The 60,948-nt window shown below is 39.1% G+C and overlaps 2 protein-coding genes and 1 non-coding gene across 3 annotated transcripts; 1 reads left to right on the top strand and 2 right to left on the bottom strand.

Moving 5' to 3' along the window:
* Positions 1 to 1,304: 1,304 nt before the first annotated feature.
* Positions 1,305 to 31,284, bottom strand: zgc:113278 (uncharacterized protein LOC541528 homolog). The gene is made up of 11 exons (XM_017698238.2): positions 31,021 to 31,284; positions 28,934 to 28,994; positions 28,706 to 28,824; positions 25,315 to 25,431; positions 25,136 to 25,194; positions 22,224 to 22,308; positions 21,306 to 21,376; positions 18,826 to 18,930; positions 17,630 to 17,773; positions 13,372 to 13,532; positions 1,305 to 11,913 (listed from the first exon to the last, which is right to left on the bottom strand). The coding sequence occupies exons 1-11, from the start codon at positions 31,138 to 31,140 to the stop codon at positions 11,840 to 11,842; spliced, it is 1,116 nt and encodes a 371-aa protein (XP_017553727.2). The 5' UTR covers positions 31,141 to 31,284; the 3' UTR covers positions 1,305 to 11,839.
* LOC119264113 lies at positions 17,007 to 17,113 on the bottom strand. The gene has a single exon (XR_005130775.1). It is a non-coding gene; the product is annotated as a U6 spliceosomal RNA (small nuclear RNA).
* A 1,504-nt stretch (positions 31,285 to 32,788) lies between the features above and the next one.
* aar2 (AAR2 splicing factor) lies at positions 32,789 to 38,113 on the top strand. The gene is given in 5 exon segments (XM_017698236.2): positions 32,789 to 32,859; positions 33,788 to 34,552; positions 35,582 to 35,811; positions 36,444 to 36,479; positions 36,482 to 38,113. Coding segments are annotated over 4 exon segments (1,161 nt in total). The 5' UTR covers positions 32,789 to 32,859; positions 33,788 to 33,789; the 3' UTR covers positions 36,614 to 38,113.
* Positions 38,114 to 60,948: the final 22,835 nt, after the last annotated feature.

Genomic DNA, 60,948 nt, shown 5'->3' with positions numbered 1-60,948 from the left:
ATTAATGCAGCAGCTGGTTGCGGAACATCAGTGTGTTTATATGTTCAATGTTGCCATCTAGTGGAGCTTTCCCTCATAAATCACCACCAAACAGCAAATCCAGTGGGCCGACGTTGATGCTTTTCGTGCTCATAGTCATGATCAATACAGAAACTCATAACTCATGGTATTCATAAAGATTCCCAAAGTGTGAGTGCAGTGGGATGGGTTTCTGTCAGTAAAATGACAGTAGATAAGAGAAGAATCTGATTCTGAATTAACCTTTCTACTCCGAGAACCTTCTCGAATACAGGCCCAAACATTAATGTAGAGAAAGTCAAAATAATAGCTCAGAAAAATGATTCCTTCTAATCCATCAACCAAAAAGGTCTGCAACACTTTGCAAAACCAAAGACAACCTTGTCATTTTATGTTATTTTATTTCAGATTTAAATGGCCATTAAAAAAAGGTCATTTTTCAGGGGATTTTTCTGAGATTAGATGTCAGATTGCATAAGAAAGGAAAAAGTGAAAGGAAAATAACTGAAGAAACAGGAGTTTCCAAAAGTGGAACTGAAAAATGACAAAGCTACATAGAAGATGAGACTCCTAACAACCACCTGGAAAACCTGGTAGACACCAAAACTGTCCCCGTCAGATAAACAGCATCTGAAGCTCTCATTTTCGAGAGAGGAGAAAATCAAGCTGCTTCAGATCTGAAAACATGACTGTCCATCATTCCACTGTTATAAGACATCCCAGTACTATGGGTCGGAAAGGATGTGTAGCTGTCAAGAAGAACCTCACTGAGAAAAGGAGACAGACACATCAAACAAAGAAGCTGAACGATGGGCTGACTACCCCAGAGTCCAGACCTCATCACTGAATGCGTTTGATTACTTCAGGAAATGATCAACCAACTTCAAAGACTGAACTGTGGAGGTGTGTCTGCAGATTCTTTGGGAATCTGAAAGTGTGTCTCCTGAAAAGAACGGAAGCTGTAAAAGAGGTAAAGAGTGACACACTAAATACTGAAAAATGTGATGTATTCAGTTGTTTCAGTTGTTAAGGCCAAATATGTTTTCAGCCTTTTTCTCCACTGATGCTGAAAAAATGAGTAACTTGCATTGAATGACTGTTTTGACTGGAAATTAAATAAAGGACAGGTGCTCTATGACCCAACCCCCCCACCCGGAGGGGAATTTGACTTTTTTCCTGTTAAGAGAACAAAGAAGAAAAAAACTACAGCACTCAGATTACGCAAAAAGTTTAATTGAAAAATAAAACAAAAAAGAAAAAAAAAAAAAAGAAATCAAAGATTTGCATAAATACATGATTAATAACATCTTTTATATAAAAGCAATACATTTCAACATGTAGACAAGCATCTGAAAAAAGAACAGTGCATATGCAAAAAAGCCTAGAGAAAAATAATTTAAATGTTGTCCACCTGTTGTGATATTTGTGAGAAAGCTTTGGTGCATCTTTTTTTTTTTTTTTTTAATTCAACAAGGCGTTTGAACCTTGTTCAGGGGTCATCTGTATCAAACTTTTCAGAAATCGGATAATTTTTGCCTTTCATATGTGGATCAAGAGAGACTGATCCTATATTACATACAGTATATGTCCAAAAGTATCCAGACAGCCCTTCCAATGAGTGAACTCAGCTACTGACCAATACAATGGGAAGCTCTGGAGCAGCTACACATGAGCCTAAAGTCACCATACCCAATGTCTAGTGCGGGCTAGAGGGGTATAAAGCCCACCAGTATTGGACTTGAACTGGAATGATGGAGCTCCAATCCAATACCTTTGCGATGAGTTGGACTGTCCAGATCTCATACCCAATGTCTAGTGTGGGCTAGAGGGGTATAAAGCCCACCAGTATTGGACTTGAACTGGAATGATGGAGCTCCAATCCAATACCTTTGCGATGAGTTGGACTGTCCAGAACTGATCATCCAACATCAGTACCTGACTTCACTAATGCTCACAGCAATGTTCCAACATCTAGTGTACAGCCTTCCCAGAAGAGTAGAGGCTGTTACTGCAGCAACGGAGGACAAACTCCCTATTAATACCCTTCATTTCAGATGAAAAGCTGGACAGGCAGATGTCTGCAAACTTTTGGACACAGTGTACTTCATCTGAGACGTTTTACATAAACAGGTGAAACACATATTTTGCAAGTTCAACAACTACAGGCAAAGTACACGACGATTTAACGATTATGTCACACCAAAAACACGTCCGTTTTAGCACCTCTTGCATAATAAAGAAATAAATCCAGTTGCCATGAAAACAAAAAAGAAAAAAGGAAAAAAAAGTTTGCTGGGTGAGTGAATTCACAGAGATTATCAACATTTGCAGTGGCAGATTTCAGATAGCAGGAGGCCACTTAAAACAAACAAAAACAAAATGTACTGAACTAAAACTCTCATATTACATTAAACTGGACAGAAATAAAATTGATATTAGCACAAAAAATACTCCAATTAGAGCTCAAGCTTTGCTACCTGGCAGTAGCTGTTTGTCCATCTCCACCACTTCTGTTCCATAAATCCATCCTGCCCAAATCCCACCTCATCTACTCATGCACTTTTCACCTGCCGGTTAGACCTGCACCTTTAAGGTAGAAAGCTCTTTAACACAGTACAAAAATAAAACTCAGAAATCAATAAGGCATAAAAAAATAATGTGTGCTAAATAATGTTAATCTTTCTACAGTTGTTTCAACTCTATAAAAATAGTTTAAAAATCTAACAAGAATTCAGTACAGTGTCTCAATATAGTCATCTACACAATATTGGTTTCTTCAAACATCAGACAGCGACAGGTCGAGAGTAGAAACATAAAAAAGAGCGACCTTGCTCTTTCCCTCCTAAGATATTACCGTATGAAGGCTCAACTGACAGAAACAGTAAAATCTGCTTGTTTAATAGCTTAAAGCAGCCTCTGGTTTGAATAAGCACACTGTGCTTATTTTCTGTTCTAAAATATGAGAGGAAACTGGATATTCTGCACTGAAACTAAGGAAAAAAGTCACTTGATCAATCAGTCTAACATGCTATAACATTATTTAAATAAACTCTGCCTAGTCCCTGTTGGCTTTTATCTGTTTGGAAATATGTTACTTTTCCCATCATAATCCTCATGCATACTGAGTACTAGGACCCAAACAATATACTGATCAGCTGATAATATTGGCCAAACCACAAGATTATCAGCATTGCCCATATTTTAATTAGTGCCCTTATTTTGGATGGGCAAATGGCAAGAATCGATCTCTTGATGTTGATATATAAAAATCTTACGACAGCTGAATGTGAAGCACTTTCAATTTAACTACGCGACAGTAAATAACACATTAATACAGGGTTTCTCAACTTGTGTGCTGTGGACCACCAGTGGATCACAAAGCACCCTCTAGTGGTCTGTGGGCCTGTACTCAGAGGGAGGCAGCAGTTCATAGTTGGGGGGGGGGCTCATACATTCATATTCTTTGTCTTTTCAGCCATGTTTTTTAACATAACTGCAAATGAAAATCTACTGACAACCGGAATGGAGGATCTGTTATTTTTCAGCCCTTAATTTTCAGCTTTTCAGTGAAAAGAAATAGAAAACTGCATTTCAAATGTTGATTTTAGTTTTGTTGTGGACCGCTATGCTTAGTAGTTATGGACAGGTGGGCCCTGGGGTGGAAAAGGTTGAGAACCCCTGTGTCATGAGAGGTGATTTAAACCAAAAGCACAAGATATTCTGGGCTGCTGCATCTCCAGCGCTACAATATATGATTTAATGTACTTTACATAGTATTACTTTAGAATTTTGTTTAACTGTTTAATAAATGTCACTGCTGAGGACTGAAAATATGATTAATACGATTACAGTATGAAATTAAAATCTAAAAAATTACATTGGCCGATATCAGTGAACAGAACCTTTCGACACTGGCCACAGAATTCTCATATTGTTCGGGCCCTATTAATTACCACAGGCAACAAAACCACCTTGTACTTGGAAAAAGAACAGAAAACACATTTAAAATCAAAGCCAAGAAACTGCCCACTGGCTTCTATTAGTAGAGAGTTGAGCCAACAAGTTTTCTGTTCTTTGTCAAGTATGGGTAAAGTCAAAATTATTGTCTGCGGGTAATCGACTGCAGAAAAACAGAAGAGAGGGATTAAAATGCTGAAGTATCCCTTTAAGCTGAATGAAACAAACCAGACGCCTCCAAACGTGCTGTCCATTAAGTGGCCTGATGGTCAAAGAGCACTGAGGTAAATGAATTATTAATCGACTTCAGGCTCAAGTTCACTAGTATTAAAATCACTGATCTGAAAGACAATGAATATGAGAATCCTCTCAGCTGTCAACCAATCCATCTAAAAAGGAACAGCTCAGCCAGGAATAAAATCTAAAACATTCCTCCTTACCTCAAATCTCAATCAAGCAGCACGTTAGATGTCTGAAGCTATATAATAATAATAATAATAATAATAATAATAATAATAATGAAGTTTGTTCACATTGGAGCTACAATGCTAATGTAAATGACAAGTAATGGAAGCTTATGGCCACCAATTAGCATAGTGCAAACTGCATGCCTAACCATCACACAGTCGCCTTGCTTAAGCTGTTAAAGTTGAATTCCACCACATTCAGAGCTATTTGATGTGAAATGTTCCATTCTACAAGGTTCTGTGCAGACATATTTTTCAGACATCAAGGTACAAACAATGTAAATGTTCCCTCAAAAGATACAACGGTGCTTTTTTTAGGTTCAATTGTGTACATTAAATACGTTTTTGCCAGGAGAAAAGTACGTATTTGTACTTTTGATAATCTAATGTTTTAAGTTAGAACAATAAAATAAAAAAGCCTGGAGACGAGACGGGAAGTGTGGAGTCAATACAGCTTAAATAATATAGTTTCAGTAGATTACGGTACAATTATGTTCCCTGACTACAGGTACCGCAATGTACCCTTGAGGGTACAACCCCTTTGACAAGAGGGGTACGGCCCCAGTGATCGTTTCATACCTTTATTTGTGAGAGTGTAGAGAAACCAACTGAGTCAGAATTGGAGGAACCAGGCCTCTGACCTCTGAAAGCTTCCTTACTATTAGATCTAAAGTATTAGATGAAAGTGGTACATTTATGTTGCTTAATGCCTGAGACATTGTTTTACAAAAATTCTGAGAAAGTTTTGGCCTAAAATGTATATTTTTTTAAAAGGTACACGCAGGTCTTGCAAAGCAAAATACTATTTTGCTTCATCTTCTCAACATTACAACATAAAAGCTCAGAAGACATGTGTAGGTTCACTGTTTGATTTGGATAGTAAATAAAATGGCTACATTTGTGCTGCAGACATTGGGACCCCTGGTTCCTATCACCACCACTGTAAAGAAACCTAAAATGGCCAGTATCTCTGCAATGGACCATTTCACATCAAAAAACTATAAATGACAACAAATTTCAACAACATTATGCAGGGATTTAGAAAGTTTGACTGAATTCCCTTTTAAAGTAACCTCAAACAGGCTGCTAATGTAACCCTATTATATACTATTATCTTAATATTGGACAAAAGAACAGACTAAGCACATTGGCTGATTCATTACATTAGAATTATGGGGGAAACTGCGCAAACTTTTCACCAGACTGTTCCTTTGTTGTGTAATTTAATTCTACTAGGCTGCATAAGGAGGTCAGATGAGGATGTGTAGTGGCAATATCAAAATCACTGGGAAAGAGCAAAAGTTCTCCTTTACACGATTTGGCAATTAACACACGTACAGCATTGGACGGAAGTGTGCGAGTGAGTGAGTGTGTGTGCGTGCGAATGTGAGTGTTTATACAAGCTCAGAAAAGCTTATCAGAGAGAGAAGAAAAAATGCCCCTCACAAACATTTTGGTTGTACAAATTCGAAAAACCAGGACAAACTGAGTCTTTTAACTACATGCCCTTTTTTCCCCCCCAAATCAAACAACCAGGCAACATGATTCATGCACGGTCCATAACATGCACACGTGCACACGTACCCACGCCATCACGGCTCCCTCAAGAGAAAAGGACACTGTAAATGGTTACGCACTCCAATGTACAACTCTCAATGAAGAATCATGCCAGAGGCAAGCGCCAGCACAAAACAAAGACAAAGAGTAAGAGATCATTGTAACTGAAAACAAGCCATCCACAGCGTATACTGTCATTATCTTAAGGACACTTGAAAAAGGATTGTATCGTTTCACTAGAACCCACCGCAGAGCGGCCCTGGCCATGCTAGAAGAGATAAGCATGGTATAGAGAGGGGGAAAACTGCTAAAAAAGGCTAAAAGGCAAAATGAATTTAGATCACATATCAACTCTAAAAAGGCCACAAATGCTCTGTGCTGCTGAAGAGGCCATGTTTCATCAGCAGAGTTTTCAATCTAGTAATTATTCAAAGCTTTGTAAGAACTTTCCAGTAACAGCACCCCCTCCAAGCTAAGTCTTATTCCAAGTCTGATGAACTTTATAAAACAGCCACCCTGCCAAAAATGATAGGGCATAGCTCCTAGGCTCAGGGTTAACAATATTAAAAGGCCCATATACTGTTTTCTACATTTTTCTTGTTACATTTTTCACCCCACATGAGCTCTGCTATAATGTTTGTGTTGTATTATGTACCAAAAACAACACACACATGCAGACAAAGCCACAATTCACTTTTACATGACTCTCTTTATCTTTTAGGAGAAGCTGTTTCTGTTACTGTGTCTTTCAGACTTGATATATGTTAATGAACCTATGTTCTGATTCAGCAGGGCTGAAAAATTCCTCATAATTCCAGCATGAATGGAGCCAAACCACTATAGGCTGAATGTTGGTAAGGGAGGCGGTATATGTAAATCAGGGGTGCAGAACTCCGGTCCTGGAGGGCCGGTGTCCAGCATAGTTTGGAGGTTTCACAACTCAATCACACCCACTTAACCTGGCAATTAACAGGTAAATGTAATCAGGTGTATTGGAGCAGGTAAATCACCAAATTGTGCTGGACACTGGCCCTCTAGGACCAGAGTTGTGCACCCCTGATGTAAATGAATTGGTTGTGTGACATCACAACCACCAGGAAACAAAAACAAAAAAATAAAAATGCAAAAATAGCAGCTTAGCCTTCACATATGGACTGTACAGACTATGGAGTGAATGTTTCAAAACTAAGTGTTTACATACTACATCAAAAAAGCTCACTTTTCCATGATATGGGCTCTTTAACGTACCAGTAAACAACAAAGCTGAAAACAGAGCCAGGCTCCCCTTACAGTAGACACTGATAATTAGGAGCCAATGCCGCAGTAATGCACCTCATTTCTGTCACAGCATAAAGATCTCTGTAAGAAAATAAAGCATCTACCACTCTGTAATAGGTATATCATTAAGTAAAATGACTGTCGATCTGCAATAGCTGATGAAGTTGTGACTTCACTACTTGGGAACAAAGCCCAAGTCAAAGCTTAGGAGCAAATATTAAGATGTACATTAGTTGCCCTGTCATATAGGTGCCCCCCCCCAAGCCTCAGGGGGAGAATAAGAGTGCAGGATGACCATAATTCTGTAATAAAGATTTTAAAGTAGAGCGACTAATAGTACATAATCTATCACCCTACAACAGAGGAATTATTTAAAAACTAACAGCTGCCCAAATGTGTATTTATGCATTATATCTCCCAAGCCACAAGGGGGAGCTCTAAGAAAGTAAAGCTCACGTGGTTATAGTGTCTACTTTGCAATAAAGCTTTAGTGGGATACAGACTCAGTCAAAGCGCAGAATAAATTATTTTTAAAATCTACAGAGTTGCTTTTTCAAATGTGTATTTTTCCATTGCATCCCCTCCAGGCCTACAGGGGAAGCTCTAAGAAAGGATAACATCTACCACTAATAGTCGCATGATCAAGTAATCAAATCACATTGACAATTTTGCGGAACACAACCTAAAGGCCGTTACACGCCGAACGTGACACAAATGAACACCATGAAACTGCAAAATATTTGGACAAAAATTTGCATCACTATATACAGCAGTGGGGAACATATTACAAACAGGCAGTGTGTCTGACAGGGACACTGGGCAGGCTACGTTCCTTTTCTGAAAAGTGAAGAGAGCTCACTCAGGAGCTGAAACTTTGAGCTCATATTGCTCGGATTTCTGTAACTCAGTTTGAGCTGCTTTTGGAGAAGCAGCTCTGCACATGACAAATGAGAAGTCAAAGTAATTCTTTTGTTGTTTGTCTAAAAGTTCTAGTTGCTGCAAAAACGATCCGTCATCATGGTGGTTGCCATGCCTATGCCAGATACAACAGTGTTGATTTAGTTCACGTTGTCGAATAAAATGTCATTTCCGTGTGTCTGAAACACTGTTTGGTGTAGGGCTGGGCAATACGACAGATGTTTAGCATTACTGTAACAAATTATAGCTGCAGCCCAATTCAGGGGCTGCATATGAAGGCCAACTGGGTCACAGTGGCGTGACTAGGCTGTCCCATTTAGAAGGCACCTTCATATGTGCCCGAGAAATGTGTCTGTCCAGTCCATGGCAATGAAGGACTCAACGGGTGGATCCTTCACCAGCCAACATATGCCGAGGTTCATAACACAGCGGCATCAGCATAGCAGAATGTAAGCATTCGGTTTAAATGTCAAACAGAAACGTAAACAAAAAATAACAAAGAAGCAAACTTACACTTCGCTTTGTTTTAGGGAGCAAGAAGCAGACAGACAGAAGCACCTCTACCTCTAATGACTGAACAAATGAAAAAACTGAAATCAAAGTTTTTGGCTACATTTTTGAAAAACTTTAAAATGAGCTGTGTTTCGTGATGCCACGCGGTAAGGCCGAGAACAGCGGTACTGTGACGCAAACAGGAAATCTGCTGTAGAGCCAACAGTCTCATTTCAGTTCAGCATTTGCGGTTTTACGCAGCCTTCGAAGCACACACATTTGTAGACCTGCAACCTTTGAAGGATGCAGCCCCTGAATTGGAACGCACAGTCTGGAAACGTTAAATAATTTATAGTCAATGATTTTATCATTTTTAATGTGGCAGTACGGGCATTTTTTTGCCTGTTCCAACATTCCTAATGTCTGAAAAAAAATTTGTTGTGACAGATCATACATCGTGAAAATTTCTTAAATTATTGTGATGTTATATTTTTGCCATTTCACCCATCTCTAATTTGGCTTGCACGATATCATCAGCTATACATGTTTGAATTCAGTTTGGATGTTCGAATAAATCATAATCATGCTCAGTGTGTAAAGGCCTTAAGTCAGACTATACATGTGTGTAGTTTTTAAGTCTGACAGCTTCCTACCAAAGGTGTATTTATGCACTCAGGAGGAAGGACGACAACTATCACTCTGATTGGGAACATATGTGGATTTATTTTCAAAATTGAATTTTTTTCAATTCTTCTTCCCAACTTGCCCTCGCCCACATCAACTCGCCATTCGGATGTGTTACACAGGTGGTTACTAGGGATGTTCACAAGTACTTGAATACTCCATTAACCATTCAAAGTGCCAGGATTGGAATACTGAAATTACTGTTCAGATGTTCCTTACCTTTCATCGCAGGAAGGCAAAATATACAGACTCACAGTTCAATGAAAGGCCATGTTTTAACAGAACTGTAAGACTGTCAAATTGCTTGTATCTGCATGTCATTATGCATGTTGTATTACACTTTCCTATTTCCTGCCCTTTTCTCTTTATATGCCTTAACGTGAGTACGTTACCAAGTGTGTTACTGAGAAGGCAGATGCAGCGAGGCTTCATGCTCACTACTCTTGATTTTAGCTAGATCTAGAAACAGTGGAAATATATTTCTCTGACAAACTAACATGTTGGCACATTATCCACTGTGAAGAAAACATCTAGTGTAAGATGAGTCTAATTAGCATCCAGTATTGTACCTGTTAGCTCTAGTTTTAGAGGCAATCTCTGCTCCTCATCCAACAAAACTACCAATTCTCGTCAGCTTTTTTTTCTGAATAATTAAAAAAGTTTTCAAAGTATTTTCAAACCAAGTTTTCAAACGTATTACTCTGCATTCTGCTAAACAGTGGTGCAACCCAGGTACTACATTAATGTTGGACGAAGTCCACTGTTGCCACCATTTTTCCTTCCATGTGATTAACAGATGGTTAATTAACCCTAATGGGTATTTTTAAATATCAAAATTAGTCAGAATGCTCATCCCTAGTGGCCACTCGTGGCAGAACGGGAGGACGGTATGGCGAGGAGCACACTATTAGCTAGGTTAACCTCAGTGATCTTATCGGCTAGCCATGCAAACTTTGCAATGCAAATTCATTTTTCCAGCCATCCAAACATATTGTACATGCAATTTGGGCATAATTGTTTTACTCTGCAATTAAACTTTTTAGAACTGTGTAGAACTGTGGTGTTGTGCCTTTCTTTCAGTTACTGTTAGCCATATAGCCTTTAGCATGCTAACTATCCAGCTATCAGAGTAAGTTCTATGAACAGTCATGTATAAGAGATGCAGTAATTTGCAACCTAAAGCCCAGCAAATTGAACATTATAACTTCAAAACAGTGTACTGTTATGGCTTATAAACAGCTTTATCAGCTCTGAAAAGGGAAAAGCATCAGATCACAATGATTTCTGGGCAGCTGAAGTCAATAACTGTGTTCAATGGTTCCATCGCCCTTTCGAGGGCTAATCTATTAAACTTCGCTGATTAAATAAAAATGTTAAGTAACATAACAGCCCAAAAACAGCTAAAGGGGCTCCCGAGAGAGAAAACGGTGAGGCAAAGTGGCTTAAGGCCTGTTAAAGCCAGTACTGAAAGGGTTTATGAACTGCCCCCCCAAGCCCACAGGGGGTGCTCTAATCTGAAAAGTCTCTTAAGCACAAATGAACACCAGTGCTTCCTTAAAATGGCAATCCTGCGTGATGTATTAAGAGGCAAACCCTTCTCTTCTTCTTTTAACAAAAATCAGGCCCTGTTACACAACTGAGGTCAATAAAAAACAAATCCACCCTGTCACCAGTGAGGAAATCGACAGCCCTCGATTGCTTGCCTCTGATTCTTCAACCAAGCTTTTAGCTTAGCCCAAACGGTTTCACAGCTAAGGGCGTAACTGGAAAAACAAAAAGAGCACTTTTTAAAAAAAGCCTCTATCCACACAGACAGAGTGTTTCATTAGAGACACAGTGACTGAGGCTGAGTAGGGTGCCAAGTTAAGCACCAGGGCTGCGAATTTCACTTTCTTCTGGAGTTAAATGCTAAATACTAAGCCCTGAAGGATGAGAGAGAAAGAGAAGGAGAAGGAGAGATAGACTGAGATAGAGAGATAGATTCCCCTGATGAAGATTCTGGTTATCGTTTCATTCACTCGGGTAAAAAGTCACAAAATTCAGTAAGTTTGTGAGCTAGCATGGCGCTAGCACCTCTAAAACAGCGCTAGCTGAACACGGCAACACATTTTACGGTCGCCTTTTCAGCTTTTCCCAACACTCCTTTACCACTCCCACCAACAGCAAAGTCTTCTGTAAACCCTTCTCAAAACACTAGACGCAAACTGCAGTGGAATATTTTAAAAAGTCAGATTTCTGAGGAGGATTAAACACCCACAACAATCAAACAAAAAAATCCAGACAAAAACAAAAGCCACACGAAGCATCTAACTCTGTTCACTCGAGCCTAGACCTTACAGTTAAGGTGTCTGTGTGATTCAGTGGTTCTTTCAGGAGACAAAGTGAACTTTTTTCTTTTTTTCTCCCCACAGTTGGAGTTAAGAAAGAGAAAAACAGCGTCACATTTCCAGCATCGACCTTCCCTTCATTTAGGAGGCTTTTGTTTTTCTGGCTCGGGGTGATGTTTTGTCCTCTGGTTTCATCACTCCATTCACCAAACCTCCTGTCAAAAACAAACGATTTTATTATAAATATTTTTCATTTCATCAGAAGTAGCACAATTAATAGCCAAGACCAAAGGTCGAAAATACTGTTTCTTACACATTCATTTTCCAAGGAATTTTACCCCATTTCTATGCTAATTAACACTAATGTTGCTAGCAGTGAATGAAAGTGAATAGCCATTAACATTAAGCAGCCATGCTTAACCATGTTAAAAGGCATAGGGACATTTTGCGTAATGGTGATGGTCATTCACTTTCATTCACAGCTAGCAACATTTGCATTGTTTGGCTGAATACTTCTTATAACTACTTCTTATATTTCTAATAATACGACAATATAATAAGGACTTTCAAATATTTTAAACAATCACAATTCTAACTAACTCGTTCTTTCATGAAGTTAATAAATAAAGATTTTGCTATTTTAAAAGCAGTGCATTTTTTTTAAAGCTAAATGAGTAGACAAAATAAGCTTCATCAGAATGGAATTATTATTTTCAATATTTCAATAATGTTTCAGCCAATTAGTCTATATATCAAATAGGTCATATAGACATAGGTTTAACTTCTCCATGATTGTAGCCTCTCGCTCTTGTTCCACTACTGTTTTACTTCGAGGGAAACTGGAGTGTTCTGCTTTGCTACCGATTTATTTTGCTGCTTGTTGTTTTACTCACAGTTATCTCGCAAGCACTGTCCAGGGTACTCTGCTGAATTACTGATATTACTGATACTGTCAGCATCAGCACTTGTTTGTCACTGTAAATGATACATTAGACTGGATGTACCTCAGTGATAAACTAATTCATAACTGCAGTAGCCGGAAATAAGGTTTTATCAAGAAACGCATCAACAGAAGTTTCCATTTAAAAGCTGAGCTGAGACAGAAAAAACATGTGAGCAGCCAGAACTACTACAGATGGCTTGAAGGGTCAATCATAAAAATAACCAAAAAAGGTTAATGTTTATAAGAGACATTATTATATTATACAGATAGCACCTTTAATCTATTTACTTAGAAGAATTATTTTAAAAAATTACAGGAAGATGAGCACAATTACAAACTATATAGGGAAAAAAGACCCAGTACATTGTGCACAGTCTATGCAGAAGTCCGAAGACCCCTGGTCAAATTATATGCTCTGTTGATTTTCTGATTTCTGTTAAAATAAGTTAACACATCTTCTACAGAGGTTATAAATATGCAATTTGTTTGCCAATTATAGTGCAGCATTTTTATTTATTTTTGCCCAGTAAAATATAGAGGGGGAAAAAATAATACATAAAACTGAAAAACATCATAACAGTTTCACAGGCCAAAATTGATGTATTAAATGTAAATTTTAATGTTAATTTCAGCAAATCAATCGTGATTGTGCATTAGAATGTGCAGAGGTTCTCTGCAGAGGACGTTTTATTATGTTCAGTAGGTGTAGGAGGCTTTAGGGATCTCTCACCCCTAGAAGACTCCTTCTTGGTGGGTTTGCTCTTGGGGCTGACAGCCTTCTTCTTGCTGGCCTGGATCTGGCTCTGCTCCCTCCACTTCTTCAGCTGGAAGTTGATGAATTTCCACATCATCCAGGCCTGGGTCAGGCAAATGGCTGACAGACAGGTCATCCTGTGCAGAGAGAGGCCACGGACAGTGAGATCAGAGACATAAAAAGTAAAAGCGCTGTTTAAAACAGGGAACTTCATCTTCACGTTCACACAGAAATGGAGACGCTTATTTTCTGTTTCTGGTTCATCACATTGTAATTTGAAAGTGGCTGGTTCATTTCAAAACCAGGCAGGAGAATGCTAGACAGACTTTATCTGTCCCAGGAAGCACAAAATCATTCTGAAACTTTTTTTTTACCCCACAACACATCACAGACAAGCAATATAAACATGAGTGTTTTAGGTAGGTGAGCAAAATTTCCTTTTAAGAAGCAGTATGGAAAAACAATGAACACCTGCCTCTTTTACTCTTAACTTTACTGCAATTCTGAACCCAGTTAAGATGTAATTTATCAAAACAAAAACTAAGTATAGGAAGAGATTCAGTAACACCAGTGAAGACAACTGCATCGTAAAGCATGCACACTATTGGCTCAATATTAGTGTTAGTGCAAGTTCTTAGGCCCAATCCCATTTCACCCTTTGCCCTTGCCACTTAGCCCTTATTCCTCCGTTCTGCGTGTTCACGTCTAGGGGTAGGGTACCCTGATTTTTGTTGAGATAGAGGGGTAAGGGTGAAGGGTTAGGGCTACATGGCCTTATAAACGAGGCATAGTCCAAAAAGTGTTATGAGAAAAAAGAAACCCAGCAAGATGGCTGCGCAAATGTAATTAATTTCTCTGTTAATTTTAGGATAACACGTTTACCATCTTAGTTTAATCTCTTTTCAATGAATTATGGTCCTTATCTTCATAAAAAAAAACATTAAAAATGCTAGTAGTATGGTGATGTCTCAGTACCTAGCTCAATAAATTTCCTGTTCCACCTTAAATGGTGCAGAGGTTCTGACAGCTGAGGCTCCAGAAAGCAACAGCTGCTCCATTTAAGGTGGAACAGGAAATTTAGCAGAAGACGCTGGTGAAAAGCTGGCTTCAGTTTCATATTACAGAAGAGTCAGAAAAGGGCTATAATAAATAACTATCCCCTCTTTGAAGGCATGTGATGCCCTAAATGTAACTAAAGCCCAGTAGTGAGGTTGCTGAACATTATCTTCCTTTACTATCACTGCAGACTGGCAGGGTCACCTACGCAGTACCGCTAGCAAGCTATTAATGAAGTAATGTTCTTTTTTTATTCAAGGGTTGTCCTACTTCATACGGGAAGATTTCAACCACAACTAGTTGTAACTTAAGGTGACACTCAAAAACAAGGGGTACGTCTGAAAGTAAGAAATGTCACTGGGTCTCAATTTTTAATAAAAAAAAAAACAAACAAAAAAACAAAAATGGAGTCGAGGTTCTATTCTGATAGCAACAATAATCCTTTAAAGCGTCACAGTTCAACTCTTGTGGTCCAACAAAGGACTTAACAGGTATTGTAGGATTTTTTCAAGTCTGATTTGAAATAAACAGAAGCATATGGAAAAATCTATGAGTACACATTTAATACAAACTTTATATCAGTCAGTGGATCAATGATTACCTAAACACCATTAGGAACATTTTCAGTCATTTGGTATTGATTATATTCTATACTTGCAGCTTTTTTTAATTCCATCTGTATTTTCTTTTCATATCATATCATAAACTTCAATGTTCTCAACATGCAGCTAGCTCCTTGTTTGTGATGGGTTTAGCTTCTTCAGTGGCATTGGCTGCTTCTCTGTTGGATCTGTAAATCAACCCTGAGATTCACTGCTGTGAAATCACAGCAACAGTAAAAGATAGTCCTTAACTAAACTGTGGGTCTTGACAGCTAGGAAGGTTAGTTAGGTTTACTGCAACATGCAAAGATCCAACAGGCAAATGTTTTCATCGTTTCCTTTAAATATAACAGCATTCGAGACAAATAGTATGAATCATTTAATCACATTGTGAAGAGTTAGTCTTGTTGGATCAAAATCTTTTCATGCACGGTGCTTCTGACTCACAATTCTGGTGTATTTTTTGAAAAAGAAGCAGCAAATGCAAGCGCTTGCTCCAGGCTGATTTATACAACTGCAGACTGACTATCTTGGAAGTGTTGGGGTAGAATGAGACCCAAACACTACTTAACCTGAATCAGACTCAGCACAAAATTAAACTGGAGTAGTCTGAGGATCAAAAGGTGCAAAAATGTATATCAGACTATTAGCATCCAGTACTGTGCCTCCTCTATCTAGTCTGGCAAAGCAATATGAGATTTTCTTCTTTGTTGCAGCAGCTTTTATGACATCCCATTCTAAATCCACAGGCATTAATATGGAGCTCGTCAGCCTTTGCAGCTCCAACAGCTTCACTGATGGACAAGAGAGCCTGGCTCACAATCTCCATTCAAGTTCATCCCAAAGTTGTTCGGAAAGGTTGTGGTCAGGGCTTTGTTTGGGCCAGTCAAGTTCTTCCATAGCAAACTCACCCAGCCATGCCTTTTTGGACCTTGCTCTGTGCACTGGGGCTCAGTCATGCTGGAACAGAAAAGGCTCTTAATTGTACAATTGTCTAAAATGTCTTGGTATGCTAAAATATTAAGATTTCCTTTCACTGGACCTTAGAGGTCTAGGCCAACCCCTGAAAAACAACTCCATAGCATTATCCCTCCTCCACCAGACTTTACAGAAGGCACAATGCAGTCAGGCATGGAAACATTCTCCTGACTCATCTATCAGACTGCCAGACAGAGAAGTGTGATTCATCACTCCACAGGATGCAATTCCACTGCTCCAGAATTCAGTGGCAGCGTGCTTTACACCACTCCCCCCGACACTTGGCATTGTGCATTATGCTTGTACATAGCTGCTCAGCCATGGAAGCCCATTTTGTGACACTCCTGACGCAGTTCTTTTGCTGATGTTGCTTCCAGATGCATTGTAGAACACACATTAGTGAGTGATTCAACAGAGGATTGGCACTGCGTGCTCCAGCACTTGGTGGCTCTGCTTTGCACGCTTCAGCACTTGGTGGCTCCATGTGAGTTTGCATGGTCTACCGCTTTGTGGCTGAGCTGTTGCTGCCTACATTTCACAATAACAGCATTTTAAGTTGACTGAGGCAGATCTAGCAGGACAGAAATTTCACAAACTGACCTGTGGCAGAGGTGCCATCCTATGACAGTGCCATGTTTAAAGTCACTGAGCTCATCAGCACGACCCACTCATCAGCACGACCCACTGCCACTTCTTGTTGACTGACACTGTAGCTGAAACACCTGAACTGAATAATTAGGAGCGCTGTCCCAATACTTTTGTCCATATAATGTATTTTTCAGTTTTCACTGAACCCAGGTTTAAGTGATTAAGTGATACTTTTTTGATCTCACAACTGGGGAAATTCCACCTCCGCATTTAACCCATCCGTGAAGTGAAACACCACATACACACTAGTGAACACACACACTAGGGGGCAGTGAGCACACTTGTCACAGGGCCAGATCCCTAACCTCCAGCCCACAACTGCCCCCTAAAAATATGGAGCACTTCACGGATTTGCATGTCATCCTTTCGCAGGGGCCATTCTAATCTTCTCTGTATCGATCCAATTTTAGTATATGTGCTGCTGTAGCGAGCACAATCAGTTTAGTGCAGAAAACTAGTGGTCCAGGTGGATACTAGCCAGACTATACCTAATAGATATGGATGTATACACTTGGATCACTCTTGTGACTCTCACATAGATTTTTTGTTTATTTTGTTCAGCCATGTTCAGCTGTACCACACGAGATGCCAGCTTTACATCGATTTAAATATAAACCAAAAAGACAAAATTGCTCACATTTTTGGCAGGAGGAACAGAAAGAGCCAGAAATGTAGATGGAAGAAAAAAGGAATGCTGATATTTTTGGAAAAGGCCGGAATCTCATATGTGGGTAAAGGTAGATGTGTCATGAGGAGGGGTGTTTTTGTACAACTTGTCTTCGTTCAGAAGACAAACTGAGATCTTGATCGGACTATTGTGCGCAAGTAAACATAGTTTTTGCCCTTCATATCTAGATGACCAGCGAACAATCAAGTTTAACATGATTAAATGCTTCAACTTCTGAATTTATCCACCAGGTGGCAGCAAACATTACAAACAAATACATTACCGGACAGTAAGCACGTTGAAGTTCCCGTCTGCCAAAGAGAAGCCCTGATTATCTGTACGAGACAGTCCGAAACCGAAGGTCAGCACAGAGAGGGTGAGGGTCAGGAGTCGAGCAATGACGAAGAGGAGAGCCCACAGCGTAAACCTAGACAGAGAGAGAGAACAGAGAGAGCATGTGAGTTGTGGGGACAGAAAAGAGAGAGAAAGAGAGACAGTAATAGAGTGAACACAGAGAGCTAGGGAGCGAGAGAGAGAGAGAGAGAGAGAGAGAGAGAGAGAGAGAGAGAGACAGAGAGAGAGAGAGAGAGAGAGAGAGAGAGAGAGAACAAATGAGCAAGCATCAAGAGAGAGTAAGAAGTGGGAAAAAAAAGCAAGAAACAGAGAGTGAATGAAAACACAGCAAGCAATCAAGAACAGAGTGTGAGAGAAGAGAGCCCAAAGAGCAAGCGAGAATACAGAGAGAACACACTGAGCTAGCAAGATGCCAGAGAGCGACAGAAGCGAGAAACCACAGAGAGAGAGAGAGAGAGAGAGAGAGAGAGTGCAAGAGAGATTGCAGAGAGAGTGAGCAAGAACAGAGAGAGAGTGAGAACACAGAGCAAAAAACTGAAAGTACACAGACACACAGACAATCAGAGAGAGAGCAAGAAAAAATAGAAGGAGAGAGAGAGAAAACAGAGAGGGAGAAAGAACAGAGGGAGAAAACAGAGACATAGAGATAAGAGAGAAAAGCTGTTCATACTATGCTGCTACCATAGCTAACAAGGCCATAAAATGTAATACGCATTGTACATGTTCTCCAAACAGCAGCCCAAAATTTGAGAAGAGCAGTTTAGCTACTAACGATCATCAGATCTCAAATCATCCAAACCCAAATACCCAATAAATGTACACACATCTTTTACAGCTTCTAAATAACTATAATATTCATACACTGACACTCTGCTAAACATTGTAGGCATATGGCTTATGTTGTTTCAGTACATCACAAAAAACAAACAAAAAAACCCCCAGCAAAACAAGAGGAAGCCGAAGCAGCTAGACAACTTAGACGGTTAATCCTTTAAGTCAATTGTTCACAGGTCTAATCCAGAACAGAACAAATGAAAGTTTGGCTACATAAAGATCATTCCAGGCCTTCAGGACTGACAACATTAGCTGCGTCAGTGAACAGAGGAAGTGAAAAGGTGAACGTACCCTTTCTGTTTGTTCTCGTTGCTGAAATAGAAGAGACGTGATGCATGGAAGAGAAGCTCCACCAAGTAGTGCGGAACCAGAAGAACGAGGCCCAAGCGGTGGAGACTGCAAGAGGGAGAGAAAGGTTTCAGTCATTTTGGCTCACAGTGGGTGTGTGTGATGCAGATTCTGTAGCACGAAAATCAAAACATTTACGTGCACACATTGAGCAACATTAGTCACTGTTAGCACAAATGTACACTTAAAAATAAAAGGGTTCTTGGAACAATGCCATAAAAGAACCACTTTTAGTTCCTTAAAAGAACAACATATGGTTCTTTAAAGAGTTTTGAAATTTCAGCACAAAAAAAAAAAATAAAAAATAAAAAAATAAAGTCATTCAGAGTGGTTTGGTGTGAAATGCTCTGTTCTAGAGAAAAAAAAACTTTGGCTTTGCTCACACAGCAGGAAAAATCTTTCGTGGGACAAATCTTATTCTTTTTTTTCCCCATATGTGATTCAGATGTGTTGTCTGTGTGTCAGTGTGAACAGCAAAAACACACTGAATCTGACATTCAATTTTGATTTGAGACGCATTCAAATGCTGCACTGAAATCTGATCCGTATCTGATCTGCGGCAATGTGACTCAGTCTGAACAGCCAGATCGGAATTAATGCGACTTTTACTTCAGTCCAACTCCACATCTGTCAATTTCGCCCTGTTGAGACTTCAAATATTTGGGATGATGTTTCTGTATTAAAAAATTAGAAGAGACTTCTAGGGAGGCACGGTGGGTAGTGCTGTCGCCTCACAGCGAGGAGGGCTTGGGTTCGTCCTCTCTGTGTGGAGTCTGCATGTTCTCCCCGTGTCTGCGTGGGTTTCCTCCGGGTTCTCAGATTTCCTCCCACAGTCCAAAGACATGCAGTCAGGCCAATTGGACATGCTAAATTGCCCGTAGGTGTGAGTGACTGTCTGTGTCTGTCTGTCTGTCTGCCCTGCGATGGACTGGTGACCTGTCCAGGGTGTATCCTGCCTTCCGTCGGATGACTGCTGGGATAGGCTCCAGCACCCCCCGCGACCCTGACGGAGAAGCGGCTTAGAAAATGGATGGATGGAAGAGACGTCTCCAAAACCCTCTGTGTTCAAAGTGATTTTGTAAAAAAAAATGGCCGAATGCAGCCATAGGACAACAAAACAGTTTGTTTAAAGAATCTGAGGACATGAACCAAAGTGACCGTGCCCTTTTAACACTGAGCTTAAACACATTATGGGTGGTGAGCCCAGCTGTTACTGAAGTCACTGAAGCTTCATGATGGCTCCTGCCATGCTGACGAAGATGAAGCTGAACCCTTTGGGAGCGAATGTCATTCGTTGGCAGTCATGATTGTTTACCTCTGAGTGAGCCACATCAAACAATGTGAAATACTATTAATTGCGCATGAGGGTCAGTTTAGGAGCGTCATCTGTTCAGACTAATGTCGTATAGCAAGTCACATTTTAAAAATATTGTGAACAGCCAAACAAAAAAGTGGATTTGGTGAGAAAATCAGATTTTGGATACTTTTACCTGCTGTATGAACGCAGCCTTATAGACAGAACTGTTCACAGTGCTGGTGATAAGAACCAGTGTCCATTTGCATAAATCATGTTATGTATTTATCTAAAGTTTAACGCTTAAGGGAAAAATTCAAAGCTATAAAATTTTATTCTGCAAAGGTCAAAACTGAGGTTAGGATCTAATACTCAGTTTGCAACTATGATTTTTTTCCACTTTCTATTCAAACAGCACCCTGAAGACATTTGATGCAGCTCAAAGTTGCACTATGCGAGTTTTGGGGATTCAGAGACACAAAGTGCAAAAGAACTTTTTGTAATGCAGGTTTTGCTGAGGACCCCTTCCCCAAGCAGATGAATCTTAAAGAAATTAGTCAAAACTTGGTGACTGTCAGCTTCAAGGTCTTTGAAGTTTAATGCCTTTGATATTGTCAAGTGAACTGGTTACGAATATGCCGCCTGATCGCTGAGACTGTTCTATGAGAAATGGTGGACTGGTATAAAGTCAACTGGATAACTAAACTTGGCTGCTTATATGAAGGCATTTTTATTCCAATAGACCTATTCATTTAATTTATTAAATACTACTGCGTGTAAACACAGCACTTGTGTATTGAGTTTTTTGTCGGTAACTCAAAGTTCACTCATTTAAGGCAACAGAAACAGATCTCATTCAGCATACTAGCACAAAGCTAGTACTTACAAGCATGAAATGCTGCACTGCTGTGGTTGAATAGCTACGCATAAAAGCAGAAAATCTTTCCCTCAAGGGAATGAAAGTGTGGTTGGGCTGGAAGGCTGGCTTGTACCTCATCATAAAAAAAAAAAAAAAAAACACAAACTTGCTAATCAATTATGCAGCTCAAAGCTAAATAATTTATACTGCTCCAAGTCCTTTCCTGCAAAAGAGGATTAAGAAAGCAAAGTGAACCTCAGGAACACTCACTTGAGGATGTAGGCACCAGTGATGTGGAAAATGTAAAGGCAAATGTAGTAAAGTTGACGAGGAATATCTTCCTGGAAGCAAATGCATAGAAAATGGCATGTAATTGCTGTCTATCAAGCACACTCAGTTCAATTCAGTAAATTTCCCCAGGAATAACTAACTAAAAAAACAAAAAAAAATAAATATCACAAACCTACAAAGAATTTTTACTATATACACAATTACACATCACAATGTTTAGCTTTTCAAAGTAAGCAAAATGTTAAAAAGATGCAAATATAAACTATTTAGTACAGAACAAAAAAGAAAAACACAAACCAGTAAAAATATATATAATTAAAATAACAGCTTAATAAAATGAAATCCACTTATATCCGCTACTTATATTTAATTTCTACAGTTAGTAAATCAGTCTTTTACATGATGCAGTTGTTCAGTCCATAATATGCTCAGAAAAGCAGGGTGTGATATTATTAAGAGACCGACAATATACACCAATCACGCATAACATTATGACCAGCTCCTTCTTTCTATGCTGATTGTCCATTTTATGATCCACTCGTACCAGCACAACACACACTAACACACCACGTCAGTGTTACCGCAGTACTGAGAATGATCCACCACCCAAATAGTACCTGCTTTGTGAGGGTCCATGGGGGTCCTGACCCCTGAAGAACGGGGTAAAATGGGGCCAACAAACTGTGCAGAGAACCAGACAGACTACAGTCTGTAATTCTAGAACTACAAAGTGCACCTATACAGTAAGTGGAGCTGATAAAACGGACAACGAGCATAAAAACAAGAAGGTGGTCATAATGTTATGCCTGATCGTTGTATCATCATACTGCCCACCACTAATTCAGCCTGACAGTATGTTACAAATATAAGAAGTGGTCAGTTTTTTGCAGTGCTCACCTTTCGCACTTTCTGAAAATAAAGTTCTGGAAGGGCGTGGAACCAATAGGCAATCTGGCAGATGTAGAAGAACTTAACCTGAAAACTGAGACAAGGCAAAAAATGTACATGACGTAAGGGCTGTCATTATCAATTAAAATAATCAAGTGTTTTTTTTGTAACAATCAAGATATTTTATTTATTAAACATTAACAAACCATGTACAGCACTTCAAAATACTTCACTGCGGAGTTGATTTCAAGTAATGGGGATCGACGGAGACGATTTTATAAAATTTACTACGACTCTACGACTCAGGAATTTAATGATAATTCAACATAAAGTGATTAAGCTGGAGTGAAAATGTAGGCAAGACTGACAAAGCATGAGACCTTGTACAACTCCCTCAAAACTACAGAGAAGGCTCCTCTGTGAACAGAAGCTGATACAATATCAGCAAATTAAAGACGACTTGAATGTTTCTGTGGTGCTTTTAGTATTTATAGTGTTGAATCTTCACATTTTGTGAGTGAGAAACGTCTTCAGAAGGTGTTTTGTACACAATTCTGGTGACACACAGCTTGAAAGAAGCAGAAAGATCTTGTGCACACTTTGCTACTGCGCAAAAACAATGCGGCTTGACCAGCAAAGCAGGACGTTTCTGTGAGGCTTTTGTTTGCATCACTGATGCAGATATCAACTGCATCCCTCCAACTAAAAAAAGTATATTACATTTTCACCTTTTTTTCCAGATCATCAGTTAATGTTCTATTTTATTTTGTAGAAACTTTTACATTAAAAAGCCAAATTACTCATTATTTATGTTTTGCTGACCCCTTTATTTTAAACACATGGCATCAAACAATGCAATACTACACTTAATATGTATGATTTTTACAGAAAGTGTTACATATACTGTTTTCTTTGCAATGGCTCAACTGTAATCCACTTTTTGTTACAAATTTTACATTTCACTTTTTTTTACTGTTTTCCACTTACAGCCAATCTACTGATGTGCGAGTTGCGTTGAGACACAGTCAGACAGGCTGTCTAGACAGTGAAGGCAGAATATCAAAACAATCAGCATTTCTAAACAAATGTTTTCAACTCTGACTCTGAACCAATTCTGTACAACCCAGCACTAGTGGTGTTTCTATTTTAGCACATGTAAAGACAGAAAACGAGACTTCTACAACTTCTATAAGCTAATAATTGACCAGCAGCATGTTTGGTCAGATTCTGAGTATGACAGCAACAGTACAAGCTCGGGCGTCTCTGGCCAAACGACACGTTTTAATAAAATTGGGCCCGTGCAAAAACAAAAGCATATTTTATACATTTAACTTTCCAAAATGTTAAACTCAGCAAATAATGATCTGCAGAAAATGCCACTTTACAGAGACTAGTTTTTAAAAATGCATCATCATGAAAACTGCTAATTCATCAGGAAGGCTGACTAATCTATGTAAGTCATCATGACAGACCTGGATGACAAACTTCAGTATCACAGCACAATTCTAAACTGAACAGGTTAAATTTTGGCAGGCAATGACTAATACAACGATTATACTAACCTACCCAATGTGGTTATCAGTGGCCTGGAATTAGTCACATATTTTGGCAGGATGTGGAAAAAGGAAGTGACTTGCAGAAAAACTGTCTGCAATTTGATTTTGGTCTTTCAGGGATGCCGACATACTTCACTTGAAACCTGCGGCAGGTCAAATTAATTACTTTCTATCAGCCTTTCATTTCCCTTAGTCATTCATTTTGAGGGAAAACTTAAATTGTACTTAGAGCAGGCAGAAAAACTGAGCTGGCAAGTCTCAGAAAAAGACAGTAAATATTCCAACAGCAGCCTCGAGAAAGGAGATGTAGCATATATTGAGGAGTACAACACCACAGCCTTTACACTGTAATAGCAAAATTAGGGGAAGGGAACATATGACTTGACTTAAAATGCTCAAATCATGTACAAGCAAATTTTTCATTTCTTAAATAAAGGAATTAATTTAATATGTAAACATTAAAATCAACACAGTCCATATAAATGGCAAGAATATTTTGAATTCACTGTTTTTATGTCATAAAAAACAACATATTTGCATATAGCCAATAGCTGTTTAGCTCCACCCACAGTGAAATATGTAGTGTTTAGCCAAGAAAGCAACACAATACAATAAAAACAGCCAATTTAATTTTAAAGCATAGGTAAAAAGATTGTAAAAAGACCATGTAATTAAATACAAGACTAATGTGGAATAATGTAGGTCAAAACTTCTCAAAGAATAAGCAATAAGCAGGCAGTGTGCACACATTAAAATAACTATAATATATAAATAACTATAATAATAATAATATAACACATATATTCTATATATTTTAATATGCAAACTTACTGTTTAATTACTAAATTTTACATATTAGAACATTAAAAAGTGGCTTGTGCAGATTTTATGGCACATTTTATACTGAAAGTTTTTCTTTGCTATGTTAAACATAGCAAGTAAACAGAAATTGTTAATTAAAATTAGTAGAAAATGTCATATGTTTGTTCCCTATAGAGGATGTGTTACCCTGTTTAGAAAATCAACAAAACCTTTAACATTTAACTTTGCATAGAAACAATTTGGATGATTTTTTCTCCCCAACTCTGAAAGGCTCTGCATGGTTTGTTACTGTTCAGTTAGTTCCTATTTTCAGAGTCTGGACTTCCTATAAAACTCTGATTACAGAATTATTAAAAAAAACAAAAAAAACAATCAGTATCTTACTACAATCAATAGCAACAGCTCTGCAAACTACAAATGTGTACGTGTGTGTTCGTAAAAATACACAGCAGAGCTTTAGCTTTTCAGGAACAGCACAATCTCCTATCAGCTCTACTACACCTCACACGAATCCTCAAAGCCACTAAGAGTGAGAGTACTTACGCCATGTGGGTGTGAGGGTAGCCGTCCCACAGAAATGTGGGGTTTGTCACAAACTCCTCCTTTCAGAGACAAAAATAAAAGGTAAGAGAGGGAACGAGAGAGAATCATTCTACATACACATGCGAAAGACCCCCCCCCAACTCCTGCCTATATGTACATCATGTAACAGTGGTTCTTACCGCAGTGAGGATGCTGCAGCCCCAAATGAATGAGAACAAGTAGAACGCTGCCAGCTGTCCAGATTCATTAAACTTGCTGTGTTTTGTTTTTGACAAATGCAGGCGCCGATTGATTTTCTGCAGGGGGGAGGAGAACAAGGTTAGCACCAAATTTTACTAAATACAAGTAGTGTATAAAAGAAAGCAGCTATGTGCTCTGTGTGTATTTAGCCTCAGCACTCATGTTCATCAAAGTATCCTCCTTACACGCTCAGAAAACAAGGTATGAAACTATCACTGGGGTATATCTCAGTACCCTTAGTCAGTGAGCATAATTGAACCATAATGTATTGACTCCACACACCCAGTCTCGTCTCCAGGTGTTTTATTTTATTGTTGTTTTAAAACATTAAGGTACAAATATATACTTTTCACCTGGAGAAAAAATGGATTTAAGGTTCACAATTTGACATTAAAACCACCAAAGTATCTTTTAGGGAACATTTACATTGTTTGTACCATGATCAATGAAAAATGTACTGGCACAGAACCTTTATTTCTAACAGTCTATTATGAAGAGTAGTTTGCTTTTCCAAAACAACTGAAAGGATTAAGTTCTGACATCACAACAAGGGGATCCAATGGGTGGCCACTGGCTTTTTCCTCCAAGGTAGCACAGTCAACAGTGAGAGAAATCTTCACACATTTCAGATCATTTTTGTCTTAAGAAACCAGATTGGGCCTTTACATGTTGCATTTTGGAAAACTGGCAAAGAAAACAAGAATATGTGCATTAAAAACAAAAAGCTAGGCACCACTAAATATTTTACAAAAAGTGGACACTACTGAACATACAATATTTTGCAGCTCATGTGCAAATAAAATAATTTTTTTTTTAATTGAACGAAAAAAAAAAACATTAAGTAAAAACAAATTGCGTAAATGATTAGATACATTAGAGAGCTATAATGTGAAAAACTGTTTTTCACTTTTCTCAAACTGCTACAATTTCAAAATGTATCATTCATTCCCCAATCTATACAGTCCATATATGGACCCTAAGTTGCTTGAATTTATTGTTACCATGATGTAACATTACAGACACGCACCTGTTCAACCGACAGAAGTTTAGCTCTGCCTATTCACACTGAAGTTATAGGGAGTGTTTTTAGTATGAAATGTTTTGGGACGTGGCACAATACAGTGCAGCCAATCAGAATGGAGCTCCTTTACACACATCAGTCTTTAACGCACAGTAACAACAGCAGGCTGTCTAATTCCAAGGAATGAAGATAACTTGGAAAATGGTCATGTAAAAATGTGCAGGTACATAAAAACTGCACTGATGTTTTAAGTGCCCTTCTTATTTGTCAGATTCTTGTTTCAATTTTCCTGTTACACATTAAATTTTGCCAGGATGAATCTGCTGACAAAAATCTGAAGAATGAGAAGTTGACTTAAGCATCACAACGTTTTGGTTTCTGACTGTTTCTCATTGCAAATTAAATCAATTATCAATTATCAGGAAACCAGCTGGAGTGCTTATAAATGCAAATAAGTACATTTGTCTTAAACGTATTGATGTAAGTCTTAAATCTTTCTCTGTGCCTTTTCTTCAGCTATTAGCAGACAAGATTGTTGTCTGTGTTGCCATGGCTGACCAGCAGTCTATGCACCAACCTTTAGGGTTAAATGTCAGTGAATTAGCAGTACGTTTACTCCAGCATTTAAGACCATTTATTGTTTTAACTGTGTTAGAACAATCAGCAGATCTTTGTTTTACTGTAAAGAAGGATTATTTTGTTTTACCTAAAAATCTATTTCTGCTCTAGAGCTGCATAAACCAGTATCTGCTCCTCATGATGCTCAGCTTTTGAAAAAAGTGTGTGTGTGATGGGTCAGGTGATCACATCAAGACATCACATGAAAACATGGGCCGTTCGGATGAAGACTGGCCATTTTGTTATGAGCTGAATGTGATGCATTATAAGCTTTCAAAAAAACATCAGTCCAAATGCCAAGCAAGCTAAAACCAGGAGAGATTAGCAGTTTAATTTAACCAGTTTAATAGTTAAATCTGACTGACAGAGGAAAGCTGATCTTGGTATATAATTAAACCAAAAGCTATCTGAATATTTTGATTTAAAAAGCTAATGTAGTTAACTAATAAAGGAGGCTTACAGCAGTCCAGACAAGGATCCCACGCATCACACACTTGCTTCAGACCTCAAGTTGTTAAATCTCAAATTAGACTTGGTTTTATGGTTTCTGACACTATATAATACACTTTTGTCTGTAAACATGGAAAAACATGTTTCCATAGCTATAAGCACTAGTAGCAGTAAACATGTTTCCACATTTACAGATAGCAGTATGTCATACAGAGCCAGAACCCACAAACAAGTCTATTAGAGATGACTGAACAATAACACAGAGAAGTGTGACAATTTAGTCAATTTGGTGGTAACTACTGAGGTATAAGCTTCAAATCACTTCATCACTTGTTATTGTTGTCATTACTGCTTTTCAATACTTTTCGTAAACCTCAAAATTTCTTTTGTAAAAAAATAAACACAATGTTCGTTGCACAGTGATGCACAAAGACTCTAATATGACACATATTCATGCCTATTTAATAAACAGAGGGCCTTTTCTTATTACATGGCTGCTGTTAGTATTTTGGTTAGCTGACTCTTCTGAATTACATTAATATTCAGAGTGAGTCTCTTCAGCCGAGTCTTCAGGCTCTGTCTTAGAATTTAATACCTCTAATCATTAAACAAAAACAGCTTCAGGTATCTTAGTTTCCTTAAGAATCCACAATAAGCCTGTCAAATGTAAAACTAAAGAAGCACACTCCAAATTGCTTAATGATCCACAGTGTTTACATACATATAACATATGTACTACATTTATATTGTCTGTTGGGTTAGAAAGATATTTTAGGTCAAGCAATACAGCAATGATAAAAAAAAGATAACAGCAAATAGAGATCATCTCATAATATAAACAAATACAAAGTGAGTGAGTGAGTACAATGTTGGGTCACAGTATTGTGGATGTTTGTTACCACTCACAGTATCAGTAAAAATTATATACCCTACTAATAATATCTATTCTGCTTAGGACACTTCCAGAAAATCAAATTTCAGTCGTATCAAGAAAGACCCTGACAGGGACAGTGGATGGTTCTAGGAAGGGGGTGATCTTGAATTTCTGGACTACTAACAACAAATGATCATTTATATACTTATATATCTTCTGCATTTACCTGCTGTACCTCAAACATTCGACTGATAACATTAATTACATTCTCCCATCTATATGTCCCTCTGCGCCCCTCATTCAAGTTTACCTACAGACAATATTTCTCACACTTTCAAATATACAAAGAGCACAAATCATCACTTACGTCAAGTATGTATTCTTGGATCAGGGCATGAAGGATTATGGCAATGAGCAGATAGAAGAAGACAGTGGCGATGTCCTTGGGACCATACTGATAAAAGTTCACAGGTTCTGGCTTGTCTTCTGTATAAATACGAACATAAGATGAGTTATATAACAAATACACAATTCAAAACTGCTGAAATCTTTCAGACAGATTGAAATGGCAGGCTGCATGTGCTGCAAGGCTCACCTGATGTCTGAGTGACATTGTACTGAACTGTGATGAACATAATGGCGAACTTTGCAGTAACCTGAAATTATGAAGACAAACAAACACCACAAAACAATGAAGACATATAGTCACCAAGATAATAGTAATTACAACTTATTACAACAGTAAAAGTAACTAACTTTAACAATAACAGTAAAAATTACAGAAATTACATTTCAGTAACTCAAAATTAGTCCTTTTTGTAATTTGTGATGTATAATTAGTATGGTAATTAAAGGCCTTTAGTAGTTTACTAACTGGAAGAGGATCCTGAAATCACTGCTATTGGAGCAAAACTCATATCTCCATTTTTGCCAATTGTCACAAAGAATGGACCAAAAAAAAAAGATTATTTAGATTATTTAAAAGATTATCTAAAATTATTTAGAAAAAGTCTAGTTTCATTGACTTACATTAAAAGTAAAGTATGTTTTTTCCTTCCCCTGTAGAGTTATCATTTTGGAGATGCTATAAAATCACTTCGAATAAAGTATGTTTACATTGACGTAGACTGAAAGGTGTTTTTTAATTCTCCTGTAAAGTTATATATATATATAGCATTTCTATTGTTCCATTCATCATGAAATTTTCACATGACATAAAGGACGGCAGTGTTGACGATTAAAAAAAATAGAAAAATAAAAATTGACAAAAATGGAGATACATGGTTTTCTTTGGACAGCGACGATATGCATGTTGCATTTATCGGCATTACCACTGTGTAGTTATAAAGTATGTATACAAACACTTAAGTAATTACATAAATTTTGCAGATTTACAATATGTTTGTAAAATCTGAAATTAACACAAAACATATTTGTTATTAGAATTGTCCTTCTTTAGATTCTTACTATGAGGTTTAAATGTAAAGTAAGCCTACGTCACCACAAAAAATTCTACTAGATTAGCCTCGTAGCTCCAGCGCGAATCTAAAGACGGGAACTCTCAACAGCAAACATGCCCTGGCTGACGGACTGTGTTTGGGTGGGGGGAAAACGGTGTAAATTTGTTTTTTCACTGAACTTCTACTTTAAAACTACGTATGCCCAACTGACAGAACAGGGAAGCGCTAGACATTGAGAAAAAGCTAGATTCACACATCATCTTCAGAGCCTTAAACAATTTGACTAACCGATTCATCTGACATAGAAAAATGGCCTCTGTCTCCACAACTCGACTGTAGAGTTTTCTTCCAGAGGTTTCTGTAAAGCTGCAGAAGCTCAGCTGTGAAGTTCACTCTCACTTTAAATCATACTCACATAAAAAGGCGGCTCTTCACGGGTCCTTCAGCAGAAAGTAGAAAGGGACCCTTTCTATTTATAACCATGAGTTCTATATGGAACCATCTGCATGAATAAATGTTTCTTTGCATGGTGAAATGGTTCTCCAGATTAATGGAGAATGTGAAGTAACCTTATACGGGATTTTAATGGTTCTGTATGGATCCAAAAAGAAATCTGTTGTTGGAAGCTTGGCAAAAAGACTCCATATAGAATCCCATACAACACATTCTCCAGCAACATGAAGAACCATTTCACCATGTAATAGTACCAGTGTGTAACTGGTTCTATACAGCACTCACGTTTACTAATAGAACCATTTCCCTTACTAAAACACACTTGAAGAACCATCTTTTTAAGTGTGTATTTCAAAGCCCCATAATCTCTCACTTGGCTTCCTATTCGAATTTTCCAGTTCCACCTTAAACGGTGCAGCCCCGGCTGCTGCACCGTTTAAGGTGGAACGTAAACATTTGAACAAGAAGCTGATTTCAACAGCGTTAAACTGCATTTATTAGACCACCGCATTTTAATAAATAATAGCAGTAATAATAATAGTAAAAATAACAGTATCGTGTCTCCTCTGGTCTTAGCCTCCTAGCCCTGACTGATCTGAAATGCAATATTGTAAATATAAAGCATGAAAACACAGCTGTACTGACTCTGTAAAGCCTTTAAATTGATAGTTACACACCTGAGAGGGGCATCCGTGGCCTAGAGGTCTTTATGGGTTTAAGAGGTGAGATTAAGTGCTTGTTTAAAAGGTTTAACTTGATTAAATCCTACCTCAAACATGAGCCCGAGAAGGATGATCATGGCCACACACGAAACCATATCGGCGTGATTCTGGATCACAAACTCGTGGCTCAAAACCGGTGGACTTTTATTCTTCTTTCTGAAACCCATACTGGCAGTAAGAGTGCGCTTTTACCAGATATGAATGCCCTGGTCAGAAAGGATAAAGAAAACGCAAGAAACAGAGCCGTATGTGTCTCAGTTTGGACACTTTCTGCTCGTACAGCTGCTGCTCCCAAAGCTAAAGCTACACCCGCTGCTTGCCGGAAAGCGATATGTATCTGGCAAATCAGCGGCACTCAGACTTTACAAATTAAAAGTCTTCTCGCATACCAAAAATACCACTTCTCAGTGAAGCATATCCTTTAAAGGCAAACTCCACTTTTTCCAAATTTCTGCACAATTAAATGATTAACGTCAACATTCAGACTGGTTTGCGCTGTTCTAGAAAAACTCAGAGTCGGAATTGTTCACGGTGGTGGTGATAGGAACCAGACGTCCACGTCTAAAACCTCCCTCGCAGAACATTATTGCATGAAATGGTTGTGGAAATGTGTGGATAAATTTGAGTCTAGCACATATGCTAATAATTCATTTCAACCAATTTAACGTGGGAAGATGTGTCTACGGGAAAACAGCCCAAAGAAAGAATTTTTTTTTCAGACTGACCATTCTTCTAACATCATCAGCATTACGTATATAAACTCAAAAGACACCCAAAAGTAAATTAAATGGCTATATTTGTGCTGTAGACATCAAGACCACAACTGTAAAGAAATTAAAAGAACTGAATGTAATGAATTTGTTTGGTCAGCCAGCAACACCATACACCATCTGACATTTTAACCTCTTTTATTAATAATAAGAATATAAACGTGCAGAAGAACGTTTCAAATTTATAATCTTTGATCGGTCAGTATTCCTGCATTGCATCTGACATTCTTGTACCTCTGATTATTAAACTAATATATTTAGTGTGCAGAATTATATCACCTGTTAGTCCTGAGAAGCCTAAGCAAGTAGCAAGTCAGTCGCAGTCAGGCTTTACAAAATAAAAGTCTCAATAAACTTGACCTTTCAGTTTAATTTAATTAAATCTCCCGAAGGGTTTTAAAATGCTCTGTTGAGTTGAGTCATTTGTTTTGGAGTAAGTAAAACACTAAAATGTGCAGATCAGGAGAAAGCTCTTAGCATCCTTGACAACTGCCCGGAGCCCTGCTCCTGACATCATATATGAAAGAAAATAATGCGCCACACATTAGGACCTTTAACGACGTCCTAATGCGTGTCCACAACTTGGCAAGGCGTGGAGACGAGATAAACCTATGGTCAAGGCTTAATTATCTAATTCCAATGTTTTACTAAGTCATGGGCATGCATTAGGATCTCTTTCCCATGCCTTATTAAGTCGTTGTCTTGCATTATTTTTATTTACATAGGATGTCACCAGAACAACTAAGGCATTAAAAAAAGAAAATGTTGATTTAGAATAAATAAATAATTAGTTACTCATCAGCATTGTCCCAAACATTTAATTGAGTGTGTTAGAGCAAGAAATGACTCCAGAACCTACAGATTTTTTTAAGGAAATACTGAGCCATCTTGGGCCAAAGCCTAGACAAAATGAGATTTTATTTAAGGTAAAACAACTTTGGCTTTGCATTTTGTCCGAAACCAGAATTTATACATAAACCCAATACTGACCCTTAGTGTATCTGCGATCTATGGCTCTTATTTTGATAGGTGTCCGTCTTTTGAACTGGAAGTTGACTGTTAGACGTTATTAATGAACTTCACGTTGTGAAAACGGCGTCTCTCTCTTTTGGGCAGGTTCTGTGTGTTTTCTTTGCTTTTTAAAAACAAAGCTAAAGTTATTTAATTGTATTCAGTAATGTTCTTACTGTTCCGACTTTTAATTCTACACTTTGGGACCACGGCTGTGAATAAATAGGCTTGTTAAGGATCTATTTCTGGGCTTGTTAGCCGGTTTTAGCTTGGTGGTAACTAACATTCCTGCTTCTCTGGGATAACTTGGGTTAAGTTTCTGAGTTTCACTCTAGCCACAAAATGTAGATTACAAGTGTACGATAAAACCTTTAAAGGCATTTCATACTCAGTCCTGTTTTTAGTCTCGTATAAAGACGCAGTGCTGCAGGAAGATTCTGCACAGGTTCATTTAGTTGTGCGTTAGCCTTTGGTGTCTTTAGACTTTACTGCTTCCAGAAAATCCAAAATAAATGACATTTTTTTGTATTTCTATACAGCCATTAAGCCTTCTTAATCTTTAATAAGGTGTGGCCATTTCTATAATATATTCAGTCCATTTCTTATTAAAAATAATCACGCTGTTCACCTCAGTGGCTCTGTGTAATTTACGTGACGTGACACATGTAAGATAAAGCTCTTGTTGGTGTGTAGCCAAAAAGTAGAAGCAGCTGTTCATGCAGAAATGTAATGTAATGTATGTAACTATTTCACGTAATAACTTTCTGTGAGGAAGCTTTTAAAGTAAAATTAACCACTCTGACGTCTTGTTCTGATCACCGTCAGTGTGAGCAATTCTGATTTAAGCATTTCTCATCAAACACTTCTCTGAATGTCACAATGCATTGATTGTATAATGCAGATTTTTCAAATTCCCCCTCAAAAACCACTGAATATCTGGTAACGGTGATCTAGATTAGGCTGGGTGGAGCTATGCCAGACTGATGCATTATAGGTGGGAGAAACTGTGCTAAAATCTGTTCCGTTTCATCAGACATGGCAGGAGCAGACATGGACCCTGAGGTGGCTTTAGGATTATTTGAAGAAGGGGCGACCTTGGTTCTGCTTGGCGTGCCTGAAGGAACTGAGCTGGGCATCGACTACAAGAGCTGGCAGGTTGGACCACGTTTCCGTGGGGTCAAAATGATTCCCCCGGGGATTCACTTTCTGTATTACAGCTCTGTAAGCAGTAGAAGCAGTGGTGGGGAGATCGGCCCCAGAAAAGGCCTCTTCCTCTCCCTGAAGCCCCGGGAGCTAATTCTGGCCCACTGGGACATAAAAGAGGAGGATCTGGACTTTTCTGCCTCTGAAAATCTTGAAGAGGTTTCTCGAGTGAAAGCAGGGCTTTGTGAACTGGACTCGTACTTGGGACCTTACCCTTACGAAACGCTGAGGAAGTGGGTGTCCCTGACGGATAAACTTAACCAGGAGGTGGCCGCTGCCCTACAGCCGCTTAGTGGGCGAGTATGTGCCTTCAGCGACGTCGTTCCTGAGCTCCAGCTGACGCACACTAAAGACAGGGTAGAGCAGAACCTGCCACGCAATGACACACAGTGCCAGACCATGAAAGAGGGGCTGGACAGGCTCCCCCGGATGAAACAGAGGGAAGGGACTGAGCTCCGTTTCTCACAGATCCCCAAACAGATGTATCCCGTAGGGGCCACGCCAGCTCAGATCACTCAGTGCAGCATGGATCTGAGCTACGCGCTCAGCTGCCTGCTGGAGAACTATCACAAGGAGCACCCACTCAACGTTCTAGGTAGGAATAGTTGTTCTGACCATTTTTGCTACTCAAATATCTGCATTTCGCTGCTTTTGGAACAAAACCTTGTATTTCCATTTTTCAGTTTTTGACCATACCTGTTTTTGAAAAAGTGTGGTTTCACTGACTTACATTAAAATTACCATTTTATATATTTTTTTTTTTCCCAGTAGATTAAAATCAGAAAATAAATAGGATTTGCTGAAAAATTTGAGGAAGAATATTTAACTGTTTTCTTTCAAAGAAGTTAATTTATTTTCATTCACAAAACTGACAAAACATATCATTCGAGCATGTGTGTTCAAATATTTGCTTACTGCTGTTTATCTTATGAACACAAGTGTCATAGGTTGGTTGTTTTTAATTGGACATGCATCAATGTTTTCCATATTTGAGGACTTTGTCAACTAATTGCTGCAACCCTCCAAAACGTGGAAAAAAAAATTAACAGTTGATTTCTTTCTGTGCATATAGCAGAAAACACGATTTGTAGCTGATGGTTTGATTGATTTCGTCATTTATTTGTGTTTAATATGTGTGTGATTGAACACCATACCAGTTGACCAGACAACTTTATGCTGTACAAATTTATGTTTTTGTTTGCATTTATAACTCCATATAGCCGTCCATTTCCCTTAATGTGAGACACTATACCACATGCTTCTGTTGCACAGATTACATATACCCTGTTTGAATAGCTAATGAAGAAAATTAAACATGAGTGCGAGTGGCTGCAGGGCTCAGTTTGAGGATGGTGGGCACAAAGGATTGTCATCTCCTTTGTCAAATCAAAATGACAAAAAATCCCCCTCTTTGTACAGCTGCCATCCTTGATACACATTCTTTTTATTTACATTTCACTCTGCTCTGAAATAAATCCATTTAAATTGCCCATCCCTAATTCGATCCAGAGCCCTCTTTGATTTTGAGTTCTGTGTGAATCTTTGCATGTCATTCTCAAACAAGTGTGGGATTACTATAGCGGCTATAATATACTATTCTTATTCTTATGTATTTGTCTGTTAGGTGAGCTGCAGTTTGCCTTTGTGTGCTTCCTCATTGGAAATGTATATGAGGCCTTTGAGCACTGGAAGAGCCTGCTGGCTCTTCTGTGTAAGAGCGAGGAGGCCATGAAGGAGCGGAAGGATCTGTACCTGGGGCTCATCACTGTGCTTTACCACCAGCTGGGAGAGATCCCGCCAGACTTCTTTGTGGACATTGTGTCCCAAAACAACTTCCTCACTTCTACTCTGCAGGTAAAGGCGTTGGCTTTGAGTGAAATGATAGCTGTTAAGTAGGTAGTACAGGAAGACTTATAGAGATTTGGTTGATTCTCTTTATGACTTATACCTTTTAGACTTATGTACATAAATATTGTCTGTCTTGATTGGCTGTCCTGTGTTCTGCCACATTCAGTAACCACTCCGGGCTGAAACACTCCTGTTAACTTCAGTAAACTGCTGTAGGCTGAATAGGTGTACATGTGCAAATATGTTGGCTTTCATGGCATCACAGAAACAATACATTTAAAGCGAATTGTTTGCATGTATGGACTAGCGAGTGAATAGTACATTTAGAAACATGAATAGGGTTTGCATATGACACTAAATTATTTTATTTTAAAAAATCAAGGGAAAGTGATTGTTATATGGGCCTATTAAACAAGTACACTCTGTAATGCCTTATAATGTTGATATAATAAACGCTGTTATACAGTACAATTGAAGGGGGCGATATGGTAACATAAGACAAAACTGCTGTCATGATAACATCTCTGTGACTAAGAGTGAGACAGTTGTTAGTAAATTAATTTAATATGAAAATAGATTAATTGTTTATGGAATGTTGCAGCCCTTCTTTATTTCTCAACTTTTTTACTTTGTTTTAGGATTTTTTCCAGTTTGCCGGCGGGCCTGGTGTTGATAAAGCATCTTTCGCAAAAGAGCAGAGAAATTTAAAGCACATCTGACCAAGAAGTTCCGCTGGGATTTCGATGCAGACCTGGACGACTGTGCTCCGGTGGTGGTGGAGCTTCCAGAGGGAGTCACACTGGACTGATAGTGAATGTTTACCACTACAGGTTCAATTTTCACATGGGGGGAGAAATGTACCAGGATGGCCTGAGCTGTGCAGTGCAGCCGCTGTGCTGTAGAGCACTACTATTCCTGTTGAAGCACTTGTCTGTGTTGACCGAGAAATGGCCTATTGGCACGACGGATCACGGTCAGGTTCCAGCAAAGCCTGTACACATTTTTGTTCCATGGAGGAAAAGAGACTCTGAACTCTGTGTCTCCTGTCATTTGTAAATGAATATTATTCACTTCTCTGTAGAGAGAGCCTCAGACATGATGGATAATTTGTGCTCAGGCAATTTCTGCCTGTAAAGCACTATTTGGGCCGGATTAGTTTTACATGGGAAGATGGTATTATGATGATTATCAGTGGTTGTCATTGATTTTAGATCCATCTAAATTCTCCATGTCAGTAATTTTTATAGACTGCCCCCATCCAACACCAAGTTAAATTTTACCTACTAAAAATGATTCATAGTAATAACCTCTGGTTATACAGGGAGATTCACTTGAAAGAGGCCCCGAATATTCTATAATAACTCTTGCTAGGATGAAGCAATCTGAACCAAACAACATGCGATGTGCTCCTCAGTATATGGAGCTTCGAACAAGCCAGGATGCCCCTAAATCAGAACGAAGAGGTAGTCAGCCGACAGCTGACTGCAAATCTCTGTTTGTAACTTATGGGTGTGTACCCCCTCGTGTGTCTGGCAGAAAACTGATCACTTCCAGCATCACATGTAATGCATTTGATAACACATACGTCAAGGTATGTAATCTATTTTTTGGTTAAGATTGCCTCATCCTAACGGGAATTACAGCAGAATATTTGGGGCCTCTTTCGAGTGAATCTCCCTGTATTTTACCCATAGAAGTAAAATCAGGTTATATTAATCCCATGATATACAACGACCCAGTTATAATAACCCACTGCTAAAAAACGACTCATAGAAATAACCCCAGGTCATATTAATACCACCTGAATTGCAGGTAAATATTCCATCATATCCTGTGGTAAAGGCTGATGTGTGCTGTACTCCTTTACATGTACAACTGTGCTCATTAAAACATGTAAAGTGAGAGGAAAAAAAAGTCTGTTTCACTGTCTATAGATTCCCTAGCTAAAGTCAACACTAATGAGTGGGATAAACATAACTATGATTAAATTAAAAATTCTGACACATTTTCTGCTTGTGAGCTTTTGGAGAATCGAGTATGGAGTAACAACTGTGATTAAATTGAGTAGCCACTCCCATCTCTAATTCCTACCAATATTTGTTACCCTGTGCATATCAGTCTTAAACATAACAGGCGTCCTGTGGTTAAAATTACACCTACTTATGTAAAACTAGTCCTGTCCAAAAAGTAATTAATTCATGCTGTCTGACTTCAGAGACAGAAGATGGTGTTAGATATATGCTGTTAAATCAATGTAACATATTTTGGATCATTCCTTTTTTAATAAAGTTAATTGGGTGTTAACTTTGTTCCTTGTGAATGTCCAAAATGTTTTGAACAGAGTTTGGCCACAAGAGGGCAGAGCAGTTCTAATGTTTTAAATCACTTGTTCACTCTGGGAGACTCCTAAAATAACACACAGCTCCGTTTGGTGACAAACCTGCTCAAACAAGTCACATTACCAACCGAACTTGGGAACTGATAACATTTGATCGGGAATGCTGCGGCATCCCCAGGACAGTATTCTCACAGTTAGTCACTACTGGTTCCGAAATTTTGACTGTGTGATGTGCAGATAAAAACATACAGTGAGAATGAGGACAATAGCACTGTTGTAATCTGTGATTAAGCTTTATTTGACATAATTAGTGATGTGGGTCATCAAGTAAGATATTCTGCACTTTTAAGCTGATTATGTTACAAGACCGGTTTAGCCAGTGTAGTCTCACAGGCTGAACTTGATACTGCACTGTAACAGTTCTGTTATACTGTTATAACTGTGGCCACTGGCCACTTTATTAGAAGCCTTATTGTAGCAGCTCCTTGATTGAGTACAGTTAGCGACTGTAGGTCATGCACAATTCGTGTTAATGGCTTATCCAGGACCTTATGGGCCCCAGGGCAAAAAAAAAAATTAGCTGCTCAAGGGGAATTCTACCAATTTTTCAAAATTTCATTAAGATGTCTATAAAGTCATTCAGAGCAGTTTGTTGTAAAATGCTCCATTGTAGAAAAAGGTATGTCATGGTAAATGGTTCAAAGTGGTAGTGAAGGGAACCATAGGTCTGAAGAGTTTAATGCCTCTAAGAGAGGCATTAGCACAAACATTGGAGAGGTATGTTGGTAAGAAATTGTATCTTTCTGAGTTGTGCCTGTACAATTGTGTCAGTATCTAAGATCTTTATTGGGGCCCAGTGAAGATTTTAGGGGGACACTCTTGTCTGGATGTTTTTGGGTGGTGGACCTCTCTTAACCTTGCAGTGTAAGGTAGGTGTTTCAAATAAAGTGGCCAGTGAGTGGAAGTACAAGGTAGGTGTTTCTAATAAAGTGGCCAGTGAGTGGACGTACAAGGTAGGTGTTTCAAATAAAGTGGCCAGTGAGTGGAAGTACAAGGTAGGTGTTTCTAATAAAGTGGCCAGTGAGTGGACGTACAAGGTAGGTGTTTCCAATAAAGTGGCCAGTGAGTAGACGTACAAAGGAGGTGTTTCTAATAATGTGGCCAGTGAGCTTATATAGACCAGGGAAAGTTGTGTGCTTTTTTGCATCTGAACTTTTTCTGTCTGCATTCTTCCGATCAGCAACATATGGAACAATATCTGAGCATGTTCTCACAGTGGTCAATTCTATTATCAATGAGCCTTTGGAAACGACTCTGTCTCTACCAATCTGTTGTCTTCTCCCTCAGCTGCCTGTCTTTTGTTGCTGGACACGGTGATTGAGCACTAGACAAGCGCTTGTCATGAGCACTGTTGTGGTTTGTATGGAGGAGAGAGTCTGGGACGCCCATGTGTTTACAGGACTGCGGCTGGGAACTGACCTGGCTGTCCTAAACTCTATGGCTAAAGTCTTAGATGCTTTAAGAGCTGTGGGCACTGTATAAGTTGCGTAATATTTATTCAGTGTGGTGGGAAGTAAGGGTGGGGGTATGGTGGGAGTCAAAGCGCCTGCTTAATTATCCCAAACTGCATTCATGGAGTCCAGACAAATGAGCTAAATGAGGAAAAGGAAAGCCGTGACTTTTCTATTGTCTTCCTCCTTTCACGTCTGTTACCGACACCTCGGCCTGCTTTAGGCGCACAAGATGCCTAAAAGAATGGGCTTCAGCTTGAGATGTAGAATAGTGTGGCTTTGGCTTGCAAATGTGCGTGAGATCTTGGCCTTTTGTACTTTATTGGATTTAGTGCACCCTTGCTTTACTGTTTTGTAGGGAATTTTTTCCATAATGTGTGGCTTTGTGTTTCTGCAGTTTAAAGTGATGGCTTAGTTAAAAAAAATCTCAGATGTTGGAGTTTATCAGCAAAGACAACTTTTTTTTTAAGTTTTTCACTGGAGCAACAAGGCTAATGTAGCTGAGAAGTAATAGATGCTTCTACACCACCAATTAGCATCATGCCAACTGCATGCCTAAATCCTCACACACTTTGCTCAAACTGTGCTGTGTTAACTTGTTTATGTGGTATTTTGAGACTGAATAACATCCTGTCATATAAGTATGGACAAAATAACTTTTTAGATATGTGACATACTTTTGTCCAACTTAAAGTGAAGTTCAAACATCAAACCTGCCTTGGGTCATAAACTAGGCTATATTTGGGGAAAAGGGGGAAGGTCCAGTGTTAGAAGATGCATCATGAGCAAAATAAGTAATCAACCTCATAATTGAATATTTCTGCCTGGAAACTGCAGTTCACCAGTAACAGTTTCAAAAAGACATGTCAACAGAGAACTTGTAGAGAGGAGAATTGCCGCTCTGTAATGTCTTCCAGGTTTCTCAAACGCTAGAGGGAGCTCCGGAACGAGTCCAAAATGAAGGGGTTAAGATGGAGCATTTGAGCAAAATCATGATTTATTAATGCTTAAATATATTTTTAAGAATATTTTTTTCATTTCCTCAACAATGGATAGCATAGAAGATTTTTACCCTGCTGTTTTTTAAGAGCTTTTAAACTTGATTTATAGGAGTTTAAAATGGTACCCATTATATGTTCATGACATCAGTGAGTGTGAACAGCCAATGAGCTGCTTACTCATCAACCAGTCAGGGCTCAGTAGCAGTAATGTCAGCACCTCTGCTGCCCAAAACCCGTTTGCTGTAGAAAAAAGAAAATAAATAGGTACATTTTCTTTGCTTTTTGGTGAAATTCGTCCTTCTAATTTCTAAAATTAAAGTGCAAGTGATTAGATGCTATTTTAACTTTTTATATTTAGCCATTGAGATCCAATTCCTCCCATTCACATTCATTGAGGACTCACTCGTGGGTGCCCTCTGGCATTTTGTAGCCATGTTTTTGATATAATGGCGGAAATAGGAAGTGGGCAGGCTTCTCATAAACTGCCTCTGATACACTTTTCTGAGGCACTATAGCAGCCGGTCACATCTAAATCGAATGTTTATGTAAAACGCTGCCTGAGGTTACTCAGTTTGGTCATTTGGCCAGCCTAGATGTATCCTAGCCTTCTTAAAAGGCTGGAAAGAAGATGGTAATGCTGACACAGCGTCCTAACTGAAATACGTTATAATAGCTTCTAGTGTAGGCACCCTGAGGCACCAGAATGAAACTGCTGCACCATTTAGGATGGAAGTGGGAAATTCAAACAAAAAGCTGATGAATGAAAGCTGACTTCAGCTTCATAACAAACCTAGATAATGTTGGACAGTATTAGACTTATAAGGTACTTTATGATTCATGTCAAACACAGAGCAGACACTTTATATCACTTCAGCATGTTGAAAGAGAAAGTCAGGGCAAACGTTGCTCAAAGTTGGCTAAGCTTGCTAAATTAGTTGATGGCTATATTCATTATGATAATTCTGTCAACAGAAAATCACAAATTTGGGGTTGCTCACAAAGAAAGTGTGTCATGATAAATGTCATTCCCTTAAGCTGCTAGTATAGCATTAGCAACATAAGATTATCTATATATATATATATTCAAGTGCATATGAAACGTGGAGAAAGCCGATCTCTGGCAGAAGATATGCAAACGTCTATATGCATATTCGTAGATCTGGGCATACTGAATGAAAACAGCTGTAGAGTAACATCTCAGCAACTTCTTAGGCACTAGTGGATTTTTTTTCTTGGAAATAACTTACTATAATATGAGCTTTTAGGGGTATCATCAATGCCTGGAGAGGGTCTTTAAAAACTAGTTTAAACTAATAGATAATGGGCTCTTGTTCTGACTTGGCCCCCTTTAGTCTACGCTTGATCTCATCACTCAAATCATAATCCTGGACTTGGCTCAACAAAGGTGGTCTTGACTACAGCCCTATTTGCTGCTGTAATTGATTTAGTGAATACAGTTAACTTTATACACTGAAACCTTCTGATGTGTCAGAATGAAATGACCTAGCAACTGAGGCTTTCCATTAGTTTGATCCTGCCACATTAACTCGAGCAGGTTCTCAGCATCAGTCGGGAATTGTGTTGGTTTTTCTTGTCAGTTGCTCCAGTGTGTCCTGTTTTTCAGACGTTGGTGTGGGGAAGGAGTGAATGAGCCTGGTTACTGTGGCTCTCGGGCACTGCGAGTATTTTTTTTAGGCCATTAGCTGAGCGATGCTAAAGGCTTTCAGGTTGTACAGGAGACTAGACTGCCAAAGCAAACACTGTCCTCCCAGTCTCCTGCTCTGCCAAAACAAGGGTTCCCAGAAAACTACAGCCAAGGAGGGACACAATAATCAGTATGTCACAACTTTGTATAGACAATGTTTTGTTTTTATTTTTCCATTTTCCAAATACTTTTATTTCCAGTCCACTAGATTTCACAGTAAATAATGCCATTTCTTTATTCCACTACTTTCTGCAAGATTCTGTGATGTAAAAACTAGATTTTCTATATACAGTAAAATATGATTCACATACACAAACAAATCCAACTAATCTTAGCCCACCTTTTGCTATCGCCCTCCTGTAAATACTGATTATCCAATTGTAGCTTAGCAAATGTAGCATGGCCTGATCACCTCTTTCATCTCAGAATTAAAGAAAGCACTGTGAAGTTGTGCAGGGTAAAAATCAGATTCCTGTTCTGGGGAGTTTAGAGAAATGTTGGATAACTTGGAATATCTTGTAATACTTTCAAATTTGATCCAAAAGTAAAAGCAAATACTTTTTAGTACTTCAGCTCATGTAAAAATATAAATCGAGCACTTTTACTTAAGTACATTTTTTCCAAGGGTATCTATTTTCTTTCAAGTACTGGATTTACTATCTAAAAACAACAGAAAAGCCAAATTAGCTTCTTTAGTTTTGCACTGGAGTTACGGCGAATGTAGCTAACAAGTAATTAGCAACAGGCAGACTACAGGCCTGAATCATCATGCTAGCCTTAAAATAAAATTGTCAAGGAATCTCTGAGACTTTCTTCTGTCTTTATATGGCTATACAAATGGATAAAATGGTACGTAGCATAGCTAAAAAAACACTATTAGCAATGTGAATTGAAGCCTGAATCTTGTAAGTACTTGTTTATTTTAGGTATTTTAGATAACAGTGTGTGAGAAACCACGTAAGCATGTAGGAATGACACTAACTGTTAATCATAAATAAGCTTACTGGTTAGCTACATTAGCATTGTAGCTCCAGTGCTAAACTAAAGAAGGAAACTTCAGACACCAAACGTGTCTTGACTGATTGACTACATTTAGGCTAAAGGAAAAACTGGGCACATGTTTTTTTTGTTGAACTATTTTTAAAAGAATCTATTTTTGAGTAAACCACATGAATATGGATGGGGACCTTAATGTGACTCTTGTTGAGTCCCTCTGTGTCTCGGTGGTTTAAATCCATCAGCGTTAGCTCATCTTTCAGACCCTTTGGTTTGCTCAATAGTCTCCCCTCTTAGAGAAAGTCTGTCACCGTTTTCGAGTAAAGCACTGCTCCTAATGAAAACGAATGGCTTGTCAGAATGTGGCTCTTTCACTCTAATTGACCATATCCCTGTGATTATACTTAGGGGGTGCGGGCAGAGAAATGGGGGAGGTGTGGGATGACTGTTGCTTTGACTTGCCTCCCCATTGAGGTTTTGAAATGCCAAGCTACCCTCTTAAACTTATTGCAACCGCTCTTGGGATTATTCATGCCGTCCACCAAAACAGTCATTTATTTTGCTTGTTGTTGAAGGAATAACTTGGCCAGAAATCAGATTTCCCCAATTATCACTTGTTCCAAATCTCAGGGCTTAGGAACAGGACCGGTTTGCTCAGAGCAGAACCAATATTTTAACATTTCTGTGCTCTGATCTCAACAAAACATTCCTAAATCTGTTAGAACACAAGCTGAAATTATTTAATTCAGTTCCTTTAAAAGGTCCACATGATCAAAAACGGAAGTTTCCTTATTTTTTTTAATCAAAGTTGGTTGTACACACTGAAAAAAGGTGATTTCTCAGGGTTTTTTGGTAAAGAAAATGTTCCTATATAGAACCATTTTGGAAAGAGCTCTATATAGCACAAAAAGTGTTCTATTGCTACAAGCTTGACATCGTTATGATAGCAGAACCCGTTTGGGTGCTATGATGAACCCTTTCCAAAAAAAGGTTCTACATAGAACCATCTACAGCACATTCTCCATCAGTCTGAAGAACCATTTCATGATGAAAAAAACCTTTAATCATGCGAAGGGTTCTTTGAGCATTTATGGATCTATATAGAATCATTTTTGTTACTAAAGAACCCCTGAAGAACCCTCTTTTTTTTTTTAAAGAGTGTAATGTATTTACACTGAGAAAATTTCCAACCCCCAGTCCATACAGTCTAAGCAAAATGTGGTTTGTTGGTTTTTTTTCTTCAAACTAGTTCAGCTTCCTAGGAAATGGATGATTCCACATCTGGGGTGGCATTTGTGTCCCACTGAAATTACATTAACAAACAAAAATCTTATTATTTTTACATTTATGTGTAAATCCATTCAATGCCTCATGCTTCAAGCACTATTTGTCACAAGTTATCCATTATAGCTTATCAAAAAGTATGTTTTAGTTTCCAGAACATTCACTCAGCCATGTTACTTGAAATATTACATGCTCAACAGGAATTTGCATCGGAACCTGAATTTCTAGAGGAGCTTTATTTTCAGTGATATTGTGGTATTGATTGATGAGGTCACTTTGAAAGCTCTGCACTGGTAGCTTTCAACTGTATTCAGTTGAAGTTCAGTTCAAATCTATATTTTTGTGCAAAGCTAAATCTTTCTTCTTCTTGTGCCATCAGTATGAGCGCTAGCTGACTGTGTTGTATATTTGCTAATTCCGTGCTTAAAAATCTCAAACCAGCTACTCATTCAAGCCACTTTCAGCAAAGAAACCATGTAAAAAAAATTTATATTGTTTCTAAGATGGACCAAGATGTTTTTGAGTAGTTTAAATCATGTTTTCCTTTAATGCTGAAAACTCATTTAAAACAAAACAAAGTTTAAAACAAACAAAAAAAACAAATAAAATAAAACAAAACAAAGTTGGGGTGGCCTGGTGGGTAGCGCTGTCGCCTCGCAGTGAGGAGGGCCTGGGTTCGATTCCCCTGCCGGGTGACCGGGGTCCTCTCTGTGTGGAGTTTTGTTCTCCCCGTGTCTGCGTGGGTTTCCTCCGGGTTCTTCGATTTCCTCCCACAGTCCAAAGACATGCAGTCAGGCCAATTGGACATGCTACATTACCCCTGGGTGTGAGTGTGTGAGTGACTGTCTGTGTCTGTGTCTACCCTGCGATGGACTGGCGACCTGTCCAGGGTGTATCCTGTCTTCCGCCCGATGACCGCTGGCATAGGCTCCAGCACCCCCCACGACCCTGACGGAGAAGCGGCTTAGAAAATGGATGGATGGATGGACAAAACAAAGTTTAATTTTTAAGAGTTTGAAGGACTAAATGGCGCCCCAATCACGGAATCATACAAATATAGCTGACCACCTAAGATGCCTGAAGCTATGAGGCTAATGTAGCTAACAAATAATGAAGGCTAATATCTCATCAATTAACATTTGTACAAAAATTGTAAAAAGGATTTAAAATGTCTGCTACTTTAATACAGTGTACATTCCATTTTTATATATAACAGCATGTCATACAGCATCAGAGTCTGCACGCTTCACAACGACGCGGTTTGAGGCAAGTTTGTGATGATTTGGGAACCATTACTTGTTAGCTTATTAGCATTGTAGCTCTGGCTCAAAACTAAGGAAGCAAAGTTCAAAACAAAACATGTAAAGGAGGCAACTGCATAAGATTTTTTAGCCAGTCTATTCTTTAGAAGTATATATACTCTCACAGTATAAACGTTGGGTGTACGTTTGTACGATGGCTGGGAGTTGATCTCTTTACCAGTGTCACTGTGCTGGCTGCCTCTGTCCAGTTGCTGTTGCCGGCGGACCGCAGCAGGGCTGCTGTTGGAGAGTCTGAGTAGTTTATGAACTCTGGACGTTTTTTTGAGCCTAGACTGATAAATGCTCCCCTCACTGCCACTACAGGGGTACTTAGGCCTTGTGACTCCAGTGTTTTAAAGATGTGTACATACATTGCAACAGCTTTCCAACTTCCAATTTCACAAAAAAATAGTTTGGCAAAAGATTGTATGTACACAGTGTTCTTCTTAAGCTAAATGTAGTGAAAAAGCCATCATTTATCTATTTAATTACACTTTTATAAATAACTGTATCACATACACTGTCAGAAACCACATACGCAAATCTATTATAGTTTAAAGAGAATACCACTGTTTTTTTTTTTGTTGTTTTTTTTACAATTTCTGCACAATTCAGTCATTGAGATATAAGCAAAGTTATTCAGAGTGGTTTAATGTGAAATTGTAGAAAAACCTACTGGCTCAAGTTTCTTTACAGTGGTAGTCATAGGAACCAGGCGTTAAAATACAGCCATTTTATTTACCATCCAAAACCACCAGTGAACCTGCACGTGTCTTCTGAGCTTTTTTCTTCGTAATGTTGAAAACAGTGAAAAAGTGGTAAAAATAAGTTTTCATTGGCGATTGGGGGCTCATTCATTTCATTATATGTACCCCTCCATCATAAAACAATGTCTCTGACATCAGGCAATGTATTCATGACCACTTCATGCAATAACTTTCAATGCAGGGGCTTATAGAGTCATTAAACTCTTCAGACGTCTGGTTCCTGTCACTGTGAACAATTCCGACTCCAAGCTTCTCTAGAACAGAGCATTTTATTCCAGACCACTCTGAATTACTTTCTTTAAATCTTAGCCATTTCATTTTGCAGGCAATGTTGAACGTGTCAGTTAAACGTGAATTAAATCAACCTGATGAAACAGTGTTTGTCTCCTGACTTTAGCGTATTTGGAAGACAGCAGCTCCAGTTTAAGAGCAGCTCTCTGTTATTTGGCCTCGTGAAACTGAACTGGGCTTTTCCTTCTAGCATTTCTTGGACCACTGACAGGCTGTAAGTCCCATAAAATAGTAGTTGTTCCATGACTTTAGGGATGCTAACTCTACTGTCCAAAGGTATGATGTCATGATGTTTTACAGTTTTATCATCAGCTTCTCAACCTAAATAGATGAGCAATATATCGCTGCTGTCAGGACAAAACCTCATATCTTCATTTTTGCCATTTTTCAGTGTTTGACATAATTTGACAGTCCCTGTTGTCCTTTACATTGTGTATACATTTCATGATGAATGGACCAAAAGAAATGGATAAAACTTACTTGGAAATAAGTCTGGTTCTACTGACTTGCCTTAAAAGTAAAGAAGTCTTTTTCTTCTCCTGTAAAATTATAAAGTTTTCTTCCGACAAGAACGATATGCATCAAAATAAATATTGTAGCATCAGCCTAGAGGAAGACGTTGAGAACAGTGCATATGAGCAAATGCTCTTTTATTTTGAACGAGCACTTCAACACTCTCATCTCTCAACCACTATCCTTACCACCTTCTAGAGGCACTGTAGAGAGCATCCTGAGCAGCTGTATTACTGCCTTGTTTGGTAATTGTGCCGCCTCTGACCTCAGGACCTTCAGTGAATAGTGAGCACAGCTAAAAAGATCATCGGGGTCTCTCTTCATCACATTTACATTTACGGCATTTGACTGACGCTCTTATCCAGAGCGACTTACAGTTTTGATCATTTTACACAGGTAGGACCAAGGTGGTGTTAGGAGTCTTGCCCAAGGTTTCTTATTGGTATAGTGTAGGGTGCTGTCCGTGGAGGGGGATTGAACCCCAGTCTACAGTTTAGAAGGCAAAGGTGTTAACCACTACACTAACCAACCAAACGCTGCATCTGAAAAGCCACCAGCATTGTAAATGACCCCTCACATCTCTCACACGAACTGTTCTCTCTTCTGCCATCCAGATGAAGGTACTGCAGCTTTCGGGCCCTCACTGCCGGACTGTGCTACCGTTTCTTTCCACAAGCTGTCAGATTCCTCAACTTCCACAGACATATACATAACAATATGACACTATTCAAATTCCAGATTATGTCCATGACACTGCATTTAAGTATACTTATGGTATTTCAGACTGTAATACTTCACTTATTATAAATAAGTGCATTTTTATAGTGCATTATACTTGCATTTTTGCACATTTTATTTCCTTAACAATTTTGGCTGCTAGAATACTGTATGTTAAATCTTGCACAGCTATATATATTCTCACTACTGTGTTCTGTTTTCTGTGTATTGTAAATGTTTGTATGTATTGCACTGTATTCTCTGCACTGTGTATATTGTGCTCTTCTGCACTTGTGTTCCTGTGTTGGTCCTGGAGGAATGTTGTTTCATTTCACTGTGTGCTTGTATTGAGATGAAATGACAATAAAGCCTCTTGAACTCGAACAGGCAGCAAGAACTGTCCTGCCCAGCGCTAACGTAACATGAAACCCAGGGAGAGGAAATGAGGGAGGACATGACATCTGTGGACGGGGCACACTTCAACACTCTCCTCAGTCACAATTACTCCAAACAACCTTACAACACCAATAACATCATCATCAACAACAGCAGCAGCAGCAGCATCCTTTCAGCCCAGAAGTGTGCCACCTCCTGAGAGCCTCTTTGCATAGCCACACCACCTATGTATCTCACAACAGCATGACCTGTGGCGAATGCCACAATATGATCTAAAAGTAGGTGTGTCCAATTTATTTTCACTCCAGAGTACACACTTAAAAAGAGAGGGTTCTTCAAGTGTTCTTCTGTAAATTGTTCTATATAGAACCACGGAAATCCAAAGAACCATTTGCATGAATAAATGGTTTTTGCATCATGAAAGTGTTCTTCAGAGTGATGGAGATTGAGTGATGTGCTGTATATGGTTCTATATAGAATCTTTTTGGAAAGGGTTCTATATGGCACCAAAAAGCATTCTTCTATTTGTGCAAGCTTGACATCATAACAATAAAAGGTTCTATACAGAACTACCTTCAAATTGGTGGAGAATTCTATATAGAATGCCTTTTCAGAAAAGGTTCTATATATAATCATCTACATAGCACCAAAAAACATTGTTTTCACAAGCAGCAGAGCACTTTTGGTGCTATGTATAACACTTTTCAGAAAAGTTCTAGCTAGAACCATCTTCAAATTGCTAGATAATGTGCTATAGTTGGTTCTATATAGAACTTTTTCCAAAAGGGTTCTATAAAACCATCTACAGCACATCATCCAGCCATTTAGAACCCTTTAATGTTGCATAGGAACCCTTCAGTCATGCACAATGTTCTTTGTCCGTGATCATATATAGATCTATTTTTTTATAAAGAAGCCTTGAGGAATGATTGTTTTTAAGAGTACAGAAGAGGAAATAACAGCCCTTTACAATTGAAAATACATTTTATTTACATTAAATCTGTAGTACGTTTTGATGAATTTGCAGATTAAAACGTGGGGGGACATGGATGTCTACCAGTGGTTACTGTGGAGGTTTAACTGGAACACTATGTTAAACTAACCCTGCCATATGGAGGCCATTCTTTAGCCTTGTGAGTAGTTTACATGCTTTAAAACGGAGCTATATTACAGTCATATACAGTAGAGTTAATTCTGTGACCAAAACACACAACTCAGTGATCAAAAACTTGAAAATAATGAAAAAAAGTTATATTAATTGCACAGAAATCATCTTCGTTGTGAAGCTTTTTCTGCCTGACTGTGGCCAGTATTTGCGAAGATGAAGAAAAGCATATTCTACATAACTTTAACTATATAAAATATCAATAATACATTTTACCCTGCATTAGTTTGTGCACTACTACCTGCTTTATGTCCATGTTTACAGATAGCAGCCTGTTTTGAATTCATTGTTTTAGTGATGAAATTAACAAAATTGACATATATTCAGTAGTTATTTATCTTTGCCCATTCACTCTGACGTTATGAGGAGTGTTTCAGCCTGAAATGCTTTATAAATGAGGCATAAAATAGGACACACAATCAGACGAGAGATCATATATTTCACATATATTTTAATATGAGCAAACATATGTACATATGGGATTCTAAGAGATCATGTAATTTCACGACTGTCAAATTGGCATGCAAAGATGAATTATGACAGTTTTTGTTATGTAAACTCACACAGATATTATGTAAACAAAGTTGGAATAAGTGAAGGAAATGGGCCCTATAACAACTTGATAGGGAAAATTGCTCAAATTAGATTTTGGCCAAACTATCGCTTTAAATCTTCTGAATGAGCCTCTGTGGGAAATGACTCAGAAAATGTTGCATATAATCCATCCTTTAGTGTTTACATATGTATTTGAATGATGTTTTTACAGCAGTAATGCTTTGTTCTTATATGACAGAAAGTACATTTTATGGATTGATGTGATTGATTCCTTCATTCTGCAGCATAAAATTAAAAAAATGACATCCATATGCTACGACTGTACAATGCCGCTGCCTAACGATTGCTCATTTCTCGGTAACGGGCTTCTCGGTAATGCTGTAGTGTCAAAATCTGAAACTATTACTCACTCCATAATAGCCAAAAAAACTGCTTTTGCTCTTGGTAAGAACTGGGAGACGCCCTGCTGGATTGTGCTTTCGATCCAGGATGCTTTTGATATAAGCACTAATGTTTATGATGATGTTACTGTGATGATGCAATGGGAATTGTTTCCCCTGTGCAACCCATAAAGTTGTAGAAGAAAGAGCTCCATTGTGTTTTGACCCTCCACCTGTCTTATGGATACTTGGATTGCTGTAGATTGCTGTGGGCCAAAGGCTGCAGTTTTTGCTTTCATTTTCATTATTGCCTGAGATGAATGGTGCCCCTGAGGGAGTATGTTGCAGTCTCTGGCTGCGCAAATGATTTTTGGACAAAGCCGTTGTTTGAGGCTAAATGTTTCCAGTAGTGGCCAGAGAGGAGCATGGAAGGAAGCTGTGAGCGACTCTGTGTCTCGATTTTGCACTGTGTTCTGTATACTAAAGACTATATCACTGTTGTTGGAACAAAATCTCCAAAATGGTAACTTTACAGGAGAGGGAAAAAACATTCTTTACTTTTAATGTAAGTCAAAGGAACCAGACTTTTTTCCAAGGGCCGTTTCTTTTGGTCCATCATGAAATTTACAATGTAAAGGGCAGTAGGTACTTTCAAATTATGTCAAAAACTGAAAATCATCAAAAACATATACAAGGATTTGTTCCAACTACAGCAATATATAATATAAAGTCAATCATCCAACCATGCAGCCTCCGTTGGCAGGAGCAGGAATCGTACTGAAGAGCTTAGTGCCTGTAAATACGACACTTTCATAGGATGCCACCTTTACAGCTGGTGAAATTTCTCTCCTGCTAGAACTGCACTAGACAACTAAGTAATGTTAGAAGCAACAACAGCTTAGTCATGTTAAAGGAGCACTGAGTGCTGAAGTGCAATGTGTAAACACATATGTGATGTTCAGGCGTCCATATATTTCTGATCATCATTTTAAATTATTCAGGCGTTCTGCACTGAATAGAAACCATAGGAAAGAAAAACATTTAACATAAAAAATGTATTTGACATAAATATTTAATTGTGTAGATTTTTATTATTCCGACTATATTTAATTCAAACACACTGACTGGCTCCTTTGTTAATGTAATGTGGAGCGAGGTAGTGGACGCATATGCGGAGGCAAGCGACTTTTATTGAGGGCAAATCCAAAATCAGGGTCAAGACAGTCCAGGGTCATAGAGCCAATATGGAGAGATTGTGGGGCAGACATGACATATACCAGAATAGTACAGAACTAACACAGCAAACAGATTCAAACAAAGACCAATACATCCAACATAGACCGATACAAAGACCTGAACACACTAAGGGCAAACACAGGGCTTAAATAAGTCAACGAGGGACAGGTGGAAAACAGGTGGAGACAATCATGGGTGGAGACACAAAACGAAAACACACATGGACCCCCACAAGACCCCCACAGAGCAGGTATTATTTGGTTGGTGGATCATTCTCAGCACTGCGTGACACTGAGGTTGTGGTGTTCTGTTAGTGTGTGTTGCACTGGTCTGAGTGGATCAGACACAGCAGTGCTGCTGGAGTTTTTAAACATTTCAGTGTCGCTGCTGGACTGAGAACCAAAAGTATCCAGCCAACAGTGTCCTGTGGGCAGTGTCCTTTGACCACTGATGAAAGACTAGAGGATGGCCAACACAAACTGTGTAGCAACAGATTAGCTATCATCTCATATCATCACATCTTCAAGGTGGACCAACAAGGTAGGACTGTCTAATAGAGTGAACAATGAGTGGAACTCATTCCAGCAGCACTGCTGTGTCTGATCCACTCATACCAGCACAACACACACCAACACACCACCACCCTGTCAGTGTCACTGCAGTGCTGAGAGTTATCCACCACCCAAGCAATACCTGCTCTGTGGTGGCTCTGCGGGGGTCCTGATGACTGAAGAACAGGTTAAAAGGGGGCTAACAAAGTATGCAGAGGAACAGATGGATTACATTCTGTAACTGAAGAACTACAAAGTACTTCTATATGCTCAGTGGTGCTCACTCTCTCTTTTTGATTCCCTCTACCTGTCAGTAAGTTGACCGGTCAATAGTAATAGTGGACGCTCCCACCATGCTGTCTGCTGTTTCCTTTGGCAGTCTTTGCTAAACTGTGGCAAACGTGCTGTCAGCAGTGAAAGATCTAAAGAGCTCGGAGTCTGACTGTACCCCCTCTTTTTTCTGAAGCTTTTAAAGAGCTGAGGGTGAACAGTCCTCATGTTCTGCTCTCCAGCCTAATTTATTCTCTCTTTACCCTTGTGTTTAGTCAGAGCAGTGAAACCGGACCTCTCTCCGCTCCGGCCCGTCAGGGAGTCTCAGGGAGTCGCTACAGACGGAGCAGAGCGGAAGGACAAAAGTGAAGTCCAGGTCGTGAATATGGCTTTCAGCTGTGGCTGCACACAGAGTCATTAGTGATGATTCTCATGCTTTGATAACTACAAAACACAGCAAAGTCTCATTATCTTCATCTGTCTCCTTTCTCTTTACAATGTAATGTCTCCTTCAATCAGTCAATCAGATCATTATTTATTTCACATATTGTGTGAAGACATCAAAGGTGTTGCTATATTATCCCAAGTGGTTGTTAAGATGTTGTTAGACTACTGCTATGGAATTCCAGGTGGCTGCTAAGGTGTCGTTATGTTATCCCAGATGGTTGCTAAGATGTTGCTAAGCTATTGCCATGGAATCCCAGGTGGTTGCTAAAGTGTTGCTATATTATACCAGGTGGTTGCTAAGATGTTGGTAAGCCATTGCTATGGGATCTCAGGTGGTTGCATCAGCTGTTGCTATGTTGTCCCAGGTGGTTGCCTGGCATTAAATAGTTCTTTGCATCATGAAAGGATTCTGCAGATTGATGGAGAATGTGCTGTAGTGTGTATATTATCCTGTGTGGGTTAATGTATCTTTTTTATTGTCTCTCTCATAGAAAAGTAAAAATGATGTTTCTTTTCTGCTCTACTGAAATCTTTCTGTGCTTACGTAATGTTTATAATCGTAACAACTGGTGGCTTTTTATGTGTTTCTCGCAGGAACAAGTGTGGAAACTTAGGTTAGTATGAAATCATTCCCAAACTGAAAGATGGATAGCAGCATGAGGTTTTTCCAGTGAATGAAGTGGCCATTTAAACGTCCCTCTGTGTAGGGTGTGTGTGTTTCTCTGTGTATTTGCTTTGCTATGATTGCTTTACAGGTGTGAACGGAGAGTGTTTGAACAACACCACTTAGCAGCACTTAGGAAAGGAATGGAAAAGTGAGGAAAGAAAATGAACTGCGGATCATAAATTTCCTCTTGACAGCTCTTTTGTTTGTCTTTACCAGACAGCAGCAAAATGTCTGCCTGTTGACTCCTTCAGCCTATAATCTGCTTTTTCTTTTTTCCTCGCTTCAGCTTCTTGGCTTTTTTCCCTTTTCTGTCAGTACATCTTTCTCTTTTCTTCATGTTGCTTTGTCCCTCTTCTGTCTTTCTCTATGGCTCCCCATGCTCCCAGCAGCAGGTGTGTTCGTATGTATAAGGAGAGGTCACTCATTTATCACACCATCACTTTTTGGAATAGCTTTTGATTTATTTCAGACATGAGGAGCTTTAAAAAACGCAGTGGAGAAAAATAACCTCCCCCTTTTCCTGAGGTTTTCTCTCAGCTTTTAAATATGATTTTAAATTTGAGGCCAGTGACAGGCTGCAGGATTTTACTGGCCAGCTGTTGGACTGGGCCTGGAGTTCAGCAGAGCCACACAGCTCTGGCTTCTTCTGCAAGTTCTGGGGCCTAAAAAGCTATTAAAATACATGCAGCCACTCCAGGATCAGCTACACATCCTCCATTCAGAAGAGGAAAAAGTCTTTTCTCAGATGTGCATCTGATTAAAGGAGCTCCAGAGCGGAAGCCTCTCAGCCCCTTCACTCTAAATCATCCCACTCCACCCTCCTCGGCTTTCTACACCTCGCTGTCTTTTCTATTTTTCTTCTCTATGAAAAAAAAAAGGCCCTATGGGTGAAGGCACACTTCATCAACTTAAACCAGAGCTTTAATCAGGCTTGAAATGGAACCCAAGTGTAGCCCAAAAAGGTTCTGAGTCTAACCAGTTTGGAATCCTAGCCTAGCTGTAGCTCAAGGAAATTCTGCCTGAATCGAACTGTAGGCCAATTATAGCTTTACAAATTATTTTATACCTAACTGTAGCTTGAGAAAAATGCTGTCTGAACCTGACAGTAGTCCAAAAAATCCTGTCTGAACTCAATCATAGCCCCTTAAAAGCCTATCTGAATCCAATCATAGCCCAACAACCCATCTGAACCCAGCATTGTAGCTCTGCAAATTAATTTGAACATAACTGCAGCTTGACAAAATTCAGTCTGAATCTGAGCGTAGCCCAACATAGTTCTTTCTGAATCTGACTACAGCCCAACAAAATTCTGAACGATTCCAAGTGTAGATTGACAAAATTTTCTCTGAATGTGACTTTAGCCTGACTACATTCTGTCTCAACCCAAATGTAGCCTGACAAAATTCTCACTTGAACCTCACCGTAGCCCAAAAAAATGATCTGAACATGACTGTAGCCTGACACAGTTCAGTCTGAATCTGACTGTAGCCTAACAAATTTCTTTCTGAATCCAACTAATCTGCAGCAACCCAGCAAAATTCGGACTCTGAATTTAATTTGACAAAATTCTCTCTGAACGTGACTGTATACCATCTTTCCTGGAACTATGAAACCTGAATCTGACCCAAACCCAAAAAATATTGAAGAAATAATCTCCAAATCTGACCAAACCCACTATAAACAGTCTTGTCCTGCTGATTCTGACAAACACCTCAAGCTGTAGCTCAGTCCTTTACAGTTCCACTGCCAGCAGATCAGTAAACAAAGTGTTTATAAGACATGAAATGAGACAGAGAGAATGAGAGAAAAGAAGAATGCTTTGCATGCTTCCCCTCACATTGCTTGAATCAGCCGGCTGGATGCATGGCTGGCCTGAGGGTTGACTGGGGCCAGGATGACCACATGCTCTGACTTCTCCTGTACTCCAGCACCTAAACAGATAAACCATGCAAGCACAGGCCACAAAGCTGCTGCAACTCCTCTTCTCTGGTTTTCATTATTGTCGTACAGCTTTGCAGTGCAGTGCAGATGACTCTCTCTCCTTCATCGTCTCATGAATTTGTATATGTGAAGAGCTAGGCTGCGTTCCTGCTACTTCATCTGTCTGTCCTTGTCCTCCTCTTTTATATTTGGTGACCCACCTTTCCTCCCCAGATTGTTTCTGCAGCTGCCTTGTGTACCCGCAGAACTGAGCCGTCTTCCTCACCCTCCTTAAAATCCACAGACAACAAATAAGATCTTTGATTCATATCTTTAGATGATTCATATTTTCCTTCTGTTGCCTTGTATACTGAGGATAAGACTCTATGGGCCTGTATGCGGGTCCTTTTCAATTCCTTGCTCTTGTTATGGGATTTGCATCATTGTCTTGTAGAAGTTAAAAATCATGTTAAAGTGATATTCAGATATTCAGGGACCATGGTTGAGGGGGCCCTCTGACCGGCTCTCCAAGTTTCATATTGTGCCCCTCTAGGCCCAAACTGCCCATCGGGGGTATGTGGAGATGTACCCACATGGGAATTAACCCACATGTCCTGCCTCTTTGCTCCCTAAACTCTCACGCAATCAGTGTTCTTACACACATGGTATACATGTAATTTACAACCTTAGACGTACACTAGCTAGCATTACGCTTTGTGTTCATAACTTCAAAAAATGGATAAAAGAAGAGGAGAGGAAGAACGGAGCTGAAAGGGAAAGAGACAGAATAACTGCGCTCAGAATAACTGATTTAGCAAGACAGCAGTAGGTCAGTCTTTAGCCTCCTCTACTTGCCAGATCATGCTAGTTAGCTAGCTGCTACTGCTGTAGGCTGTTTCTCTCCACTAGGAAATAAATTGATTCACCAACAAATGAGATGATGTCTGCTATTGATTTTTAAACTCTAGCTAAATTTTTAATTAACGATGGCATTACAATAGTTACCAAATGGTTAACAAGAATTTACCAATGGTGTAATTTATATATTATGATTTTCTGAACCACTGGAGGGGTGAGAACCCCCCACTGTGAAGATCATTCGCACAAAGATAAATCAGACAGCGCAACTGCAGCTCTCTTCATATGAAACAATTGTGAATTGCCACAGTGAAAACCAACATTTAAACACAAACAAAACACTTGACACACAGAAACGTTGACTTGCACGCATGGCTATGAAAACAAAAATCCAGTTCATGTCCATCAAACTCACGTCCATCTACTCCAAACAGGAGTTAGAAGTGCATGTGTGTCCTGACACAAGGTGACACAGAATGCTAAATGAACTTTTTTTTTTTTTTTACATTTTGTTACATTATATCGTTTGAATCCTATGTAGAAAATATTATTAGGATTTTTTTCGTGCTTCTATAAAATTATAAATATTATACATTTTATACAAAGATTGTAACAGCAGTGTATTTAAAATGTGAATGTGGTGCCTTATTCTATCTGGAAGGTGCTGGATCCAATTTGTTCCAGCACACAGGACGTCCTGGCAGTTACTGAACAATAAGTCTTAATGATTAATAACCAGAACAATAAGCTCCAGTCAAGGGGATTAACTGAACTTTAGCATCTGCATTGCACAACAGTTTTGAGCATCATTTGAAGGGGAATTCCAACATTTTTTCTGCACAATTCAATCATTGAGATGTACACAAAATAATGTTTGCATTTTGTTTATATCCTAGGTTGTGATAGGAACCAGGTGTCACAATGGCTACAACACAAATATAGCTAATTTATTTTCTATCCAAAACCACCAGTGAACCCACACAAGTTTCCATATGTGATACTGATTACGGTAAAATAGCAGTAAATCTAGAAAACTCTTTCAGAACTATTTTGCCTTATAACACCATGTGTTTCTCCAACAATATAAAAAAAAAAAACATCATGCAAAGTGGCTGTCAGAGCATGGCATATGCCCATTTAAAAAGCTCAATTTACTGTGACTGCTGTTGTTGTCACTGGGTGATTTATCTTGTAGCTCATTAGAGTAATTGTAACTGAGGAGGGCGAGGAGCACTGTGTTAGAAGTGTCTACCATCCTTAGATGCCATGTGTTCCTGCATTACCCCCTTCCTGTGTTTCATGTTAAGTTAGCATTGGGCTGGGCATTTCTTGCACCCTGTTGAGGTGCATGTTCAAAATGAAAGAGCATTCACCTATAAGCAATGCTACAATGTAGAGTATTTTAGGCCTAGACCTTTTCAAAACAACGTCTTAGACATCAGGCAGTGTATTCATAACTAGTGTATTCATAACTACACACACACATCTTCTAAGCTGCTTATCCTTTTGGAGCTGGAGCCTATCCCAGCAGTCATTCACACACACACACTCACACCTAGGGGCAATTTAGCATGTCCAATTGGCCTGACTGCATGTCTTTGGACTGTGGGAGGAAACCCATGCCAACACGGGGAGGACATGCAAACCCCACACAGAAAGGACCCTAGTTGCCTGGCTGGGGAATCGAACACTGGCCCTTCTTGCTGTGAGGTGCTATCCACTACGCTACCATAACTTTCTGGAGGGAGCTTTTAGAGGTGGACGTCTGGTTCCTATTACCCCCAATTTTGACTCTGTGTCTCTAGAACAAAGCATTTCACACCAAACCACTCTGAATGACTTTGTTTACATCAAAATTACCTTTTAATTATGCAGTAATATTGATGGAATTTACCTGTATCACCTCAAGGATACCCCGTCTCTTTGTTCCAGCTCATCTTTGAAGCAAACTGCTTCAATCACTGACCCCTCCATCTGTGTCTTGACTGAAAGGACAGTCCTTGCATGTCTGTTGGAGGAATTTAAGTTCTCCAGTCGCCACGGTGATATACTTAATCTGGCCTGGATCCTGAGCTCTATGATAATCAGATTGTAAATATATCAGCAGAACAGGAAAAAACATAAATACATCAACATTCCTCTGGTGGGGTATTCCCAATGGGCTTACCGTTCCATGCAAGAGTGTAGCTTTTTTGTTGCTTCTCAAGTCCCCATGCCTCTGCAGTGTTTGGGGGGCCTGGGGTAGGATCTGAGGCAGTTCTGGAGTTGAAGAGGTCTGGGACAGGTTGCTGAGATGCCCAGGGGAATGGCAGCTTTAGAACAGAGCTCTTTTCCTTCAGCTGACGCTGATCTAATCTCTGCAGACCACGCAGAGTGGAGGGCTCGGTTTTTCATCAAGCGTTTGTTTACACACTCTCTTGTATTTTCTCCCATTCATGCGGCAGGCCGTGCATGGAAGAGGCCTGAGTGACCTCAGCGTGCCAGACTGAAGTGTTATGTGTTACAGTCTCAGCTTTGCAGGAATGTGAGGCCTTCAGGAGATGCTTTGTTTTTTCTGTCTTTGTTTGTTCAAGAGGAATCAATCAGTGCTGTTGCAGTTCCTCAAAGAAGGCAAATGTTTTATTAATAGACAGAGCATTTTTCAAGAAGATGTGAAATGTGTCGGTGTCCATTTAAAGATTGCATATTTTGGTAGATTTTCAACACAAAGAGACTTTTTACACAGTCTGTATCAGAGATGCCAATGTAACAAGGCACTCCTTGAATTCAAGGAAACATGTTGCACCCATTGTTGACAAAGATGTTAAGTTGCACTCCACACATTTACTCTCTATAGAAAACCACTGACTAATAGAATGGGAGGCTCTGGTGCAGTCACACATGAAGGTTACCATGTCCAATAATGTCAGATAGAGGGGTATAAAGCCCTCCAGCATTGGGCTATGGACCAGTGTAACTATGTTCTCCTGGTGATGGAACTCTTTTGGTGAAGGAAACAGTGAAGCATGTGTTTTCTGAAGATGTGAGTGAATTAGCCATTATTGTCATCATACACTACATGGACAAAAGCATTGGGACACCTACACATTACACCTATAGGGGCATTTATAACATCTCATTCTAAATCCATAGGCATTAATATGAAGTTGGTGCCCTCTTGCAGATATACCAGCTTCCACTCTTCTGGGAAGCTTTTTACAAGACTTTGTAGTGTGTCTTCATCCATTCATGCAAAAGAACATTTGTGAGATCACAATCTCCATTCTAGTTCATCCCTATTTTGCTCAAAAGGGATGAGGTCAAGGCTGTATGTGAAGGCCAGTAAAGTTCTTGCACACCAAACTCACCAGCCAGCCATGCCTTTATGGACCTTTGTGCACTGGGGCACAGTCATTCTGAGCATGCAGTTATCCAAAATGTATTGGTTTGCAGAAGCATTAAGATTTCCCTAGGCCAACCCCCAACAAACAACCCCAATATCATTATCCCTCCTCCACCAAACTTTACACAATGCATAGTGCAGTCAAGCAGGTAATGTTCTCCTGGCATTCGCCAAACCCAGACTTATCCATCAGACTGCCAGATAGAGAAGTCTGATTCATCACTCCACAGAATACATTTTCACTGCTCCAGAGTCCAGTGGCATTGTGCTTTACACCACTGCATGAGACGCTTGGCATTGTGCTTTGCCATGGAAAACCATGCTATGAAGCTTCCACTTTTGTACTAATGTTGATGCCAGTAGAGGTCTGGAACTCTGCAGTTACTGAGTCAGCAAAGCATTGGCGACTTTTATGCACTATGTGCTTCAGAATTTAGTGACCAGTTACTGCGATGGAGTGGCGACTTGTCCAGGGTATATCCTGCCTTCTGCCCAATGACCGCTGGGATAGGCTCCAGCACCCCCCCGCAACCCTGAGGGAGAAGCGGCTTAGAAAATGGATGGATGGATGGATGGATGGATGGATGGATGGATGCTTCAGAATTTAGTAACCAGTTACGTGGTCTGACAGTTGCTATGGTTTGTAACTGCTTCCACTTTTCAATAATACCATGTACAGTTGATCATGGATGAAATAGAATATATAGAAATTTTGCAAACTGACTTGTTGCAGTGGTGGCATCCTATTAAAACACCATGCTCAAATTCAGTGAGTTCATTACAATGACCTATTCTTCCCAAATGTTTGGAAAGGCAGACCGCATGGCTAGGTGCTTGATTTGATAGATAGATAGATAGATAGATAGATAGATAGATAGATAGATAGATAGAT

Source organism: Pygocentrus nattereri, chromosome 9 (genome assembly GCF_015220715.1).
Source record: "Pygocentrus nattereri isolate fPygNat1 chromosome 9, fPygNat1.pri, whole genome shotgun sequence".
Classification (NCBI taxonomy): Eukaryota; Metazoa; Chordata; class Actinopteri; order Characiformes; family Serrasalmidae; genus Pygocentrus; species Pygocentrus nattereri.
This window is presented reverse-complemented; position numbering and strand designations above follow the sequence as displayed.

Excerpts from the sequence above, each read along its gene's own strand:
- zgc:113278 (XM_017698238.2), bottom strand. The coding sequence starts at position 31,140 with ATGGGTTTCAGAAAGAAGAATAAAAGTCCACCGGTTTTGAGCCACGAG. Across the intron at positions 28,995-31,020 it reads TTCTCGGGCTCATGTTTGAG|GTTACTGCAAAGTTCGCCAT; the intron begins GTAGGATTTAAT and ends TCATAATTTCAG. Across the intron at positions 25,195-25,314 it reads GCTGCAGCATCCTCACTGCG|GAGGAGTTTGTGACAAACCC; the intron begins GTAAGAACCACT and ends TGTCTCTGAAAG.